The 72,089-nt window shown below is 38.5% G+C and overlaps 2 protein-coding genes across 5 annotated transcripts; both read left to right on the top strand.

Annotated features, from left to right (window-relative positions):
• Positions 1-2,574: 2,574 nt before the first annotated feature.
• On the top strand, positions 2,575-24,872 carry KEL (Kell metallo-endopeptidase (Kell blood group)). 2 transcript variants are annotated; one of them, XM_032680588.1, is made up of 19 exons: positions 2,575-2,793; positions 2,892-3,044; positions 7,930-8,071; positions 9,570-9,773; positions 10,365-10,489; positions 11,423-11,569; positions 11,828-11,890; positions 12,857-13,045; positions 13,444-13,589; positions 14,898-15,021; positions 15,536-15,646; positions 16,350-16,448; positions 16,969-17,046; positions 17,484-17,587; positions 18,412-18,522; positions 20,625-20,692; positions 20,921-21,078; positions 21,903-21,998; positions 23,223-24,872. In XM_032680588.1, the coding sequence occupies exons 2-19, from the start codon at positions 3,027-3,029 to the stop codon at positions 23,397-23,399; spliced, it is 2,160 nt and encodes a 719-aa protein (XP_032536479.1). In that variant the 5' UTR covers positions 2,575-2,793; positions 2,892-3,026; the 3' UTR covers positions 23,400-24,872. The 2 variants fall into 2 exon arrangements, with proteins under 2 accessions (XP_032536479.1, XP_032536480.1); XM_032680589.1 differs by lacking the exons at positions 2,575-2,793; positions 2,892-3,044; positions 7,930-8,071; positions 9,570-9,773 and adding an exon at positions 9,807-9,902.
• A 9,144-nt stretch (positions 24,873-34,016) lies between these two features.
• On the top strand, positions 34,017-70,429 carry LOC116783247 (transient receptor potential cation channel subfamily V member 6-like). Of its 3 annotated transcripts, none has more exons than XM_032680608.1 (15): positions 34,017-34,227; positions 55,368-55,465; positions 55,840-55,962; positions 56,540-56,680; positions 57,215-57,313; positions 57,511-57,686; positions 58,536-58,682; positions 60,660-60,872; positions 61,202-61,288; positions 62,917-62,993; positions 63,176-63,341; positions 63,626-63,692; positions 64,269-64,537; positions 65,276-65,382; positions 66,889-70,429. In XM_032680608.1, exons 3-15 carry the CDS (start codon positions 55,908-55,910, stop codon positions 67,160-67,162), a joined length of 1,878 nt encoding a protein of 625 aa, XP_032536499.1. In that variant the 5' UTR covers positions 34,017-34,227; positions 55,368-55,465; positions 55,840-55,907; the 3' UTR covers positions 67,163-70,429. The 3 variants fall into 3 exon arrangements, with proteins under 3 accessions (XP_032536499.1, XP_032536497.1, XP_032536498.1); XM_032680606.1 differs by lacking the exon at positions 34,017-34,227 and adding an exon at positions 45,181-45,869; XM_032680607.1 differs by lacking the exon at positions 34,017-34,227 and adding an exon at positions 45,253-45,869 and having other exon boundaries at positions 60,660-60,698.
• Positions 70,430-72,089: the final 1,660 nt, after the last annotated feature.

Raw genomic sequence — 72,089 nt, 5'->3', positions numbered from 1 at the left:
GTGCTGATCAGTGTTAGATTTGAAAAAGTTAATGCACTGTACAGAGAAGAGAAAGAGTCTGTCACAGAGAAAACACCAGAGGTTCTCTCACTCGTGAGCAGAGAGCTGTCATATGTGCCTTAAAGATAAGAAGGGAACAAGCTGATAAGGATTACTTGTGACGTCTTCCCCTGCTTTGCCTCCCTCAAACCCCTCTTCCTGCTTCTGTAGTTAGAAACATTTTACAGGGAAACTTTTTGTCTTTTTTTCTGGCAGTTGGTAAAAGTGTCTTCAAATAAACTTACGTGCTAGCAGGAAAAAACAACAGCACGGGTACAGCACCATTTTCATGTATGCATGGATAATTCAGATATTCAGCTCACGAGATTCCCAAACCTCTACAGGCTGTATATGCAATAAACGCATCAGAGTGCAAACAGCTGTCATAGAGTCCTCTCCAACGTAGACCTTTTTCGAGGCCTAAATACATATACAGACATTACACTGTCCTATGATCCCTCACCTGAAAAAGACTTCCATATTGAATTGGTAGTGTGGAAAATATAAGATATGCTTCCCTGCCTTATTTCTGCCAGGTGCGGATGTGCTCTGTCTCTACCCTGATAGATGCAAGAAATTCTACTTGAAAACATATGTAACTATAGTGTCTGAATCACTTTGCAACAGCTAAGACCATAGTCAAGAAAATTTTTCCGAAGTGTGGATCATATAATTTTGAATAAAATATGTCTTACACCTGGATATCTCAGACCCTAATCACAGTGACAGCATGTACGTGAAATAAATCCACATTTTTTTTCAAAGGGATATGTAAATTTTTGAATAAATAAAAATTTAAACCACTTGATTCTCCCCATAAAAACTCAACTTTCCTGCCAAATTATTTCACAAACTCTGTCACAACAGAATGCTACTCAGGAGCATACTTTTCCAATGGAATCCAACAGTAGTGTCTGTTAGATTCAGTATATAATGTTACTATGGTCTGTGATGAATTAGAAGAGGAAACATCACCTCCACACTAGATCTTGCAAGACAGTTTTCTTGGCATTATAGCACCCCTGAAACAAGTACTAATTCAAAGAGCCATGCTCTTCACTGAGAGAGAAAAGTGCATTTAATTTCCTGAAACATCCCATGCACACATAATGAAGTAGTGATCCATCTACTTTTCAAGATATGTCCTGATTAGTTTACAAGGTCTGGAAAAAATCATCCATATATACATATTCAAAGAATTTCTAGGTAGTGTGTATGTGACAGTCCATGCGGTGTGGCAATGTCAATGTAATATTTTGTCCAATTATGTGGTAAAATTACATTTAATCAAGAGGAGATAAGAGTACCTGTTTAAAAGATACTGGTATACGAAACCATGTAACTCCAATCATATCCCCTCAGCATATTGACCAAAGGCTTTTTTGATCTTCTCAATTTAAAAGTGAATACTTCAGTCGAGGTTTTGTTACTTGCTTTAATTTTAATTGCATTGTGTTCAAAATTATCATAAACATTTTACAATCTAAAATGGCAATAAATTCCTTGCCCAGCTAAATTTAAAAGCCTAGATAGTGTTCAGTAGAGAAAATAGAAGCAAAATTTACTTCTTTACATGAAGCTTGGGAGCTAACAAAAGAGTGTCTTGTTACTTCCACTAAGTCAAATCTCAATCATTTATGCAAGTATTTGCAAATCGGATTCTGATGTTAAGCTGAAGGGAAGTGACACACTGCAAGGAAAGGAAGGTCAGCAAAGACCTTTTTTGCACTATGCAAGGACATTTTTTGGCAGTATTTAGAGATGTTTGACAAATGCAGACATATATAACTACCAGTGACCTGAACGGTGAAAAGAACTGGGAGTAAGTAACTGGTTTCAGCCATATAAGAAGTCTGTTGTGATAGTAGAATGCTAATAATTATGCAAGCACTACAGTAATAGGGAAATAATCAGGTTGATGGAAGCTCTGAACTACTGTACAGATACCTAATTATCTTCAGACTAGTGGACCTAGACATCATATTTCCCTGAGAGACTAACATCACTGGGAGGCAAACAGTTCCATCCTGGTATTCTGCTTGTTTCAATCATTTTGGAAGCTGCCACCAAACTGGTCCCCACCATCTGTCTCAGCTCCCAGCCGCCAACTGAGAAGGTCTCATCTCCCAGTATCAACTACTCAGTTTTTAATGTCTGAGAGAAGTGATCCTGGTTCCCAGTCTTCAAAGCAGAGAAACCATCCTCTCAAATCTTCCCAATATGCGTCTTTAAGTAAGCAAAGACGCACAGGCTGGCCATCACCTGAGAAGTAATGAACAACTGTAAATAGAATCAATAATGAATGATTTTTTTTTTTTATGACTCTTAATGAGAAAGAAAAACTCAGATGTGTTGACCCCTTGAATGGACACTAGGGTGCAGATGAGAGAAAGCAAGAAGTAAGTCAGCACCGTGGCCTTTCCTTTGTGGGAGGAGGAGCACTAGGATCTGTAGCCCACACTATCTTGCAATAGGCAGAGGCCTCCGGGCCCCAGAGAAGCAGCAGGTTGAAACAGGCTAATGGCAGTGAGAATATCAGACCAAAACAGGCATGTTGGGTGGGCAGGATAGCGAGGCTGCTGAAGAGAAAAGAAACAGCAAACAGCTGAGTAGAGGCTGAAGGAGATAGAGAATCACATACTCGTGTTCAAAAAGATTTCGGTGGAGCTCCAAGAGACAGAAAGACTGGTGGGTCACAGGGAGACACAGAAGGGAACAAAAAGTACTTTTTATGAGAAGAGAGGTGTTTAGAAGGTGGGTGGAGAGTTGTAGTAACATATCCATTTCCCTCCCTCCCATTTTCTTCAGGGCGTTTTTCTCAGAGCTTTTCCTCTCTCTTCTCCTCCCCACAGCAAACAGCCAAGCTGGGAAGAAGAGATTGTCTCTGAACTTAGCAGTGTGTCTGGGCATGGAAGACTGATAGCAAACAAGTAAACAGAGCTGACAACTGTGGTAACCGCAGAAGCAAAGCCTGCTCAGTGACAAGGATGAGCACTCCTCCTGAGGTAAGGAAATGGGTCTGTCTTGCAGTCTGCTGAGGTACCTTTGTCTCACACCTCTCTTTTCCTGTCCCTATCACACCTACACTGCTTATTACCTTAGGGAACTTGGGGTAGTTGAGTTTTTGACAGTTTGTATCCAGAAAGGGCTTGTCCGGGTCTCGGGATTGACGATGTGGGATATGGTGCAATGATTTAGGGGTTCTTGCCCTTCCTGTTAGTCATCCTAATGGCCACCCTGAGACTGTATTCCAAACTGTTTGAAGCACCGACCAATAAGTAGTAATAATAATAGGAGTAGTAGTAATAATAATAATGGCCTCTTTTATTGTATCTCCATTTTTTCCACACAAAATTATAAGAAAGTACTTACCCAGAAACATACAATTTCCCCCCACCCCCAAATAATTGTGTATAAACATGGCATACTGTTTGGAATATGAGAATGACATGATAAGGCTAATTGCTTCCCATATAGAGTGGAATAACTTTTCTAAATTGATGTCTTAACTTTTCTGATTTGATGTCTTATACAAATGGCTAATAAAATCTTATTTTCGTATTTACAGACAAATTGCACTGAAGTGAACTGTTAGGTCAGCATTGCTAAAATATAGGAAACATTCAAGGACAACAGAGATATGTAAAGTGTTCTATGTGACTAAATAATTCAAACTAAAAAATACCTATGTTTTGTTACAATGAGAGCTGTTCAGTGTGACTCTGGCTATAATTCAAAAGATAACTTTATCTTGTCTGCATTTTTCTAGCTGAAGAATTTGCAGAAATTATTGTTTTGTATATCCATTTCCATATTTCTGTGTGATAAAGATCAGACAACAGTTATCATTTTAGTTATTGGCCGTGGTTATGCTTTAAAATTTTAGTAGTCCAGAATATAATTCAGCAACCTTTCTGTTTCGTATTTCACATTAGCAAATACTCTATTTTGAACACAGACTAAAATATTTCTCAAATGGCATTTAATGGGCTCAATTTATTGTGCTTACATGAATTGCTGACAAAAGATAAATTTAAGAAAATGAAATATTTGGTAAGTATGGAGGCATTAGTCTGAAAATATGCCATCCACATGACTAATGTGATAAATGCAATTTGGGTAACAGCCAAAGTCAGTAATTCTTGAATAATCTGCAGGCTGAAAAATAAAACCTCTAAATTATCTGGTAAATAGTTATGAAAAATAACTCCAATTCTCTCTACTTTTGATCTCTTTTTTTCTATTTACTTTATTTTCGTGAAAGCCAGATGCTTCTTTTTCTGCAAAGCACTGAACTCTGTGAAAATGAAAGGTGAGGAAGAATTATGCAGAGGAACTTCAACCTCCCTTCAAAATTCAGGAATGACTCACAAACAGAAAGAAGGAGATACTGCAAGAAAATCAAATTCTTTGGCTGATATAGGTGTATAAAACAGTTCTTACTTTGGTAACTGTACCTGTTATGATTCTGCTAATCTAAGTCATGCTCACATTTGAATCAGATGGTTGATATAGTATCTTAATTCAAAATAATACATTTTATAATTGATGACAATTAGAAGTCTTCTTTTAGTGATTTTACAGGCATTTCTTCTCACTTAGCTGCAGTGGAACCATTTGAATTTGAACACTTGCACATTCTTAAAAGCATGAAAGAACTGAAACTGTACTGGAAATTGCATTCATCTGCAACTTTATGCAAATACTGATTATTTTTCTCACTCCTAAGTGAGACCTATAAGGAAAACCTCTGTCAGAGTTTGAAGTCCTTTTCCCCAGGCTTGTTCAAACCATTCACTTGCGTCTTTATATGGAACATTCTGGATGAGGCAACCGAGCCTCCAAATAAAGTGCGGCTGCTTCCTGCAAGCTATGTAGTATTCCTGTATCCTGTATCCTGGAAGTTTTTATATCTCAGCTCTGGTTCCACCTAGTTCAATCCACATTCCCTTGGCCAAAAATCATTGACTTAGGAAGGGTTCTGTATTTCAGTACCTGTGAACCACTTAGTCCGTCGAGGCACAAAAGTGAAGTTTGTTCTAGATAAAGAGTCTGAAGGGATTTTACCCAGGTCAGTATCTGTGTAGGAGTATTGAAGGAGTGGGCATTTGTCTGTCTAGATTTTTTTAAGCTGTTGTCATGAAAAAGATAGAAAGGACAACTAAGTATGATTGCCCTCCTCTTTTATCTCTGTTTATGTAGGTCCACATAAAATCTTTCAAATCCAGACCTAGTTACAGAGGCAAGATTAGAAAGACATTCCTTATGGAAGGGAAGTGTTTGAATAAAATTTTTATCCTTATAGTTCGTATAGCGCAGACCATAATCCAGTTTCTAAGTGGAGGTACATAGCCCCTTCTCCTGTCACTTCTTTTTGGTATGCTGTTATTTTGAGGCATATTGTTCTTAGCAAGGTAGTTGTTTCACATTGGAGACTTGAGGGCGACAGTCCTGTTTTTCTTACAGATTTTTAAAATCTACTATTTGATGTATTTTGCATTTCAAAAGAAACATAATGTATAGGCTTGATATAGACCTACTCTTAACCAGAAGGTCATAAGAAATTGCACTGACAGTCTTGAAACACCAATTTCTTCTTAGTGTCTCCACAGCCATGCCACTTATTACTCAAAAGAGAGAGACAGATGTCCTCTGATAACATGAAACCAAAGTATTGCAAAATTATAAATATTTCGTAGTAGGAACAAGCCAGATTTTTAATGTGAAAAACAAGAAGTCTATTGCAACAGAGAAGTCAAAAGAATTGTGAATGTGAATCATTCACTCCCTCCTAAATGGTGAAAGCTGGGGGCTTGCATGTTGAAGAATAGTTTTTCTTCTCAAAATTAGCTAAGCTAATTTTCTTTTACTCACGTCCCTACCATACTGTTAAATTGTGATACCTACTCTCTTACTCTAGGAGTAAAACCTGAAGTGTTTTGCTACAGGGACTTATGAAAGGAATTTGGATGTCCTCCTTTATATTTCGAACAGTGCCAGTATGATCATGTTCTGTATCTAGCACCTTCTAATGCCAGGATTCACTTGTATGTACATGCTTTCCATTTAGTTATTCAGCATCCTGCCTAAAGAAGTCAGGATAATAGGATTTTAAAGGAGAAAAGCAGTTAGGCACTTAACCCTTGTTAGCAATTTCCAGGAGTCAAGTAAGCTTTTGAAAGGCTTCTGAATTAATTGAATAAAATACATGTTTGAAAGATATGAAATAATGAGGTCTCTTTTCCTATTGTTTTTTGTGTTTTTTGTTCTGTTAATGTTTTTGTACAGGAATTGTACATAGTATATTAGTCCGGATGATTAACAGCAGACTCATTCATTTCCTTAATGTTTCCTTCAGTGAAGGGGTATGTACTGCATATAAGGGAGCAGCGAGGTCAGAAAAGGGATGGCAGTCTGGGACTTAAGAATCATGACAAAGAAAGCAGGAAGCAAAGACAGTCAGCAAGGGGAGCTCTCCCCACCCAGGATGGAAATGCAGGGTATATGCAGGTCTGGTGACAGTAGGCAGGGTCAATCAAGAATGTAGATTGACAGGCAGGTCCAAGCTCAAACCTACAGAATCAAGTCTATAGATTAAGATCAGGATCCAGATCAATGGGATGCATGTCCAGATGAAGACATGGCTGCCACTGCAGCATAGCTCAGATGGAGATCACGCATGAGAGCTGCAAAAAGAAACTGCCAAGTGAAAAATTTGACATGTTCACTGAGGCTGCTTCTCACTTTTCCTCAAAGAGTTACAAGGCTTGACAAGGTTTCTCAAATAGCTTTCTTTTATCAGAGAACCAGGCTTCAACAGGGTGCTAAGCTTGAGCCTGTGGGGACAGCATCAACCAGGCCCTGACACTGGCATGCAGGACTCTCCAAGTAACTCTTCAATCAGCTTTCACAGCTATAAGATTTACTCCTTGCTTGCTATATCCAGGGTTTTCCATCATCTTCTGGGGTTTTCCCCCTTCTGCCTCCTCCCTCCCTTTTCTTAATGTATATTCTTATTCAGTCATCCTACCTTTCATTTTATTCAGTTCTTTCCCTTTCCTTATATTATCAGTATGCATTCCGATGTCTGTTCTTTTGTAAACTGCTGTTCTCCATCTTATGTACATTAAAATATGCAGGAGTGAACACACAGAGTAAATGTTATCTAACTATCCAGGTAGATGTTAGATAATCATGTATCTTCCTTTGCAGTCAAGAGAGAAAAAGAAAGGTAACTCTGGAGGATGCTTCAGCTCATCGTAAGACAGATATCCAAAATAGAAGGTGTACTCATAAGGTGCTTAGCCTTCTCTATTGACTAAAAAGACACACCTACATTATGAAAACAACTAAATTTATGTGAGATAAAACATGTTTGCATACAAGATTTTCTCAGTGACTTACAGCTTACTGGAGGTTATAGAATAGAGCAAATCTTTTCTCTCACTTGAACCAGGCTAGAGGGCTTAGGATGCAGTACTTGTTTCTTGAGGAGAGATCTGGAATTAGTGCTCGGGTTGCCAGACTGTAACAGAATAAAGAACCATCAGTTCTAGACATCACATCATTAGCTTTAAATGGACTCAAAAAGGCTTTGATATCTTCAGGAGGTATATGCAAGGGGATTCCACAAACCAGAGTGAACTAAAGAGGGACAAGCCTCCTCTGCAAGCTGCATTTTCAATATATAATTAGTAGCTCAGTGCAACAGTTGTAGCTTGAAAAGACAGGGAAACAAAGAAAGGGAGAAAGCCCCTGGGAGTACAGTCACTTAGATGACTTGGATGACTATTGGTGTTCTGACACTAATCCATGATTAATAGATGGAGTATATTATCAGTGCTAACTTTAATATAAATTTTTCTTTCTTCATTTTTTCTGTCTCTTCAGACCTGTGACGAGGAGCTGAGAACAGGTGCAAAGAAAGAACGATGCCTTCAGGGGAAAAGCCTACTTCTGTGTACACTTATTCTCAGTACTGTCCTTGGCTTTACACTGCTTATCACCTACATCGTGATGACTTGTGCTCTAGGTATAATATGGGATATCCTTTCCTTTTCTTCCTTATCCACCCCATTTGTAAGATCCCTTTCTCTCCAGTCTGCCTCCATCGTGTACTAAGCTTAGCATCAATGTTAAGAACCAGACTTTCAGAATCTCTGGGAACCATAACATCTTTTGTAAAAGTTACATTTTCCTACCTCTTCTTTGGGGAGAGATCCTCCACATCTGTCCTCCTCTGCCTGCTATTCGATATGCCTGAGCCCAGTTTTCAGAGAGAGCATCATTATATTGCTTTGCATCTCATCAACATATTCTGTTCTGTCTGTAGTCACTTCCAGGAAAGTGAACAGAATCTGGTGTTTGGAGCTCCTCCTCCACCTTTTCATCTCTGGCTTAAGTCTAGTCCTGATTTTCTAGCACAGGTCAGTGCAGTCACAGTGTAAAAGGAAAACTCATAGTCTTTTGCTAATGGAGAAGCTCTGAGCATAGAGCAGAAATATTAATTTGCCTTTCAAATTTGCTAAAGAACTATCTAGAGAATGGTTCATGGCAATGTCTGAGCATATAGAATGCTCAATACTGAAGATGCATTTATATTGGTGGATGCAGACACTCCAAAATAAGCATTTTTGACCCTTTACCTAGCTTTTTTCTATTCATCTACCTGACATTTTTCTTTAGCTCTTGTTATGTGTTGGAGGCCATTCACTACATAGACCAAGAAAAAACTGTTAGTTTAGATCTTGTCTATTTCCACTCTGCCAACCTTCTCCCATGTCAACTGTTGAAACCATAGTATGGAAAGTCTCACTTTAATTTACAGGTGGCTTATTTCAGTAAATAATTGATCTGATCTGATGTCGATACAAGACACTGAACCAAAATGAGAACATATACCCAGTGATTTGCAGCAGTTTAGATAAAGGGAGTCACAAATCAAAGTAAGATATTATAGAAAGTTTTTGTCCTCTTTTAAAAAATATTGCTGAGGTATGTTTCCCATACTTGAACAAACCATGTTTTAATCTTATGACCTTACTATTGCTGTGCTATGTCTTTCTTTTGCATCATGTGTTGAAACTATCAGTTGCTTCTTGTTTATTGTTAGGCCAAATGTGGCTGATTCAGAAAAAAGACATTAAGAAGGCAGAATAATACTAACTGTGATTGCCTAGGTAGTACAAAGAGAGAACACCACCTCTGGACTGATTACTTGCCCTTTATTTGAAGAATCTCCCTTATAAAGTGCAAAGACAATCCTCCTGGGAAGTGAAAGACAGAAGACATTTCACTCCATATTCAGCAAAGACTTACAAGGAATTTAACACTTTGCATGGAAAGGAGTTTGCACCAAAAATAAATCTTTTGGAGGAAATGTCCCACAGAGAACTGTTTGTTTGGTTGGTTGGTTGGTTTGGTTTTTTAGGTATTTTGTTTCTGTTTTTAGTTCATTTATTTGTTTGTTTGGAGTTGTTCTCACTCTCCACTGCTACTGCTCAGTTCTCTCCTATTTACTTCTTCTCCAGGATCCTGTGATGTCAAGCCAGGTCTTGCTCTGTTGAAAAGACTCCTGAATTCTAGGAATGACACTGTAGAGCCCTGTGAGGATTTCTACAAATATGCCTGTGGCAACTGGGAAGGCATACACTCAAGCAGAACCGCAGAAGAATCACTAAATGTATTTGATGTGTTGTTGGAAGAAAATCTGTTGATCCTGAAAAGGCTTTTAGGTAGGGACAGATGATTGGTGTGTTACCTTCAGCAACTGCCTCAGTTAGAGCTGAGAGTACTAGTAATTGAGAGCACAATCATTCCTAACAGGGACTGAGTCCTATCTCTTCGTTCTTCTATCATTACAGGTACAGATTTATTTTTGAGCATATCATATTACAATAGCTGCATTTTAAACATTTTAATTACCCTTACCAAGTGTAACAGATGAAAGTCACATTTTAAAATTCTGACAGCAACTCAAACTATTTTCTTGTTGTCTTGTAAAAGTAAGCACTTGTTGCTGTGCTTGTCTGAATGTGCACTCTAGTGATGTGGCCTGTCTCCATGTAGGACAGATATGAACTTAAATATGCACCATCTTCCTGCTGTGCTCCTGTTTCCATGCAAAGAATGTCACATATTTGGCCTCAGGAAGAGCTGTGGCACTAGAAGGCCCCTTGCTTTGAGTTGCTGTGGGAAATGTGGATGTATTTATTGAAATGTTCTGAATCAAAGCGTAGTATTTTCTTACAACTGTTCTCTGCTTTAACACTGTCTCAACTTCTTTTTTAAACCACTTTTTAAATGTTTAATATTTTTTTTTTCAGAGAGTCCACAGTTTGGGATAAGAGGCTCAGCCCAGGAGAAAGCAATGCAATTCTATCGTTCCTGCATGAATATCAAACAGATAGAATCTCAAGGAGCTCAGCCATTGAAGGACCTCCTAAATCAGGTGAATATTAGTGCTATTTCCTCTCCTTTCAGAAGATAATTCCTTCAAGAAGGAAAGTGTGCAGTTAGGGTCATATGGTCCTACAGGATGTAATTTTTCTAGCATCTGGCCCTGAAATAAACTCATGATTCGCAACACGACTTCTAAGCGATAAATCTTCTAGCTTTAAATGCAGTTTCAATATCTGATTTTCTGACATCAGAAAATCATCTGAATCTTTCCTCATAACTGTATACATGACTTAAGGATGGTCAAAAAACCAAGACTACAAAGAGGGATCGTGTTTAATCTCAGAAGCTTAGTTCAATAGTATCTGACTTACAGGCCAGGGAACATCTTGCAAACAGCTAAAATTTTTATATCTAAACTCTGATGGCCATCCAGTAGTCCAGGCTTCCAAGGGAGCTTGTTTAAAGAATAAAATTTTTCTCTTTCCATTCTGGAAGACTCCTCTTAGTGCCATGGAGGGTTATACATCTTCCTGCCAGCAAAAGAGCATTTATGTCTTATCTCCAAGGAGGGTGCAGAACTTTCCAGCAGAAGGAACTACAGGCCCACCTGTGAATCCGATTGCCAGGGAAGTGGGACCTGTGAGCCCTGATTCCTGGTTGTTCTGGTTGTTGGATGCCTTTAGAAAAATGAGACGTCTTTCCTCTCTCCTGCTTATCTAGCTTATTTTTCCTGCACACCTTGCTCTGCTGATAATTATAATTCATTTTCCTTGTGTCATATTCAGTTCATTGCTTTGCTTGAGGGAAAGTGTCAGGTCATTTTAAAGCCATCAGAGCTCTTCACAAGTTCCCCCATTGCTATTTGCTTTGTTGCCTCACAGTTGTCATAATGACTAAGCTCATAGGTGTGAAAAAAATTTTGTAAATATGGATCAAGCAAGTTTTTCTCACCTGCAGCCTTGCTGTCTCCCTCCCTCTCTAGGTTGGTGGATGGAGTATCACAGATGTGGAGGAAACAAAAGATTTTAATGAAACTCTTCAGATTCTTATGGGCAGATACAACACCTTTCCCTTTTTCAGAGTCCACGTGGGACCTATTCCTTCTGACCCCAAAACCAATATCATTCAGGTGAGTTTGCTAAAGAAAGAGCACTACCAGGAAGCACCATGAGTAAAGAGTCAGACCAAGGCTTGCTCAAGTTAAGCCTATATTCTTCTCTGAGGAAAGTTTTCCTAAATTTCAGTAAAACTCTTGATTTTATTACATAAATTATATTAACATTTCAAATTCCATAATACAAAAATTACCAAAGCCTGCGGAGCATATTCTCACATTTCCAGGGTTTCTGGAAATAGTGAGATGTTTTTCCTTTACTCCTTTTTGCAGATTGACCATCCTGAGTTTGAGTTGCCACCTGAGAGTGAATTCAAAGAGAAAAATTATCTTGAGGTAACATATCAGAGGCTGAAGCAAGGTAAAAATGGCTATTTGGTAAAGGGATCTCCTTGAATTGCCTCCTGGTTCAGAGTGGTCTATTTCCATGGGTTACGGTCAGTCACCTCTGAAGATGACTCCGGAAGGAATTCTTTACAGAACTCTACTTTTCTGAAAAGATAGTTCGTAAAATGTAACCCATTTTAGATGCCAGGTTTAAAACTTCTTATATAGAACCAGAATGCTAAAATTGTAGTTTATATTTGCCAAGTAATATGAACATGGCCTTCCCTTTGCGTTTCACCTTGAATGAATGTTTTTAAAAAATCTCTTTGTCCAAAGTAAAGCTTTATAACAAAATCTGTGTATTGGGGGCAGAGGTAGCTAGCATTTTTATAGTTATTTTAAAATGTTCAAACATAAGTTAGGGAAACAAGCTCTTTGACCCTTAGAGTTATTGTAACAAAATTAATTTGACATTTTTCTGAACTTCGTAAACACTGAGTTGTTTTCAGTTTCTCAGTCTGAGTCTTTCAGAAGAGTCCTCAAAGAAAACTAAACCTGTCTACCTGTCACAAGCATTCCTTTGATACCTCATAAAGATTGAAACTAGAAGCTGACATTTTCTCTCAATCAAAAATACTGGCTCATTATATCACTACATTTCTTTCCAGAGGTGGCAGGCCCGCATCTCTAAAATTATTCTAGTATTTAAAGTAATTGTATGCTGTGACAAAAATAATCTTTGGGGAATTCAGTGTTCTTCACTGAGAGAGGAACTATACCTGAGAAACTGTACTTCACTTGTGAATGTTGCAGTGAGAAGACAGTTTTAGGGGTGGGTCTCAAGAAGTTTTGAAAGATTGAGGTTTATATGGTGAAGATGGATGGTTGGATGGATGGATGGATGGATGGACGGATGAATGCGGTTATTAATTTTCAGTCATGTTCCTCCCACTGATCATACAGTCTGTATTGCAGGTTCTCCGTGTGTATCTTTCATATTTGAGGAAACTGGGGGTCCTACTTGGAGAGACACAGGATGGTCCCCCTGATTCCTTTTCCCCTACCTTGGCCTTCATCTCTAACCTCCAGCGAGTTGTCACCCCGTTGAAGAAAAGACAGGAGAGCGGGATGCTGTTCTTTCGCACCACCATTAGAGAGCTACAGGTATCTATGCCTTAGAACTTAAGTAACATGATTACATGTGACATTCAAATTGTGAAGATCCAGATCAAAAGACAAAGGAGATACTGTTTTTAGATGCCATTGTCTTGCAACTTAGACTTGGAGCCTGTTGAGCTTGAAATAACTTATAAACTTAGGATCTTTAACTGACAGCAGTTGGATTTTTTCAGGCCCAAAATTCTCTCCCCTCTCCTGTGCTAATTCCCTTTAAAAAAGTCAATTCTCCTTTTCTACTACAATCAATATACACATCATAAAAACAATTGGACTTGTTGAAAGTATCTCTTAACAGTATTAGAAAGATTATCCTATTTCTCTATTATTTCTTATGAGTCAATTTAGATTCATAGTTCAGTATGTAAGCTTTGTTTTACTTCCAGGAAAATGCACCTGCTATTGACTGGCTGTCATGTCTCCAGGCTGTCTTCCATCCCATGCCAATGAACCTTTCTCAGCCAATTGCAGTGCATGACATGGATTACTTAAGAGGCATGTCACAACTCATCGAAAAATGGCACAAGGGAAGGTAGGAGTAGTCCATATCTGTGGCTGTAGTTGTTCATGCCCCAAGAAATATTTACTTCAGATACCATGAATTAAATAGGTCTGTGTTAGAGGCTGCTGAATCCAGTAGTCTAACAATTGCAAGGCTACTGTGGCTCTATATCCACAGATTTGACCGGTACTTAGGCTTAGCACATATTCCCAATAGGCTTGCATATGCATGCACCATATACGAACACATATATAAAAATATATCATATATATATGTGTGTGTGTGTGTATCTGTGCAAGTGTGATCAGTAGAGATGGAACACAGCACCTTTGCTGTAACACTAATATAAACACGAACAGCTCAGACAGCCCGATCCTATTCCCCAGCTCCAGCTAATCAGGACTGGTCTATACTAGCGAAATACATATTTGCACACACAAAATATGGATCACTCCAGTAGCTGGTCTTAGCTATTCAGTCTGTCCAGAAGCTAACCCTAGATCCCCTGGTGTCCATAGCTGCTGGCACTTGTGTATATTACCTGGATATGAGCCCCTAAGTCTTGCAGCCCTACTTTGGTTACAGTTACTCTGGTCTCTTCCTGTTAAAAACACATATGTATAAGCAGATCTCTCCAGTACCCGGTCCAAACCACTAGTATCTCCAATAGCCAACTCTCAGACTTCTCTTTCCAGCAACTAGCTCGAACAAAAGTCCCTCCCACAGTCAACTCTCAGACTCATTATCTCTCCAGTATTCAGATCCATCCCCAAACACAACAAATAGAATGTTAGTTAAGAATAGTATTTAATAAAATAGGGAATATCCTACTGACAATGTGCAGGGCTCAGTCAGATAGACACCCTGGCAAGCCACAGATTTACACTCAACCATTCTCTCTTACCACCTTTCCTCTCCATTTTCCCATGTATGTTCTCCCAATCCACCACGATCTTTCCCTTTCCCTGCCTTTGGTCCTTCCCATAAACATGCTGTAATGAAGTCTCTCAGAATCCCACAGACCTCTCAAATATTCTTTAATAAGTTTCACCTAGTCCTGAAAATTATCGTTCTCTTACTTCCCATAAAGAATCCTGTGCCCCCGCAGGCAATTACCCCTTGAGTCTCAATGGTGTTCTGGGGTTTCTTTGGTTGACTTCTGTCAAATCATCCTCCTTTGATAACCACAGGTGTAGCCTATTCGGAGTACTTCGTTGACGTTGTTCAGGTTCCTAGGGTTCCTCTGCCTCAAGGTACTCCTTTGACTCTTGCCTTGCCTCTGTGTTTAGAGTGACTAGCCTTCAACCTTCTTCCTTTTTAAATGTCATTTTCCTACAGGGTCCTTCACATTTATATGATTGTTTGTCTGGTTGGGAATCTCTCCCCAGCCCTTGATAGTCGATTCCAAGATGTACGCCTGGACCTATATAAGATTCTTTATGGAAAAATGGGATCTAGAATGGTGAGTTAGTCTTTAATCACCTTCTTCAGCCTCCCTAGCAGCTGAACGCCATAGGTCATGTCTTCTGAATGTTCTCTTGATGCCTTGTCTATATGGAGTTTCTTAGTTTTGGGGGGGGGGAAATCTACTCTCACTAGGCCATTAATTTCTTTCTTTTTCTCAAGGAAATATGTGAGCAGACATGATACACGAAACTTTACAGAAGCTGAGTGCACTGTGTCATGGACTAGTGAACAAAATATAGATGATCACCTTTCTTCTATGTATTTTTCTCAGCTAGCATATGAATCTTCATCTTGAGTGAAAATAAATGGAGTAAATCATAAGGAAGTCAGTGTTTTAATTGATTAAATCTTTCTGAGATAGCTTAAATAGAACTACATTACTTATTCACTGCTGTCATTTTTAGACACCAATGTGTATGCTACTGACTGCACATCTACATATCTTTTTACTGACTTCATATTTATTTGTCCTCACTCTCATGTGTCTATTTCTTTCTCTGTTCTTACAGATCCCAGCTGAGCGCTGGAGGAAGTGCTTGACTGATACCAGCTCTTTCTTTGAGCCAGTTCTAGGGAAGATGATTGTGCAAGAAATTTTCCCTCAGCAGACCAAGAAACTTGTAGGTATTCATCATCTTACCCTCCAAGCAGAGTGCAGCTTCACCTTTCTTTTTTTGACATGCCAACTTATGACCACATCAAGGCAGCAAAATCATGTGTAGGTTTTACACCTTTTTACATATTCCTGTGCTTACGCACTTTCCCTCCTTTTTTGGGAATGAGACATGTCAGAACAAGACATTGCTGTCATTGCTAGAATAGTCAAAGCTAAATACTGGTTATTACCTTTGTCTCAACTGTTAGCAAAGTCATATATGTGTGTCACCAATAGCTATGACAGCTCTAAAAATACATGCAATCTCAGTGTGCTCCGTGGAATAACAGTTAAGTATTAACAGTATTCATCACCAATATAATATATTTCAATAAGATTTTCAGTTACAAAGCCATTAAACAATCATATGACCAGTTGCAAAGAAACAAATCAATGCCAACACATTCTGAGTGTATCTGCAGTAAAAGGAGCAGTTAGCATAGGCATAGTTTTTGTGAGAGGCAAGATGAAAAGGTGTGTGGGAGAAAATAGGATGCCAAATAACTTTAGCCTAAATCACTGTGGAAACTGAAATCTCTTTCATCACAAAAAGAGGAAATTTTCCCCAATTATTCCGTAGTTGAATTGCTGGAGCGGGGGAAGATGGTAGCTAAGCCTGAACAATGTTTTTCTGCAGCTGTGACCATTCTTTCTTTTCTCCATGGCAGGCTGAGCAGATGTTCTCTGAGATCCAAGATGCCCTCTATGACCGACTGGATGAGTTGGAATGGATGGATGAACAGACTCGCCAAAGCGCTAAAATCTCGGTGTGTGCAGAAGGCTGAAGTTACTGAGGCCTTCCTTTCCCTGAAGTCTTTAGAATGGAAGAGGCCTGCACCTTCACATATTCCTACCTGCTTCTACAGGCACACAATCTTAAATAGATGTTTTATACATACTAAACACTGAGAGTGGTTTTATAAGTGCCATCATGCATGTGTACAGACATTGATGTGTGGGCATAGAGAGGCTCAGTTTTTGTTTGTCCATGGATACTTTGAATTAATTGCATCGAGATACAATTCAGTTTTATACACCTAGAGAGGTTAAAAGCTATAAGGCTGAATGGCAGAAAACAATGCTATAAAGAAAAAGAAGAGTAGAACAACATTAGACCTCAGGTTGGAGAGTTAAGAAAGAGAAACAGAGTAGCTGTCGTTTTGAAGGGCTGACTCATAGATCATGCTTACATTGTTTAGAAGTAGCGTTTAAAAGGGCTTGCAGAACGTAAAGCCTCCTATTGATCATGTTTCTTTTTGTTCATTTGTTTGTTTATTATTATTTTAGGTTTCCAAACTACAGGTGGAGATTGGCTATCCAGCTCACACACTCCAGACTGCCAAAGTGAACCTGGAATACCAGAATGTGAGCTATATAATGTAAACATACCTGTCTCATTTTTGGCGGTTTACCTGTACCAACTGCTATCGTGTCTGCTTATGAAAGAAGTTATGACCTCTGGAGCAATGCACATTTCCTACTGTTCATTTTGTGGGGATATATGGGCCAAGAGAACCTTTGTTCTATACTGTTGTCTATGCTGTCTCCTATTTAGAGTGGCTGGCCTGATAGAAACAATTTTTGATCTGTTGGTATGTTCTGCTTGGCCTGCAGATAACATTCCTGTCCTATCTTAAACTGAAGGTCTTTAAAACTTGAAGAGAAAAAAACTACAAGTATCCCATTGGTTTCCCTTTTGATTAACCCTTTTGTGACCTGTGGAACTTTTCTTTTTCTTATACTGTTCAATTAATTCCTTGCTTATGCCCTATGACAGTCACATTGCCTGTCTCTTCCCTCAGTTGGAGATAAATGAAGACACCTTTTTCCTCAATGTGGTGGCCTGCTTGAAGATACTGAGGGAAAATTCCTACCTGAAACCCCTTCAGCATCACCCACAGAATAAGTAAGTCAGAAAGTGATCTGAAAAATGTAACAGAATTACACAGTTGTGAACTGAGGTTGGAAGTGACCTATGGAGATCACCCAGTCCAATTCTCCTGTCAAAGCAGGATAAGATAGAGCAGATCACTCAGGACCGTGACCAATTGTATGTCTGTATCTCTCTTTTACTGTGGAAGGAGAGGGAGAGCAAGTGGGGAGCAGTGGGCAGAATTGGGCATAGTACTTCTAAATGTGGTTTCACCAGCTTGGAATGTTGCTGCAAGTCGGCATTGCTGCACCCTCCTTTAAAAAGCCTTGAATTGGATAGCCTGTCTTGTGTTCAGCTTGAGCACATGCTGCCAAAATACCCCACCATTTTGGAAAGAGTCCCAGACTTTTGAAAACACCCCACTTTTTTCACCCATGCTCTCTTGAGTAAGCGAAGGAAATAGCAGAGCACTGTGATAATGTGAATGCTGGCAGGACACAGGATGCTTCAGAAGGCAGGCAGCATTGTCAAGTGTGCTTAGGGCTTTACACTTCCTGAAGAGTATTCTGTGCAGGACTTCACAGGTAGTGAGGGAGAATCCCTTCATGTGTATGAAAACTAAGCTATTAGCTCTGACCATCTGTAAACAAGTGAAGGTTTATTTTGAACACCTGGAATTAGATCATGTGAATTTCATCATTTGCTGGTACTGTATGAACAGTTGAACTGAGCACACTATTTTTGCCGACTTAGTGGAGGAAAGGAACAAAGTTTGAGATAAGAAGTTAGTACATTCTCTAATTTCTTTCTTTCTTTCTTTTCTTTTTTTTTTTTTTTTTTTTTTTTTCCACTTCTAGGTGGCATGTGTATCCCTGGAGTGTGCATTCATACTACTCAATAAGGCACCACATGGTGGTCTTTCCTGCTGGAATGTTTCGCAGCCCTTTTTTCCACACAGAGTTTCCCAGGTACAGAGGGGCTGCAAAGGTGGAAGCTGAATGTAGTCCCTGGGCTGTACCATTCTTCCAGGAAGTGTCTTAATGAGTCTGTCTTTAACTTCTTTTTATTATTGCATCCCAGAAAGACATAGTAAAAGGGGAAAACCAGCTTTTTCTGAAGCCAGATGAATACTGCCTTATGACTTCTGAAAGAGAGTGATCATTGACTCTGCTGGAGCAAAATCAGAATCTAGGTGATCTAGTACGTTACTAGATGTAGGATATTACTGGAATCTAGTGTATTACTTCAGAGCAAAGAGTTAGAAGTCTCATGTAGGTTAACTGTAAAGTAGACATTTCACCCTTGCCTCTCATTTTCAAGATTCCAAGAATTCCTAAAATCCAAGCCATAGAAACCTAACCCAGAGAAAATAGGAGCCTCACAGAGCAAATTCTTGTCAGAAATCTTTTCCAAATGTATCCAGTTCATCTTTTTTTTTTTTCTAGAAATCTTTTCTAGAAAAGGTCTAGAAGAATTAAGCAAATAGCGTTTTAATTCTGAGCCTTCCCCTGCAACAAGAACACTTCTGTAGACCATACTACTCTGGTTGGGTTCTTTCTTCATATAGAACACATCTCTTAAGCAATATTTTTTCTCATATTAAAAGCACTTAAAGCAGTTGACCGTAAACATATCATCCAATGTACTTTTTTGCTGATAATGGATAGATAGTTCTCCTAATACCGTAGCAGTGAAAGATAAGCTTACGCTGTGGCAAAAGGCTGAAGTTTGAAAGAAACATGTCTCAATTAAAAGTAATTTTTTTCTCCATGGTAATGTTCTAGTTCTTGCAGTATTTAACAAATTCATTATAGTATTAAGAAAAGGGGATCTCAAAAGAATAATATAAAAGAAATACTTTTTCTGGTGCTGTGGGCTGCACTTACCATATTCTTACTCTCAGCTTCTTATTCCTTTTGTATTCAGTGTTAGTAAAATACATTTTTCTCACTGTCACCTTATTAAACATACTGATAAGACAAACTTGATCAGCTTTTGGTGAATTGGCACAATAGCATTTTCTCAGATGATGCTCCGGAGTTTAAACTTTACTTGGCAAGAGCCAATTCACATGACTGTGAGGATAAACTTTAAAACAAGAGGTCAGAAAAGCAGTACAATTGTTATAGTATCGTAGAATGGTTTGGGCTGGAAGGACCTTGAAGGTCAACTAGTTCCAACCCACCTGCCATGGGCAGGGACATCTTCCAGTAAACCAGGCTGCTCACAACCCCATTAAGACAGGCTGTGAACACTTCCAGGGGTGGGACATCCACAGCTTCTCCGGGCAACAGTTATAAGTTATCAGCTTCTGAAAGAGCAGTTCTAAGAGAAGATGAGCTGTTCTTGTCACTTCCTACTGAGTTCCCAGTGATGTAGTGCAATAATTTCATGCATCAGCTGTGCTAATCAGTGCATGAGAAGAAAGAATGAGCCCATAATTTCATATAATGGAAATGCAGTTTGAGTGTACTCTTCCTTGTGTGACTAGTTGTAAATTCATTGCATAGAATCATAGAAATTCCATTTAGAAAAAACTACTGGAGGTCTCTAGTACAGTCTCTTGCTAATAGCAAGATTGCCAATGTGAGACCAGGGAAATTGTAGTCAAACCTTCATGTTTTTAATTTGCCTTACCAATTTATGTATCATTTCTCACTAGACAACTGTTGCAAGATTGCTTCTCCAAGCATCCTGCTTTTATGTGGTTACCATTACAGTTGTTGTTTGTGGTGAAAATTAGGGGTAAATAAGGACATATTTCAACAACAATACATGTCATTACAGTTCATAAAGGCAGAACCTCATTCACAGATTCTTCATTGGTTTGATGGCTCATTAGCTACAAATACTTTAAAATAATCCCATAGTATAACTTTAAGCATTTGTAGGATCGTTTACACTTGTATTTGCATTTTTACATATCTGAGCAACAATAAATAGGAAGTGCTTGTGTGCTCTCAGAGTAGAATACTCCTGTTGAGCCCACAGTTGTGCTCAGTGGCTATAAGGAATGCTCATCTGCCCTCTTTTTCTTTCCAAAAGCACTCTTTTCATCTTTATTTTTCAGTGCTGTGAACTTTGGAGCCATTGGGGTCTTCATGGCACATGAAATTCTCCACTCGTTCTATGGTTATGGTGGGTACTGGCTCTTTATTTACTCTTCTAGGTCCCACTGGTACTTTCCCTTAGGTGATATGAAATCTTAGTCACTATTTTAATGTATACATATATCATTAAGGTAGATGAAGTTAAGGAAACCCCATTCCAGCCCAAGCTGACTACTAAGAAGAACCAGGGATTAATGTGAGGAACGCAGATGAATGCCATAAATAGTGTTACTTTCTAGGATTTTTTTTCCCACAGTGTTGCCTGAGGGCTGTCCTACATGCAACAGGAGTGCACTACAAAAATCTATAGACTGCTTGGTTGAACAGTATGAAAGCTACAGCTTTAATGTCAGTGGCACTTTTACACTGTTGGAGAATACAGCTGACACTGGAGGGCTCACTATCGCTTACCAGGTATTGTCGTTTACTTCCCTAATCTCATAGTCTCACCACACAACTCAGCTGCCATGTCAGAGGATTGCTCTGCTGTACCCTTTTCCTATATGCTGCTTCAGTTACATATTTCTTGCACACTTGTGCCAGTGAACCATGAGCCCTTCATACCCTCTGTTATTCCAGAGGATCCTCACGAAGCTTTGCTTGTAACCTCACTACTTCCCTGTAAGACAACTTCTCCCCTTCACCATCTTTACTTCCCCATTTATGTTATGCATATTATGCTATTATTTATGTGTACGTTATACTTGAGGAATTAAGCTGAGACATGAAACAGAATTCTGTGTTGTGGTAAAATGACTCCATAAAGATATTTTCAGCAATATTTTAATCTAGAGAGAGTTTTTTATTTCCTCATGCAGTGCTTCAGCAGTTTAATTACTGGAGTGCTGTCAGATCCATAGGTCTAAGACAGTACTTTTACATTCTTGCACAAAGAATGATAGGAGGTAAAAAGTCTTTTAATTTACACTCAAATATTTGTGAATTGTTTTGAACATAATTTTCATTCTTTCATTGTCCAGTTACCACATCTTCTCTTATGACAATATGTGTAGGAGTATCTGATATGGGAAGGAAAGGAATTATGTTGTTATTCTCGCACAGTAGAATTATTAGGGGCATGGCCAGCAGCAGAGAGCCTCAGAGTGAGGAGAATGATACAATCTTGCTAATTTATTAAATATGTATTAGATTGATAGATTTCATTGTCGTAAGACATGAGCCTGGGTTACTGTCTGAAGGAGGACAGTATTATTATTACCCATTTTCTCTCTCCACAGGCCTATAAGAACTGGCAGAAAAAGCACAAAGAAGAGAAGGATTTACCTAAGATTGGACTTTCACATGATCAACTTTTCTACCTCAGTTTTGCTCATGTAATGAGTTCTAAACTAGTCATATGTCTTTCTCACTCTCCATTATTAATTTGTCTTTCTTGATATTCAATCTCTGTTCCCTCTCTTCACAGAACTGGGAATGACCGATAAATCTGTGACATTCAGAATATTATTGAGAAACTAAAATTTACAGATATGGGCCCTGTTAGAGATTTCAAAGCTAACAAAAGTCCTGTTTGCAGATAGAACTTTTACAAAGATCTGAAATCTACCAAAATTAACTCATAGCAGACAAACTGTGTCAGGGAAAGCATTGCCAGCTTCTGAGTAGTTTTTTTGCTGTTGAGTGAAATCTTACTGCAAAAGTCCATCCGTTCCTCCATTTGCCTTTCTGTCTTGCTGAATAACTAGATGTCTAATCATTTTGAGTGACTTCTACTGAAAAAAAGAGTTTCAAATGTTATTTAGAGATAAAGAACTAGAAGGACATGCACACATAGTTAGATATTTCTGTGGGAACCTGCTTTAAGGATTTCTGCAAAGTTGTGCAATTGTGCATAGCTGTGCTGTTGAGTTCCTTGTGATAGATCATTGGATTTCTGTGCTTAGAAAAGTCACATCCTTGTAAGTCACTGTAATTGTGCAAAGGGAAAAGTTTTGTGCATGTATTGAGATTAGGTGAGAGCAGTGTGTAGAAAAGGAGATTATTGGGTCTTGGTGGCAAGATTTGCATTTCAGAAGTTGTCTGGCAGCTACTGCATCATTTGTCAATGAACAAAGAGTGAAATCACAAGAAGGAAGACTTGGATTGCCAGTTTAACACCAGTAAAGTCACATAATCCTCCCCTGAGTCTCTCAGGTAGTAATGGGATTTTGTGTAAGTGCTCTTCTTTCTTGAGGAGCACTCACTGATTTCACTTAAGAAGCTGAAACTAAACACTGAGACAATATCTTTACCATTACTTTATTTGGAGTCCAAGGTTGAATGATCCTAACCAAGATGGCTTAAATTCCCTGTGTTCTGGACTATGCAGTACAGAAAAAGAACAGATGGCTTGTCAGATAGAGAAATTGGGACAGAGAAGTATAAGGAAAGGAAAAACAGCCATAAGAAAGATTTGAACATTGTTGGCAACCATGTATGCATGTTGCCTTGTTTACTCTAGCACCCTCAGACATGTGTGCAGAGGTGTGAGGAGCCTTAAGTCTTGATGACATGAGGACTTTCACCCAAACTGACTTTTCTATTTTACTTCCTGAAAGGCAATGTGTGGACACCAGGAGCCAGAAAAGCTACAGTTTTCCCTGAACACAGATCCGCATAGTCCCTTGCCACTTCGTGTCTGTGGGCCTGTCAGCAATAGCGAGGACTTCTCCAAGCTGTTCCGCTGTTCCAGTGGATCCCCAATGAACCCAGACAACAAATGCCGTGTCTGGTAATCTGCGTGGGAAAGGAGGAAGAGAGATATGACCCCAGGGACAGGAAGGCCTGAACATGAAAGTATGACCTTCTTCGCAGGGCCCCTAGAGTGACATGGGTGACCTTCCTTTATCTTCCTTTTCTTGTTATCCTCTCTGTAGAAGTTGATGGTAGGGAAATTTTTAAACTGAGTTTATAAGTGAAGAAGGTCTCCTCCAAGGCTGTCAGAACTCTGTCCCAGATGTAACTCTGGAGTGTAACAAGTCCCAAGGCGACTACCCAGTCTCTAGCAGGCAGCAACTTCTGAGGAGCTATGAACAGAAAGACTGTTAACATCACTAGTCCCTCTATTCAGTGCATTTCCCTGTCTACCCCAGCTGCTTCCCAGTCATGTTTAATGGACAGGTCAATAAGCTGGAGCTCTAAGACTTGTTCATGAATGAATGACTCCTAGGAAAATGCAAGCCACACATGTACTTTATAAGAGAGGGAAGAATCCTCTTCTCTTCTTTTACTAATAAATTGAGACAGATACTAGGAAAGACTCAGTGACTACAGTTTCCCGGCTGAAAGGTGTTGTTTAAGGTTACTGAAGGCCTTCTCTGTTCTGTTTTTGTAATAATGAAGGTTATTGAAGGCCTTCGCTGTTCTGTTTTTGTAATAATGAAGGTTACTGAAGGCCTTCTCTGTTCTGTTTTTGTTTAATCATAAAAACTCATGAGAGAAAAAAGGGGAAAGACTAAAGCATCCCCATTAGTGAAAGAGGGATTGGGAGCTGAGAACAGATTCTCTTTCTTCTTTCTTTTTCAACGAGACTTTCTTTTTTAGTCTCTAGGGTTAAAGATATGGTTGAGGGTGGAGTATGGGACAGTCACGGGGGTTTCTAGAAGTCTCTGAAGATCGATTAATTAGAAATCCAAGAATTTCTCTGGATCCTGAACCTGGTTCTCTCATTCCTGGAAGTTCTCTCATCCCTGCATTTGTAAATATTTACCATCCAAACAGACAAGTAGAGCTGCTGCAGGATTTTACTTTCTACTTAAAATTGGATTTTAGGTGTTAATTTAATTTGGAGGAAAAACAGAGGTAAGAAGCAATGTTTTGGGGTAGCAGGAGAAGTGCTTAAAATATATTCTCAAGATCACCTTAATAATTACATTCATTTCAGGTTCTCATAATTAGAAAATTTATACCAATATTCTAAAATTTACCAAAGTCAATAAGAATACAAAATACTCCTACCTTCTGCATACTCTTCAAACTGTTCTTGCTTTTGGGAGCATCTTTATTTTACCTGTTATATTGGCTGTATGGGGATTGTTTGTGGAATAGGTGATGGCAAGTGGAAACATCCCTCATCAATGTAAGCCTTGTAAAAATAACTGTGTTAATACTTTCTAAGTATTGACCAATGCAGCAAAATATTTTCCAAGAACAGACTGTTCAGAGATTTTGTTTTCATTACTTAACTAAAATATTAATTAAAAAATTACTTTGATTGCAAATTCTTTATGATCAGCCCTGTTTCTTTGTACTGTATTTGCACTGTTCCCAACACAACTGTCATTCTTAGCTGAACTTCCAAGTCATAGATAATAATACCTCAAAATAATTTATTTACTCATCATAAAAAATAACAAAATTGGACCTGTGCTTGTTGTTGCCATTTAAACAGTGTATAGTCCTCCTTCACTCATTCAGTTTTCTCCTAGCAGCATGTCCAGACTGTCTTTTTTTTAGATGTTAATATCAATTAACATTGCACAACACATTGTGTGTAATACAGATGTCATTTCAGTGTTCTGAGACTAGTTGATTTCTTAGTTTATACTGTTTAGAAAAACAAAAGCCATTGACAGTCTGCATTTTGAGGAATCTTAACTTTTCTTATATCTATCTTGTTAAGTGTATATGGGCCACTGTTCCCTGGAATATGCATTTTTTCTCTTGTTCTTACAATATATGATGAATTTATGAATATTCTATTTAAAAGACAGAGTCTCCCCTGAAGTTGATGAGTTGAATCAATTCTTATTAGAAACTATGATGTTTTTACACAAAGAACGTATGGGAAGTGCAAGAAGGGAGATCTGGCTTAGAAAAAGTCACGAGTCTTGGATTGAGAATTTATTGTGTTTCTCAAGGAGAAAGAAAAACACTTTCAATACTCGCACAAGGTCTCTGCCTTTGTCTTCAGTGTTCCGTAGGATATGGCTGATGAAGAGAAGCCGTATTGTCCAGGAGGTGACCATGAAACACAGGTAGATGCTCAAATTGTTATCATCTGTGATCACAGAAATTATTTCATGCTCTACGTCATGCATAAAAAAAAGAGCACAATGCCGCCAATCTTCAGGGAAAGAGCCAGATCCAACAGCAGATCCTTCACCGCTGCATTGCTCAGTGTCTCTGAGTCCTCAGTCTGCACCATATCGATCACCTCCATTCCTTCCCCTGTTGATGAAGCCACAAAAGTTTCCTCCATTTCCTCCCAACCTGTGACTGAGGTGAAAAGGAGACTGTTCGCTTCTTTCATACTTTTCATCTTTTCATAATTCTTTCATCCTTTATACCTCTGCTTCCCTCCCCTACTTTTCTTGCCCTGCTTTCTAAACTTTCAAATCCATCTTACCCTTACTGTATGTCCATTTTCTCCTTCATCCTAAACAGATTTGCATTATACCCCATTCCATCTCTGCTTCTGTTGTCCTTTTCTTGTTTCTGTGATTCTGTTTTTGAAATCTTTTCAGAAATTGCTTTGTCCTTCCTTTGCATCTTCTTCCTTTCCTTTATTCCTGTACTTTTACATTATAAGTCATCTCAGATACATTTACATTCTTTTATCTTTTCAGGGCCATGACTGTGGTAATAGGCTGTAGTGGCTCTTGACAGCCTCAGCTGGAGCCTCTACCTGAATCCCATGGGTTCAGGGGCTTTATTTAAGCTAGGGCCTGGGTCTCAGATGTGTATTTGTGGCCTGTTGCAAGTATACCTATCTCCACTTCCATCTCCATCACAGCTGTGCCTGGCCATGGACCTTGTTATTCTGGATCTTGACCTACGAATTGTCTTCCTGTTTTGACCTTGAATATGACTTAACACTTGCCTGCAGTAATGGACTGTGTCTGACCCTGATTTCTTTCATTTCTTTCCCGCTCCCCAGGAGTGGCCTGGACCTTTCCTTTTGGATCTCTGTGTGGTGTGAGGGGGACCAGCTGAGATGGGAAGCTGCAGTCAGGGCCATGGGTGATCTAAGAGGTCTTAATATCCATGAACCAGCCTGAACTTGTGCCTCTCCCACATCCTCTGCCCTGTAAGTGTAGGGCTGGGCAGTCACTGGACTGTGTCTGACCCTGGTCACCATCACTACATTTGACCCTGACACTGACTGGTATTCCTCCTTGAACTTGGACTTGTCTCAATGCCATGGACTTCCCTGGTGACTTCTTGTCTGCTCCTGACTGCCATAACCAGGCCTGTCCTGCTCAGGCCCCTGCCCTGCTGGCCTTGCTATCTCATTCTGTTGCTAGCTCCCTATTCCTTAGGGACCATCTGACCCCCACTTCTCCTTGACATATATGTTCTTGTTCCCCCTCTGATTTTCTCCTTACAAAACCAAGCTTCTGTGTCCACACCCAATCTCATTTCCTGCCTTAGTTGCTCTCCAAGCCCCTTCTTTCTCATCCTCCCACTTCAACCCTTCCTCTCACCTGCTGATGGACTGTTTCCCTCTTGCTGTCCATTCTTGGCAGCGTGAATCATGATCTGACTTTTCACTGGTGTGAAGGCATTAGAAAAGACTGAGCAGTAAGTAACTGGGAACAAACCCATCAGATAGATGGTAAATCCCAGAAAAACAACCAGGGTTCGATTATCCCCCATTCTGTTTTCCTGTCCAGCACAAGACACTTCTGCTCCTCACTGCTTTTCAGGTAACAGAGTCTGGACTTAACTACCACCACAGTCTTGGTTGGGGCACATTGTGACATCATGGCACTCATCTGACATACAAAGGTGTCATATGCAGTTAGGCAAAAACTTTGCATCATATGTAGCTAACAACACTCTAAAGTAAGAAAATAGTGTGAACATTATTGGGAATAAAAAAAAAGGTATATCTGATCTCAAAGCTTAAAACAGAATGAAGAGATAGGATTATAACAATAGGACACCACCTGATATCAAAAGATAACACTTAATCTTGAACATATCTGTAGCTAACAGCTGTCTGAAACTGAACAAAAAATGTGCCAGTGGAGTGGACAATATAATGAATTTCCCACTTCAGTTTTTAACCAGTTATTACTAATTTGTGCTGCTTGACTCACACAGCCTCAATGAATAGAAATAAAATTTCAAGAAACTACAGTAGAATGACAAGCATGTGTTTTTAAATATCCTCTAGATGGTGATCTAACAACATCAATGAAGAAACAGCTTATTTTACAAAGCACCTATTCTCCATGGATTATTAGCCCTTACCATTCATTCTGCCAGACCAAACTGCCCACTCTGACTCTCTGCCCAGACTACATTTTAGGATTCTGACGGTGACTTTCCACCATGTAGCCTGGAAGATAATTTTCTAGTTATTTTCAAACTCACATTTAACCCTAACTATCATTTGCTGCAGCAAATATCTTCCACATTTCCTGAATTTACGTACAATTTTATGTTACTCTCCTTTGGCTTTCCCTTTTCCTTTGTTTTTTTGGTGAGTTGTTTGGGGGTTTTTTGTTTTGGTTTGGTTTTTGGTTGGTTGGTTGTTGGGTTGTTTTGAATTTTGTTAGGGGGCGGGGGGTTGTCACTTTTTGTTGGGTTTTTTTTCCCTTTTCTACTATTATTACTACTTTTATTCAAAGTTTTCACTTTTCTTTCCCAAGATATCCAGAAAATTGTCTGGAATTTAGATGGGTCAGGAATTTAGCTTGTCAAATCAAGACAATAATTTTCTCAGGCCTATGAAAGTTACTACAGACTTAAGCACATACAAGCTTATATACGTTTCCATTCATAGATACTGAGATTTCTACACCAAGTGGTGGTCTTAGGTCATCTTGAGCTCACTGTCTAAGACATTCAAGGATTTTTTTTCCCAGCTAGTCTTCAAAAGATTTTACACTCAGCCTAGAAAGTGCTCATTAGAACCATACTGAAGGAACTTAGAAGTTCAATTTTTCAGAAATATTCATTAAGTGGAATTGTTGAGCATTACATGGCTGCCTAAATTTCTTATATACTGTCTCCTACTGAATGGTGAGTAATACAGAGCAAGTTCAATATACCATGTATCAGTAACTATACACTCTAGCACAGGAGTAGGACAGATGCTTTAACACATCCGAAGACTGAGTGCATCAGAAAAGAGTAAGAGGGAGTGTGACTGGTACGTGGAATTTTCAGTCCTGCAGAGCAATTAGTGAAGCAACTTCAAGAGGCATGTTCCCTACAGAGATCTCTGGATCTAAAGGAATCTGCACCCAAATCAGTGTAAGATTGTATATCAAAGGTGTTCTGCATTCCTCACAGGGAGTGCGAAATACTTGCAAGTCCTCACCTGCACCTCTGAAATTCTTTATTTCACTGAAGTAGGTGAGTAAATAGATGCTAGATGTGAAAACTCACACTACCACTGAGGTCATGGTGACATATTCATTCTGGCATAAGTCCATACTCCTGCCTCAGCAAGGGTTCCTGACACTGGACACTTGCTCCTACATCTTTTCCTTTGCTGACACTAGTGTTGATGTGGCTCAGTTTATGTGGTATATTAGGTGACAAAACCCTTCTAAATACCGGTTTTATTAGATCACTTTTCTAATATGTGAGTTTTGGATCCAGTTAACTGTGCAGTCACACAAAGGCTAGTCTGTAGCTAGCCAGCAGAAACAAATGATTAGGGTGGGATAGAGGAAGTCTAGATTGCCCTTTACTGAGTGACAAACATTAAAAATTCAATAGAAGCCATGGTCTTAAAAAGAAACAGTGACCACACAATCCTTGCTTGAGTACAGAGAGTTCTGACTCTCCTTTAGCTTTGTTTGTGGCTATACATGTTCACTAGAAAAGTATGTATAGTGAAATTAGGAAAAGGATGTACTAAGATGAAATGTGAAATGAGAAAGATTTAAACTAATAGCGGTGCTCTTTCAGTACAGCTCCATCTCTGAAGAATTCATAAAATCAAACTGCAAAATTCTTTAAAAAAAATAAAAATATGAAGAACTAGACTGTCTGGCAAAGGTTTTTTTACTCAGCGTAGTTGACAATAGTAAAATATTCATCTGGCCATCTCAGACCTTGTATGCATATTTCTCTGGATGTTCCCTATTGCAGTGTTTTGTGTATGTGGATGCAAGTGTGTGTGAAAATTTCAATTTGTATGCATTCAGGATAATAAAGATGGAGAAAAAAGGTTGAATGAATTAAATTAATAATTACTGTTTTTTCCACAACTTTATCTCTATTCCCAGAGTTAAATTATGCTTTATCAGGACTGCCACCCCATGTGGACGCAAAGATTATGCTACATTCTTCAAATTTATCTTCAATAAACTATCTTGTTTTAAAAGTTGTTGGATATTGAACCTAAGTTGGACTTATTTTGATCTGAGTCTTTTTTTGCTTGATCTTTCCTGGCCTGCACATTAGCAGGTTAATATCACTTCTTCCTTTTGAGGAAGACTGGCCTCCATTCAAAAATCTTACTTCACATGATCTGATCTTTTTCTGGAATCCTCATGGTCCTTTCTGCTTATTGTCACACAGGCTGCACTGGACAACAGATTCCTACCTGACACTGTGCTTTTCTAGCCAGACCGAGAGATACAAGTTCATTTCTGCAGCCAATGGAGTGGATTCTTGGTGTAGTCCAAAGGACTGCCCTTGGACTCCTTTAAAGCAGAAGCTCCAAGGTAGAAAAGAACAGTGGATATGGATTCCTCTGTCCTTACAATGGACCCAGAGTGGTGCAAAATGGGTAGCATAAGGGAGAGATGAATACATGGAAACAACTGGATAAACTGGAGTTATACCAATAATTTCTCTTTCTAGGGATTGTCACTCAATATTTCAGATTTTTGTCCCTTAGCAAGTTCTACAACTTGACTCAGTGTGAGGTGCAAAGATGATGAAAATATCCAAGCCAGTAGAGCACATTGCCCACTGCTCTCAGGTTGGGCTGGGGGAGGGGGGTAAGGCAAACTAGTTAATGTATGCTTTCTCCCTCATCAGGTTGAAAGAGCTGGTGCATGAAATCTAGTAAAGCAACTCTCCGGTCCAGTGAAGCACAGGACAATTGGCGGCACCTGAAAGGTTATCACTGTCTGCATCAGATGACTCTCCTATGTGAGGTCAAAACCCCATTGGATTTGTAATGAGGAGGTGGATGAGGCTGTAAAGTCATTCCCAAGTTGGAGCAGTGAGGGCCTTGGGGCAAAAAGGAGCCAATGGAGGGAAGAAAGGAAATGGGCCGAAAGATCATAATCACTGAATTTCTGCATCCTACCTTAAGGCTGTATTCCTCAGAGAACAGGATAGTGCCAGGAAACTAAAGGCACACCCACTGGCTGATTTTGATGCCCCGATCAGAAAACAGATAGAGACTGAGAACTCGGGGATACTGCAGTCTGTAAAGGGGAGCAGATTCCCTTGTAAGTGCCCAGAACCACGAGAGCCAGGCAACAGCCTAGCGGGGAATGGCACAAGCAGAACTTTGTGAAGATCCCAGAAGAGAAATAAGTGGAAAGATGCAGAGCAGGACAGAGAGAACTGGCAGTTTTTGGGACTATAGGGTGGGAACGGCAGGTAGCTGCAAGACAGGAATGATGGATGCTGGGTTTGAGATGAATCAGCTGCTGCAGCTCAGGCCATAGATAATTGTGAACAGAGGTCTGTAGTGAAGTGACTGCAGTCTATTCTATATTATGGCTACTGACCCGATCTTGCGGGAAGTCAAAATGTGCACTGCAAATTCTGAGAAACTAGTTCCCCTCTGCAGACCGTGTTTTTCATTTGTCTGTCATGCATTATTATCAGAATGCTAACTAGTTGCCAGAATCTGTATCTCATGACTATCCTGTGCATTACACAGGAAGGCAGGCACCCCCCCTCTTTGCTTTCTCATGCAGAATTCACAGCTTCTAAGGTCATCAGTAAATAGAAAACTTAGAAGGAAGGGTGAAAGAGAGCAGAAACCTGTCTGAGGTTTCAAAATTTGGCCACTTTTCACCACTAATATTGGATCCTGAAAAATAAAAATATCGTGCTTCTTTTAAGAGAAGGTACCAGCAGCCAGGTTGTATCATCCCAAGATGTGCAAGATCACCTGCAAGATGTGAAGATAACATCCTTTCTCCAAATATTTTGCATATCTCACCAAGACACAGTAACAACAAATGAAAAGCTTCTGAGCTGGGAGTGATGGATCATTATTTAAAAAAGGAATGAAAATTGGATTTCTACTGAGGCAGAGGCTGTGTAGCCACTTTCTCTTCTCATTGTCTTCTTGTGCAATTTTTGTTTTCATTTTCTTTTACTTGGATTACTGTTAATTATTTAAAATAATAACAGCAGAATTATACTAAAGACATATAGTATGAATCAAGCCTGTATTAAATCTGGTCTTTAACAGCAACACAATGAGTCACCTCCATGAGGCAGTCCTTTCCAACTAGCTCAAACAGCTGTACTAGTACAGGATAAACTAGTTTTTATGCTTAGACTTAACTCATTTTTTTAAATATCTAGATTTAATGGAAATAAACAGCCCTGCCTTTCATTTCGAATGAAGTGAATTCAGATAAAAGAGAAAGATCACAACTGGAAGCTTCTAAATCAGACTACTCCACCAACTGCTGGACCTCCTTTTTAAATACATGAAGAACCTGATTCCTTCATCATCAACAGAGGAGTGAGAAAATCTTTAATTGTTGAAACACCCCCCTGTATGGCCTGTAAAGCCTCACATCATTTACCCAAATATCTTTATGGCAATCATCAACCACCTCAATATGCATTCAGTAAGTATTGAAATCTCCTCTACAACAGTCTCACTATGCTTGTTTTGAAGCATTTTTATGTTTTTTTCTCTAATTTACTTCAGGCTGCCCTGATCAAATGTAGACACAACATAGAAAATAAGTTACTTGAAAAGAATTTCAGCTTCTTATACTTATTATTTCAGAAAGTCATTGTTATTAAGCAAGTTCTTAAGAAAATTACTATACTAAATTATGAGAAAAACAATATGGGAAATTTTTTTGGCCTTCTGTTCTAATTATGCTTGCTTAATATTTTCAGGGTTCTTTTTTTAGCAATGAAATCAAGGAAGTAATTTTTAAAAAAGCTCAAAAAATTCAGGGATTCAGTCCAAGATGCACTGTAGTCTTTCTGCAGAAGACATTACAGTGCTTGTACAATGCAAGTTATGTTCACTTCCCATGGAATCTGCATATATCCATAACTCTGCTTTTTATTCAGCTTTTATGATGTAGATATTAATGGTTTTCTTAATTTGTGAAATGATCCAAGGCCTATCTAGAAAAAGATACAATTTAATGACTATTTAATTACATTAATAACTGTAATTAGTTGTTATTATTATTTAACAAATTAATATATATCATTATAGCAATAGAATGAGGCCTCCAAATGGGTGGAGGCTACATATACCCAAGGTTCTTGCAAATGAGAATGTGAGGCAGCTCTCCATTTTCTTATTGAAAATACAGAGAAGAGGGATGGTATAACAACCGTGGGAATGCAAAAGTCATTAGGTGCATTTTCAGGGCCTTGAATCCCTTTCTCCCCGGGCAAAACATCAGTGACATTGTTTTGACATGTTTTCTTTATAAACGGGCAATTATACAAGGTTCTGTCTTAATTTCTCTTGAACCCATTCCAGAGTTGACCACACGATGTAACTACTCATCAGATAAGGTACACAAATCACTGCTGCAATCTCCTTCCAGGCTGTAATTTGGTTTGGGGTAAATGAGGGCAGTACAATGATAAGATGGAGATGCAAGATAATTAGGTAGTTGGTAAGAAAGACTGTGATAGTTCACTGCTGCCAGAGGTGTTACTATGAACTGCCCCTGAAGCTGCACAATCTGTGTCATGCAATATATTTCAGTCACTCTTACTAGCAAGGAAAAATATATAGTATTAAAAATAACTAAATAATTAAATCTGTGTTTAAACAATTTAATATGATTATTAAGAAAATTAGTCTTCTTTCATTTTTATTAATCTAATCATACTTCCTAAATAGCTATGGAACACTATATGTTAACCTTGGTAATTTTCAGTTCTGAATTTCCCATGGGACAGATATCATTCCAGTATCCCTCTACCTCCAACTCAGAAAAGCTTCACTGTTCCAGTTGCACTGTTTCTGCCTTCGGTGCCTGTAAGCCTGGGTCTGCAATATTGACTTCCTGTAACGGAAGATGTAAGAGATTGCACTGTCACTTTAAATGTAACTGTATGGATTTTGAAAAGAAGTCAGTTGCAAAACAGCCATGGCTTCATTGAGGCCAGGATTTTGCTCAAGTAGTACCTGCATGTGTGCTGGCTAAGTGGGAGTATGACAAATAGTCTTCAAGGAGTCTGACGTAGGAAGTTACACAATGCGATACTCTAAAGTGTTAGGGTGTTGGGGGTTTTATTTCTTTCAGTTTGCTGAAACAAAGCCAGTCAACCCAAAATTGAATGTTTCAATGTTATTTCTTGGGAAATTATTTAAATTGTGTAAACAGAGTTGTCTGGAGAGGGAGAGAGAAGTGTTTGTGTCCTACTGTGAAGCATTTGGACTGAGAGGACTGTGTTGCAGGACAGATTGGACAGGTAATGGCTGCAGCTGCAAAGATATCTTAGATGCTTTGCATTATCTACATCTTCTGTAGTGTGCTTGACCTTCTTTTTATCTATTGGATAAAGCTGTTTTAAACCTGGGACCCTCCCTTTTATTGATATTCTTTTCAAAATGGGAATGTATTGGTACTGCCAACAAACAACTTTTGCTGTTTCTAATGCAAGTGAACATGTTTTGAAAGTGTAGTTGTGGCAGAAGTATTCCCTAGTATGATATTATTGTCATGCTTTCTCAGAATTGCAACAGAGGACAGAAGTTGTCAGAATGTGCATTCTTCCCATAATACTCTTGATTATGTGATGCCCAATCTGTAATATGATCTGTATGTTTTGGAATGTGAACCGTGCCCACCACTGCAGCACCTGAGCCCAGGTTCTTACTGAGTTTCTTCGTTTATGTCTTGTAGTCTAGCCCTAGGAAACAAATAGCAGAAGTTGTTTTGAAGATTTTTTTTGTTGCTGTTCCTCTTTATTTCCAAATATAGCAGATTCACAAGTGTTTTCTTGAAGATGAACACCAAAGGTGGGGAAGTTCAAATGCCTTATATTTAGTAACTGATGTGACTGCCTTCTGAGTTTCTTTTCATGTGAAATGACATAGTTAAAAAGTGTATTCTAAGGGTTTTCTCCCCATGACTTCCTACTCATGGCTTGAAATGTTTGCTGTTTCTACATAACATAAGCAATAGCTATTAATATAAAAAATACTTTATATAGTTTCATAGGAAAGGATAATACTACACAGTGGCTAGGCAATATTAAAGAACTGCCAAAAAACATAAAAATGCTAGAAATTACATTTGCTACCCAGTAGTGAGAAGTATTCCCAAAATTGCAAAACAATCTTTTATTAGCCCTATAATAAGTTCCTTCTGTTTTTCAAAGTAATTTGTTCATCTGGGTAAGGTTTCAATACATATCATTCCCCTAGGGTAGATAGCTGTGGAAAAACTGGCCATTTATTATTTAGTGTTAAATCACCTTGTGATTTATTATCTATTTATTATTACAAAATTTATCTCCCACAGGTAATGCAACAAAAGAAGAGTAGCTGAATGACTGCTCCAATTCATGGAGTCATCACCAACATATCTTTAACACTGTCACTGTATGGCTCCATGTGAACTAAAAATGCAGCTAAGACTTTGTGTTCATCATACTGTGGCAAAGAAATAGTATAGGTAGTTTCAGACATAGCATCCATAGCTAAGGGAACTACCAGTTCAGAAAAGAAGTTTAGTTATAGAGTTTAAATTTATGCTGTCAGTATTGTTGCTTCCAATTTATTATTTTTAACTTCTCCTTGACAAAAATGTAACCTTTTCAAAGACACTTTTAACTGAAAATGTTATGGAGATAAAAGTTTCCATGAAATAGGTGCAGAGCTGCAGATCACTGCAAATCAGCAGTGTTTTGTGAACTGTGGAAATTAGTTGTCAAAATAAGTCCTATGGGTTTTATAAGCACTAGAATATTGATGTACATGCTTGCCATACTCCAAGTTCTTAATATATTATTTCTGATACCTGAAAACAGGTATCAGAATTTTGTCACTGGATGGTAGAAATAAAGATAAATCAAAGAGTTAGGAAAAGGAAATTTCCAAATGAGGGAGGACTTAAAACTCTACATAGCCTAAATAAGAAAATAGAAAGAGGTGACATTACACTTTTTGGAACCAAAGCACTTTACTGATGATCTTGTCTGTAACAGACAAAATCAGTTTTCAAATTAAGTTTATATATGGCACCACATGAACATATTTATAGTTGACTTCAGAAAAACTTAAGATACAGAGAAGACTTTAAGAAACAATTTTCCTTGCCAATCCCACACTCAGGAGAAGCCAAATTGAATAAGTGTGTTAGGTTAGCATTTCTTTTTCAATAAACTTGGTGACTCCAAAGGGCAAATTATGGAAAAATGCCGTGGGTGCACAGGGGATGTTCAGGTGGAAAAATACTTTGTGGTCTTTTCCCCAGGGTTTGGATGAAGGTCAACCAGATACAGTGTTCTTATAGCAGTTCTAAAGACGTGACCTCTGATCTTACAGTCTTAAACTCAGAAGATGGGTAAGGACTTGAGCCCTAATGCTGGTTATTCTGCTGTATTAATGGGAGATGGTCTGCTTTAAAAGCTTCAGCTGATCTGATTTGTGTGTTTGTGAAGGCCTCACTCTAAGTGAGAGGCTACACAGGATGCCTCAAGAAGTATTTTCCCAAAAAAAGTGATGCTACCATTTTATTTTTTTGGAGAATGATGGCCTTGAACCTCCAGCAAATTTACTCCGAAATCATGAGGAGCAGATGAGAAGTTGCTTCTTCCTACGTATAAACACAAAATCATAGATGTTTCAAAAGATACCAGATTAAGAAGCAGGTTGGTTCACAGGGGACTGCGGTGTGCAGAGAATGATAAAAGGGTTTTTGTTGAAGGAGGTTTACTCTACAGTTTGTAGTAGTGAGATACCCGAGCTAGCTCTATATTAATGGAATTGGTTGGTGGCAACAATATCAGTATCAGAATTCTGGGCTGCTGTGCCTGATTGTGGTAGATTCTCATCCAAAATCCTTTAGCTAATACAGGGAGATACCATGGTGATTACAGAATGGTTGTACCTTCAGTGTGTACATATTTGAAATAGATCAAGGTTAAAATTATTTGATAGAGGGTACATCTTGGGAAGACAGTTGTTTTCCAGGTGTTATGAAAGGCAAATTCTTATTTTTCATTTCTGTAAACTGAGATCTTGCAAGCTTATTTTAGCTAAATCCTCCAAAACTCATGCATTGCAGTCCAGAAAATAATTTAAAAAATTATTACTATGAAGACAAATAGGTTAAAACTAGGACACTCACTATGGAGACAGTTGTGAATAAGTAAAATAAAATATGCATTTATATTTGCTATTCAGTTTTTGAGTATTAAACCAAGATCTGAGCTTGTGTTTAGTGATAGTGGACGTACACTGACCACAGCTCATATTGGGACATAAGGACTTCATCAAGGAGATGTGATGTCACCACTGAGTCACCTCCTAATGCAATTTTACTATACCAAATCGGGATGCTTTGTCGTGATCTTTGTAACACATTACTTTCAGCAGCACAAGTGATTTTTTGTTGGTCACTCAAGGAAAAGGTGATTTTGGATCATCTAATCAACAAAAGAAAGAAATCCTTGATTAAGATGTAGTTTAAGGAATATTTAAGCATATTTAATTGTTTGGTTCATGGCCACTGATAGTAAGAGACTTTAGGGAGGCTATAAATGAGCCTCTGCCTGGAAAAAGTCATGAATCATACTTGCAAAGGGAATAATAATAATAATAATAATAGTAATAATAGTTTTTTTTCTAAATGTCAGCCCTATTCAAGGTTATGTAAGTTAATGGAAATTCTTTCCACTTAAGAACCTGGTTAGTTGTCAGTGAAAACATACACTTCAAAAGCTTCAGGAGACTGTTCATAATAGAAAAATTTGACTGTGCTTGGTGTACGTAGAGGGGCCAAAGACCTGACTTCTCAGAATAACTTTTGTTCTGTACTCACTTTTTAATTAGTGCAGATCTGTTTCAGGGAACAGCTTTCTGGTATATTCAACATTCTCAGGGGGAAGAAAGTGTAATTTTTAATTTTGATCATTCATCTGTTCTTAATTATGTCGTTATAATGACAAACCTCTTTCTGCTATGGAGTAAAACTGCTATCAATTTGTTGGCGGGGATGAAGGCAATTAATCACCAATGCAAATACTCATGCAATACCAATGTAACTATTTGGTTCTCGTGGTATATCAGGCTCAAAATTCATCAGCTGATAGTCTAATCGGATAACATGAATCTGAAGAAAACCTCAACATATTACAAGAAATGAAAAAGAATGATAATGAAATGAAACTTTCTGATACAGCACACTGTTATGGCAGGCAAAATAAAAGAAGAATCCTGCATTATTAAATAGAGTGAACACAACAGAATCTGAGGAAAAACAAAAATCTAAACAAAAAGATCTCAATCACCAGCTTTTGCAGCAGAAGTAAAGGGGAACGTAACAAATTGCTAATAAATAACTAAATATACAAATAAATTGTTTTAGTTTTAGTAGTCACTTTAATAAATGCTTTAAATAAAAAACAATCAGTTCCATCTTATAGGAGATTTGTCATTTCCTTTCTCAGTGCTGATAAAGTTTTATTTAAAGTTTAGTTCTCTGCCTTCTCCCCGAATCAGTTTCCCTTTGCGTACAGCGCTCGTCACTTTCTACCATAAAATTTTCCATGAGGTGCATAATAGTCCTTTTCCCAGAAGCCCAGGGCAATGAGTGCTAGAGCCCTTGAGTATCTTTCTTAACTATTGTAATACCATACCTGCACACAAAGAACAGCATTACTCACACAGTAACACAGTAACCTGAACCTTCCCTGGCTTAGCTAACCAAAGCTGATTAATAGACAAATACTTCCTCTATCTAAGAGCAAGTACTTTGAAGAATATCCTTCAGGATAACCACCTTGAGAGGAACATATCTAGCTTCTCTACTTTGTTTCAGAGGAGACCGTTTAAAACTCTGTTGGCTTGGGACCAAGCTCTGATAAACTCAACTAATCAAAGGCTTTCCAATAGTTACTGTAAGAAACCACTATCTGCTTTCTCACTTCTCTATTGAGAAAATTCTATAAGCAGTTCTTCAGATATCATAACTGGATACCATAACCACCAAGGTTTGGATGGGATTTCAACTCCTTCAGATCTACACCCAATCTGAGATTTTTTTTCCCAGTCAAAATTCAGACCCACCTTGAGCAACTTCATATTAGGAGAGCTTAAGTATGGTTTTCAAGAGAATCTGTGTAATTCTGGAGACTAGATCCCATCCTATCTTCTGTGCTTTTTATCCTGGCAATACAGATGATCTTCATATATAAGTAAACACAGTCAATACTCCTTCCACCACTAGTCAGTAAAGAAACAGCGGTTTCTTGCATTAAGCAGATCTTGCATTAAGCAGATTTACTTGTCTCTGCTTTAGGAACAGTGGATTGTTGAAGCTGATTTTCCAGAACAACCAGTCAGATCTGGAATTTGCCTATGATCTTCTGCCTTCTACTGCCAAAACTTTCAGAACAGGTCTTCCACCAAAATTTATGTTCAGGAGTTCCCCTAATGATGCTTTGGACAGCAACATAACTCAGACATGTGTTCCAAGTACTAAATAGTGTCACCTATTGCAACAAAAATAAACTAGTCACAATCCAAGTTTAATTTCCTGTCTGCCATCCTGACATAGTAGCACATTTGCTACAGGCTAAGACTCAAAAAACTCAGAATCAAATCAAGATATATTCATACTTCAGAGGTCTCAGAGAATCCTTTAAGCCTGATGCCAGCTATGAAATTGGCAGTCATTTTACTCACACCCAGCCTCAAATCAACAATATAAGGCATGAAAACCAAGCAGCTGTCACATCAACTTCTTCTTTTTTTCCAAACTGCAAAAATTTTTCTAGCCACGGATTTGCAGTTTAGCATTGCTATGGATGCATCCTGAGCTATACTTTCACACTTTTGTGTACCTTTAGGAGCAAGAAGAATTTCCACTGAAAAAGCAGGACCTACATACTCATACACATAACTCATACACATACAGTTACGGAATGAAAGACTTAGCTATTCTTGTGGCACTCCTAACCACAAATGAGAAGGCTCTCCTAGTTTGATTTCTGTATCTTATTATTCTACTGTCACAATCTTTGTGCTAGTCTACACCACTGGTGAGGTTCCAAACCCTTTTTTACTTTTTCTATATTACCTATTTTAATGTTAGGACCCACTACCAGTTCCCTAGATGAGGGACTAGATTATTGGTTTTACATTTACTCGGTCCGTCTTTTCCAAAGCTTCTGCTTCTATTCAGTACTTGAGTCCCCAAGACACTCTCCCCAGGCAGGAGGTTGGGGGATTGGTCTCCTACGTAAACCACCAGTAAGTAAGCTTCCCAACTCAGCAAGAGAAAGTTGCCTGACTTAGCTAATAGCTCAAATCACAACAGTAGAAAAACACCCAGGACACTTCCCTGGGCTTTCCCAGTGAGGCAGAATCCTACTGACTCACTTATTCAAGGTTGTTTATAAATTAGAATTTTCTTGGTGAACCTATTTCACTAAGAGATCTCCTTTACATTGCTGATATGACTGCATGCATCAGACATCTTCAATTCCCTTTTGGCTATTCCTGGAAATGCTACAAAGTCTGCTGCAAATGTTGGTGGGGTACGTTTTATGAAGTCTAGTGCTGCTGCATCAGGATTTTCTGTAACAGTCGATGGAACTATTGCTGATCCCTCAACCAACTGACCAGGACCTCAGGAATGCATCTTTCAGGGGAGTTTGTGCCTCTGCTGACATTCCTTAACCATAAGTAGCTGGCCTTGCTTCTGCTACTCCAAGTCAAAAAGTAGAGACCATTCCACTTTAAGTCTCTTAACCAGGCTTACTACACACGCACACTTGCATACAACAAGCCCATACTATTAATTAAGATAATACAGCACAAAGTTTTATTTAAACCATCTTCCCTCTAGCCTTTTGCACTTGTTCAGGCCAGGAGACAGATTCACAGAAATACACATTAGAATTAATTGCGTAATATAGAGTAGATCCTTACAGGACACTTATGCCCTGATATAGTTTATAATGCATTGTTAAGTTACGTCTGTTTCTGAGTTACCTGTGATTTACTGGTGGTTAAGTAATTCATATTTACCCAGTAGATGAGATCTTGTGAAGATAAGAGTTTCTCAAGACTGGTGGAGATAACACCACTAGTATGCTGCTTCTGGAATATCTAGTTATTTTCCTCCATTAATTTGTTTTGGGGTTTGATATGTATCACACTCAGCTGTGTGATATCACATTGTACATAATACTGTGCATTTCCATACAATCATCCACAACTTTGTTTTCTTATGCTACACAAGTAAGATACTATAACTTGAACAACTGGAAATATCACAGTCCAACAGGATTCCCTAACATATCTGCAATACTTAAAGCAGTTGTTGCCTAGTTATTATTATAATCTTCTTAGATGGAAGATTATCCATTATACATATTGAGAAATTACATCACTCTTTACTGCTGACTTGGTAAGTTCTTGACTTTCTGTTCTGTGTTCTGTCTGCACTTAGAAACTGTTATTTGTCATTGCTTTTTCCCTGCATTTCTGCTTCTCTTGTTCTTCTCTCTCACAACTCACATCTTTAGAGCTTATATTAGATGCTGCGATTCCAGATAAAGAATTGCAGTACAATGAGAAATGTACGGGGACTATGTTGAAAGAGTGATCTGCTTGTATACTGCACTTCCACTCTTGCTCTTAAGATGGTAGTCTAAACTTGAGAATGCAATCCATGCACTTTATTTTTGCTCTTGCTGAAACGACAGGATTTCTCTTGTAACTTCTGAAGTGGTAATTTTTAAGAGCACATATTTATAGTGATTTTATTTATGAATTTGATAAAAAAATTGAAAATGTGATTTCGTTTGTAAGGTTTGAGCATATATGTGATTCAGAGAGAATACATGAAACAAGACAGGGTAAATAAGTGGAAGAAAGAGAGATTCTGAACCAACTTGACAGCCTGGTGGCTCTGGCAAAACAGGTAAATCTTTGTGTAGAAATTTGTCCAGGCAGAAGGGTTGGGGCAATACTTATCTCTGACATAGACAACTTGGATTGTCTGTATGCCAGCCAAGATGACTTGGCTGTTCAATGGCTGTACAATGCTCTGGATGTGTTAAGCATCTAATTATGCTACTCAATTTATCTACCAGTTGCTTAAAATCTGGGGCCAAATTTGGAAGGCAAATGTAGAAGAGAATTTCAAGTCATCATAATAAATGAGTTGACTTCCCTTTCTTTCCTTTCTCTACAAAAGCCACTTTGTATAAGTTTTCCTGATACTACTTGTTACATAATCTTCTGTGCTTAATGGAAGCATTTAAAATCTTTTCAGAAAATCAAAATGGGGGACATCTACCATGTCTAGCTAATTTTGTTGCTCCTTTGTTTTCAAAAGGTTCCCTTACTTTTACAATGCCTTTTATCTTTTCTGTTTCCTGCTACTCAGAGTTCACATTCCTATGGATTCTGTGAAACACTAGGATTGCACTTACATCAGTATCACCCAGCTCTTGCAATTTTTCCTCCTCTAAAGACACTGTAAGAGAAAAACAGAAAGATTAAAAAAATAAAAAAGGATTCCCACCCTGATTTGTCACTAGATAAGCACATTGGATTTAATTCTACATACCTTCAGCACTCAAAATTTCCAGGAAGGTTAACAGGAGTTTTGTAAGAACATGGAATGTAAGGGTCAGGAACATTCAGAAGGAAAGGAATCTAGGTACTGTGCAAATTACGTCTGTCTCTACATTAGCACTGAAATTGCTTTTATAATAGGCCAGTTTTGATTTATTTTTGAAAAGAAAGAAGGAACTGAAAAGATGGCTGAGATGAAAAGAAAACTGGAGACTATATGAAAAATTTACCTATAGTCTTCTTCCATAATTTTCCTGTAACAATTTTTCCTTTTCAAGTATGTTGCTGGAAAATGTTAGCTTAAGTTTCAGGTTCACCAGAAGTCAGTTCATTCATTAGACACTGCAGTGTGAGGAACACATTTGACCAGGTTGTATTTTGCAATTTCTTCATGCTTACAGTAATACTGATGGACTATAGATATAGGAGGGAATTTGTGGGTAAGGAGATTTTGACATCATCTGCCAGGTTTGTTAGGTAGTGCCAAGCTGGAATCAGGTCAGTCAGAATCAGTACAAGCCAGAAACAAGAAGTCAAGACAGTCCAAGCCAGAAACAAGAAGTCAAGACAAACACTTGCAAAGAGCATCAATGACAGCCAAGATAAAGACACTATTTGAGGTAGGAGCTTGGAATAAGAAACAAGTAGAACTAGAATAAGGTCAGGAGCTGAAGGGCTAGAAGCCAGTCACAGCATGACTCAGGAGCTGTGGAAAAGGATTCAAAGAGCTAAAAGCAGCTATCAGGTGTGTGGAAAACCACATACACCAAAACGATATAAACTTACAATCCACCCCTCAACTACGAGGCCTTATCAAGTCCTTAGTTTTTGAAAAAACCTATTTATAGCCTCCTACTAGACTAAAAGCCCAGCTGTGCTTAACAGGTATGATCTGCTAAAGAAGCTGTGGTCCATACCATATGCTTACATATTTCATCCATCTTTCATCTCCATATTCTATTACCATGGAAAATGGTAATATGATGAATTACAAGAAAACGTCTTAGATTTATGTTCATACAAGTGGATAAAAGAAAACTATTGAGTCAGCTTTACTGCACTCTGAAGCTGTAATGAGGGCTCTAATGAGACGCCCACGACAATGTGGTGAGTCCACCCGAGACGCTGGTTTGCAGTTGTTTGAATTGTCTGGCTGCTGCAGCAGTTGCCTCCATGGCTAGCTGAGAACACCCCCTCAACCTGCTGTCTGACTGTTACTCATTTCTTTACCTCAGAGCTGCTGTTGGTGTGGCAGTGCTGCGCAGGGAAGGGAGGAGTGGGTTGCTGCTTGCTTGGCTTGCTGATACCAGTCTTCTAGGGTTTGTACTGCTTGGTACAAGCAGTAGAAAGTATTCTGCGCTTGGGATTAAAGGAGATTGTGTTTGTCAATCACAGGTACTTAACACTTCAATGCCTAAATATCTTCCTCAACTTTGAGGAGAGTTGCTTCTCCCACGCCCCCCCTCACAGTGCTAGGATATAACAACATCAGTTATTAAAATTGTTAAAGAAAACCCTCACATATTGTTAAAAACACAATACATGCTCAAAACACCTGGCTGGTATAAACTCTAACTTCTCAATGTAGCAAGTAATACATTGTTTCCCATTATGACAAATTAACTTGACACTTTCTCCTTGAACTGGTCAATTCATTGAATCTTGCATTTTTGAATATGATTCCTCGAGTTTGCCTTAAAACACTTTTTTTTCTGTGTGGCAATTTATGTATACATCATGAGTTCAGAGAATTTTGGATATTGATCCTGGTTTGGTAGGTCTAAGTAACCTCTTAACAAATCAGGAATTTCAAAGACATGACTCAGCCCTATTGCTTTATACACTTTTCTCCCTTACCTACTGGTTCTGCCAGGTCCAGGCATCCTGAACAGAAGTCTTTTCTGCTACAACGGAATAAGAAGCAAGAGATATTTCTGTTGATTCAAGATGCAAAATTACTAGGACAGATCTTTAGGGAAAAGATTAGAAACTAGGAGCTCTTTTCTTCTTTTCTTTTCTTTTCTTTTCTTTTCTTTTCTTTTCTTTTCTTTTCTTTTCTTTTCTTTTCTTTTCTTTCCTTTCCTTTCCTTTCCTTTCCTTTCCTTTCCTTTCCTTTCCTTTCCTTTCCTTTCCTTTCCTTTCCTTTCCTTTTCTTTTCTTTTCTTTTCTTTTCTTTTCTTTTCTTTTCTTTTCTTTTCTTTTCTTTTCTTTTCTTTTCTTTTCTTTTTTTTCTTTTCTTTTTTTCTTTTCTTTTCTTTTTTTTCTCCTACATAGCTTCCAGCTTCTTCACAAGAAAAAGGATGTCTCCTCTCTTCATTTTGATAGTGGCTTTACTGCTTTGCACCCTCCCCCCAGTTATGTTTTTCTGTTCCAAAAACTAGTTTTTGTTACATAAAATTTTTCATCCCTTTCCTAAATAAGATTTTTCTGGAAGAAATGTGAGGACATAATGAGATATTTTAGAACATTGAAGGAAAATGAAATATGCAAAATTTATGTATTAATCAACATAAACTGTTCCAATTTGTGGAGTAAAGTGATTTTGTTTTACGTGGAGAAGGTGGAGTCTGTAATGATAATTTCTTTAATGGGATTTGCAGACAGCTGAGGTGGGAGGTGTGTCCTCCTCTATACTACCTTCCCAGAGTGCCCTGTCTTTTAGGGCACGTTCCCACATGTTCACTCACCTTAAGGGTGTTTTGCCTGAGTTGTTCAGCTGTCTGTTTCAAAATTGCTTACATGTCGCTTTCCAGAGGAATTCAGAGATACAAAAAGAGGATGATTGCTTCTAAATTCTAGACTTCAAAATCAAAATACTAGAAGCCTAGGACTTTGATGCTACATGAATTCTTCAGTGCTGTACAGGGTCTTTTTGAGCGGTAGGCTGCTGGTGAGCTACTAAATCAGACACACCTTTGGGTTGGGCTATTTTGGAAACTAAGTAATTGATGAGGTTCAAGGTATGGTCTGCTAGGAACAAGTGATTTTATTTTGTGTTTTTACATGTACTTTGATCAGCTGATGCAGTTGACAGACAGTCTCCTCTGTAAGTAAGCGACCAGGGTTGGAGGAGTGGTGACCTGTAGTGAGCCTTTCTTGACTTTTTTCCAAGTGGGCATTGCTGGCTTTCAGGCAGCTAGGCAACAGAGGAAAAGGGACCTGATATGGGGGTACCTTTATTTGGGGAGAACAATCCCTTCTACTCCCGGATCTGGAATGGACTAAGTCAGAAGTTGCAAGGCAAAAAATCCTGGGATAAACATCTGGATGAAATCTACTTACTCCAGCAGAAAAGGTACAGTGTATTTTAGCCTTCTTGTCTTCCCTTTCTGCTGCTGCTCTCTCCCTGTAGCTGATACTCACTATTTCCCTTTAGGCTTTTCTGCCAGCAGATAAACTTTAAACAACCCTGGAGCACTTTTCTCTATCAGATTTCTCCTTTCAAGGTGGAATGCTTCTGGAGTGCCAATCTTATCTGCTTTCACAGGTAGATTTACTAGGTAGAAATTAAATTACTCTGAGTGCAGGACTTCAGTCACAAATTAATACTGTATACTCTTGTTTTTCCTGCTTCATTGGTAAAGCTCACCAGAAAATTCATGAAGGTTTGTTTTTAACTATTACTATTATCATTATTATTATGATTACCATTATTATTAAGACTGTGTGTGATGTATATGCTACAGTCAGTTGAAATAGCAGAGAGGTTTTTTTGTGAGGATTCTGCTTTCTGTCTCTTTAAATGTTACCCTTACTGTGGGATAGAGCAGACCTAATATTGTCCAACATTCTGGTGGTCAGTCACCTCCTTAGTTGCACTGCTGTTTCTCACCCCTGTGACATCGGTGTCAACATGTACAGTGACTCCTCTTAGAGCTTATGTTATCCAGAAGATTGCTTATGTCTTCCCATGTGAGTACTGAACCAAGGGTATTTTTCACTGCTGTGCAGAGTTGCTCCCTCCACCCACAGAAATGGAGGACTCTTCATGGAAATACAGCTGTATCTGGTTTTCATTGTTCCCTGTCATTTCTGCATGCACAAATGCTGCATTACTCAAATAACAAATTGCTTCCAGTTGCTTAGAAAATCTTTTTTTCCTTCTGCACAAAACTCTGAACATCTATGGGGGCAAAAAGATATTTATCTATGCATATGTATATGTATACACACATATATGAATAGAAATAAGCAGGATAGCAGCTTAAGAGGGACAAAGGTATGTGTTCGTCTGTAGGGAAAGAACTTAGACATATCATCATCTAACTTCTGACCAAGTAAAAAAGCATGTTCAAGTTTACTTCAGAGCAATAGGACTTAAACACACTTAAAATGGGAGGGGCAATGGGAACAATAGCATTTCCATGGAATGCTGAAGTGTTTACACTCATGAAAACCATCACAAGTAACCGAAAAATAAGTTCTCAGTAGATTCTGTAATATCCAAATGAGTACAAAACAGAAGTCTAAGTATATTTAAAGCATTAAATCAATTATATTGTTATATTAATTCCATATTAACACTTAATATCAATTAATAATAAATATTGTTAATATAAAAATATTTTGTAGTTATGACATTATCTTCACATTTTTAAGTCAAAGAGATGTGGAAGGAAGATGTGCTGATCTCTATCTAACCTCCCACTTGAAGCTGAACTACTGCTAGCAACAGATCACATTGCTTAAGTCATGTTTAGCTCAGTCTTGAAAGCCTCCTAGGCCAGAGATTCTACTGTAGATCCAGGTACCTGTTATGGTGTTGTAGTATCCTCCTAGAGAAAAAGGATTTTTTCCCAAATATTCAACTTGAACCTCCAAAATCATAACTTGATGCTCTAGTCCCTTTTTTATCATTGGCAATTACCAAGAAGGTTTTGGCCCCTTCCATTTTGGTGCTCCCTTTCACATAGGCTACTGTTAGATTGCCATTTGACCCTCTCTTTGCTCATTATTCCTCACTAGTCATATGCTGCACAGTCCCATGAACATATTGTGTGTTGCTACTGATAGAGGAAAACAGAAAAACCTGTAAGGAATATAAACTCATCTTCATAAACTTGTCTTAAATCACTATAGTGCAATCCCAGTGGTCCCCGCAGTTCCCTTTTCTGTGGTTTTTTTTTTTATAAAGGTCTGTGTAAGAACACATGTAATGCATACAATATCACTGTCTGTGAAATCAGGGTTGTATGGGGACACAGTTGTTCTTTTTCCATTCTAGGTCTATATGTTTCCTACAGCTTACAACTAACACAAATAAGTTTTCTCCTATTTGGTCAGAAATTACGTGGTGCCAATGGAAACTCTTTTCCTAAACAGGGACAGGATGAATTCTTCCTCTTATTATCCTACTCTTCCCTTCTTGTCCCCAGAGATGCTCAGAGTGTGAGGAAATGAACATCTTGCAGAGGACTTAATTCAGTTTTATTGCTTTTGCATTTTTGGTTATGTACAGATTGAAAAATACAACACCTTGTATGGTGATTTGTGAATGAGAACTACTCTTTCAAGACCTCTGCTTTTGTGGAAAAACTGTTGAACACCAAGAGGGCTTTTGCTACATCCTGTCATTTTGTGGTGCAGAACTGCAGTGTTGTGGCTTCAGTTTGAGTTCTTAGTCTTAATAGTGCTGGAATACATAGAGCAATTAGCAGAGATTAAATTCTACTATTGTTTTATTGAAAGCCAGTGGTAAATGTGTTACTATTTAACTGATATTCTCTCTGTTTGCACACAGAAAGTCTGCAAGAGAAGAACAGTGTTTATTTCTGTCCTACAACTGGTGATAATAATACCTCAAGGCTAACCGTTTTGGTAGTTGTCACCCTCACTGGAATTGCTGTTCATTCTCTTTCTTCATGTGAAACAATTCTTTGAATCTTATTAGGAGTAGATCTGAGCATTTTCCTCAGAGAGGGATTAATACTGCAACGTATAACATTTCCCAAAGGAAAAACCAGGGTCAGGAAATGTGATGCAATCTCCTAATATTAAAGAAGAGTTTGAGTTTATTTGGCCTTCATGTTTTGGTTTCTTTCTGTTGAAGACTCTCCTTTTTTAACAGCCTGTAGCTCAGTGTGGAATCCCAGGGACAGTGGTCACATCTCCTATGTCCTTTCTAGAATTATCTTTGGAAGCCAACTCTGGAATCTATATAACCTAGAGCATATAAGCATATAACCTAGAGGTGAAGAATCACATGCCTGTCACAGTGTAATAGATCTTCTGGAAATTATGAGAACCATTGTTTTATTTTTTTTTTTTTTAGTCCAGGGCAAGAGGTTCTAAGGAAATGTGAACAAATTCCTTCTACCATGTAATTTTAGAAATTCCATCATATGAGAATTGCACTATTCATAAAAAATAACTAATAAATAAAATTATGTTATATTTTTCTTTCTACTATTTCTTCTGTCTATAACTCTGATAAATAATCACTCCTCTCTGTGTTTCTTCTCTCTCACAGCTGCTGCTTAGGGGTTAATGGCCTTCATGGCTACTACTCTGAGGCTTAGTTTTTCTAATGACAATAAAATGGTTAACTTGTGTGGTACGTTTGAAAAAAAAACCAAACTCAAAACACTCAAAATATTTTTACATATTAATTAAGTATAGAAATTTGTGCTATGAGAAATAATACACTAGAGGTTCTTGGAATAATTTGCATAACTTGCAGAGATGGTCATTCCAAAGATGCCACAATACAAACTTTAAATCCCCTTTACTTTCCAAATTTTTTAGCCTCACAGACATATTAGCAAGGTGCTTTGCTTACCCTGAAAACAAACATGGCACAGATAAAAAAGTAGCTTAGTCTAATGCTAGTAAACTCAGTTGCTTAAGAGTTGTACAGGGACCCAGAGATCCTTCAGCTTCTAGACAAATCTTTCTCAACCTGGTAGTGAATGAGATGTCACCATAGATTTGCTGTTCAGTTGTACAAACAACATTACTGAGTTTTCAGCCCAGTTTTCAGTCCTGTCTTAAAATCCGCTATGCCTGTCAGTATTAATCAGATCCTTTGCTGCCAAAGGTGACAGTGAAATAAAATTGGCAGCTTCCAGTTCCACCACTTCATTTATAATATGTTTCAATAACAATGCTTCTGAGTAGTCAAGATGCAAAGAACAATCTATTGGAAACTCCCTCACTGGATGTAAAATAAAGTCAAAAGCAACAGTGACAGCATTTCTGGTCTTTTCTTTGGCTGTTACAGCTTCATCCTAACGGAAGCTTTGAGCCTAATAATGGAAAACAAGCCTCCTTAATTTCACAGATGTAAAGGTCTGCCAGAACTCATGTTTCCCCAGCAATGCACAGACATACACACATCCCACCTCAGTGCCTAAGACATGGTTCAGGCTCATAGGTTTAGGAAGTTATTTGACTTCTTAAACTTGGCTATAGGTTTCTTGTGAATAAGTAAACGTGAAATCTGTGCCCAGAGGAAAAAAAAATCCATCCCAAACTACAAAGCTGTTAGAGAAAATGATTAGACATAGGAACATAACCTATAATAAAACTGCAAGAAAATCTGTATTGAAGTGGGCTAGAAGTTTTGATGCAGAATGCATCAAAAGATGCTTCAGAGATCACAAATGCTTCAGAGAACATTTTTTAAAATGACTTAGTGATAATAAATAACAACTAAAACATTCTGAACTGTTAATCCAGTTCTAGCATAAGAATGGTCTCAGATGCAGAATTAGAAAAAAAAAAAGAAAAGAAGTTAACACAAGGAGAATGCCCTGCTGGAAACGATTGACCAAGGTTTCTATTGCTTAGTGTGGTAGATAGCTAAATATCTGAAGGGATAAGAATTCCTATCAGTTTCTCGTCTAGTATCATTGGCAATTATTAACCTGTTTAATTTATTTCCAGAGAATCTCTGTTTACTCTCAGCTGAAAGGTCTTTGACAGACACTGGCAGTTAATTTGCTGAGTCTTGCTGTTAGTGCTGAAGAAATGTGCTGACCCTGTTGATTGTCCAAGCCCCTGTTATCTGTCTTCTTTTCACTTCATGCAATTGCTTCCTAACTCATTCTTCGCCATCTTGCGAGATGATTGCTTGGATCCCTCTCACCTGGTTTGCTTCCTCTGGGCTCTCCTCTGCTCTCCTGAAGTCTTCCACATATTTACATGCACATGCTAGTTGAAGGAAGGGAGAAGATGAATCTCCTCTGGCAATTTCATGATGCATTGTTGAGCACTGATATTTTGAGCACCACAACAGGGAAAGAAGAGAAAGCTAAAATAATATCCTGCTGATGAATTTATAACTTAAATAGAAATAATTGCTTTAGAACCTCAGTAACTGACTATCTATGGGGATAAAGCATGAAGATAGAAGCAAACTTGAACTAGAGCAAGCAATAGGAAAATTCTATACAGTGAGTGACTGAAGGTTTAGAATCTGAGAAGGGAAGAATAGACAGAGATGCTTCATTGCCCCTCTGATGAGTTCAGTCTTGAAAGAGAAGCTTACAATTGGTTGTTGTCCCAACAGTTCACATTTTTAATATATTTCCTTGTTTTAAAAGAATAACCATATAAATCCCAATTCTTTTTATAACAGAGTTAAGACTTTTGGACTAGTCCTTGCATTTTCTATCTCTCCATAAGTCTAATGAGCAGGATGCACTCCAAAAGAAGTGCTTAAGAAGCTGTAAACCCAAAAGGGTACATATTACCAGCAGAAAGTGCTCATGAAATCTTTAACCTTGTTTAAAACTGTATTACAGTACTCCCTCAGTCAGAATCTGACCTACATTTTATCTTCTCTTTGTTTCACAATGGATTTGCAGGTGTTCCTTATTTTGTTCTCACCTATATTGGAAAAACACTTCCTGAGCACATAATTGAATAATCCATGAAGAAAACTGAACGATAGTAACACATGATCAAGGCTTACTAAGTACCTCAACATAGACACATTCCTTAGCTCAGTAAGAAGAACCCAGGAACACATCCAGGTGGATACTGCTGTGGTTTTCGTTGCCCATCAGAACTACTGGTTTGCCTCGTAACTGTGCTTATCCTAAACTGATCCTGTAAGACAACATCCATACTGCCTAATGTTACAAACCTAACTTATCTGGCTAAATTAGGAGCTCAATATCTATTGATTCCATACCTGCTGAAGGGAACGAACAGGATTAGAACAGGAGTTTAACTGAGATGCGCTGAATTATCTTCTCAAGGTGTCTAGATATGTCTCTGCTGAATAATTCTCTGAAAGCCACCCTCTCCATCCAGTTGTTTCTTTACGGAAACTAAGCATCTACTGTAGGCAGCTCTGTTAAGAGACTAAGTTACAGATTTTGCCGTCTGCTGCTTTGACACACAGGAAGTCGAGTTGTAAAATGTAAAATTCATGCTGCATTTGGTCAGTCAGGAAGAAAGTTGGTTAAATATACAGAAATTAAATAACTGAAAATGTTTTGAAGGTTCTAAATTCAGGTGACTTTGTGTAATTTTTTACATTAGTGAATTTGCTTCACCTAGTTTTTGACATTTATATGCTCAGTACATTGCTTCAATATATTAAAAATTAGTTGATAATTAGAATGGTATGTTTTAAATGGGAGTAAAATGTTTCCTCAATTATGGGACAGAAAATTAAATGAGAGTAAAAGCATATGCTATAAATATGTAACTCATGAACCTTTGAGATATTACAGGCAGTGTGCCATGACATTTACTAACATTTCTGCGCTCTTCTTCTGGCTTGATCTTTGGCCTGAGAACTCTGGCTTTTTAAACCCAGCTGGAGGTTCCTACAATAAGAAGAAATGTTTGACAATTTTGCTCTCAGTTTCCAAAAGAGTATAGTATTTATTAAGTGTCTTCTTCGTAGCAGTATTTTAATTTAATTAGTTGTTTACAATGACTTTGATAATTTTTGTGAGAAAGGTATTGTGTTTGTGTCCTCCTACATTGTCTCTTGCCCAATCCTTCCTCCTCTGTGAGGTCATCTGAGGGATAAAGGCCTACCCAGTAAAGCATCAACATATTAATTGTAGCTTTGTTTACACTATTGAAACCCCACCTCTTTTCCACTTCCTGCCTCTGAAAGTTACATTTTCCAGGAACACAGAGTCTTTTTCAGCCAAAATAGTGGCAGAAGTGGCAAGTTGACTTCACTAATACTTGATCTTACGACTTCTGCTCAGATTGCCTCTTTATTTAATTCCTATTTGTCTGATCCTAGATGCAATCTTCTCATCAAATCATCTTGTCATTAGCTACTAATGCACTGACGCATGAGTAAGCTATAGAAGGAATACTTCCTTAAGCAGCAAGGCTAAGAGTTTGAAGGACACAAAAATACCTCAGAATGGCTGCCTAATTTGTTGAGGATGGTTCTTTACGTTTTATTCTCCTCTACTCTTCAGAGTTTTTCTAGTCTACTTTCTAGAGTATTTGGTGACAGGAAATGCTCCTTTTGTGGAATGATAAATATAAAAAACCAATGATATATTGGTTATGCTTTTATTACTTGTAACCTGTGCCCATTAATATACACTACTTTAAATTATTCCTATTTATATGTGTAATTCTGGTATTTCTCTTTGTTTTGCTTTATCTCCCAAGTTTTCTCCACTGTGTACAGTGTCTTTCCGCTATAAAGGAGTGCAGAACTCTCACATTTCAAGTGGATTAAATCCAGAGATAATGGCATATAAAAAAAAAATTGCTTCAGGATTTCATCATTCGTAACAGAATAATTTAAACAAGAAATATATATTCTTGTAAGCCACAGAATTCACGTTGCCTATTTTGCCATCATTTTATTGTTAAATTTTCCTATACTTAAGATGCACAAATTGTAAGAAAACATTTTTTGCAATGGGCTATTTATATTCTCTCTGTCTCTGATGTGAATTTTCTTGTAGTTTATACTAGAGTTATATTTGTTGGTAATGTATTCTCACATCGGTGTTATCACATAATGCAAAACACCTATTGCTTTATAGGGTTTATTTACCCTATAAACCCTATCCCCAAAATCTTGTAACTAAATAATACCAGCATATACAGATCATCGCAAGGAGAAAGCATTGACTGTGTCTTTAGATTTGACCAACATATTTGTCCCATGTGCTTTTTTGGGGGTGTGTGTGTTTAACACTCAGACTATTGGCAGTTGCTACACTATAGTAAAAACACAGACTGAGTCTGGTAGAAAAATGAGGGCTGGTGTTCTTCATATCAGCTTGAATTTTTTTATTGTTCTACTGTAATCCTTAGACATCCCTGCATCACACATTACAGCTTGACCTAAGCCATGCTAGAAAATCAAGAACAAAAACACCTGTACTACAATAAAGCAGAAGTGAGAGAAAAAGCTCAAAATTTGCATTTGAACAGAGATCTGGAACTGAACTTTTCCTGTTTGGAAAGAGGAATCTCTTTCTATTTCATATTGAAAATTCATGAGCCGTAAACAGTTTGTTTGGATTTGGAGGTCTTTCCTCCCCTTAAATCTTTAGCTCCTGAACTTGAGATACTTAAAATTCTTTTTTTGTATAAAACCAAAAGAGCAAAAAACCCTACCCCAAAACATTTTCTTTATGAATTAAAAGATAAACCTGAAGATATTCAAGGATAACGGAAATATTTACCCCTAATTAGGAGATTCTGTTCTAATTTTCTGTGATTTTTTGGTAGCCAACTCGTAGTTTTGAAAATTGGCAAAGATTATTTGGATGCTGAGCAAGCATACATTTTAGGTGACTCTTTTCAGATGCTTATACAAATTGATAAGAACATCACCCAAACCTTCTCTTCTCCAGGCTAAACAGTTACAGTTCTCTTAGTCTTTCCTTATATGAGTGATGCTCTAGTCCCATAATCATCTTTGCGGCCTTTTGTTGAATTCTCTCCAGTAGCTCCATCCACTTTTTGTGCTGAAGATCCTAGGACTTGGACACAGGACTCTAAGGATGGCCTTGCTAGAGCTGAGTAGAGGGGGAGGATCACCTCCCTTGACCTGTTTGTTTCCAAAGATCTTGCTGTAGTGAAGTTTGGTGACTGTACTTGTAAATTCATCAGCCCCAAAGGATATACTCAGATAACCCAGATCCTCATGGAAGTTTCAAGGACATGCTTCAACTATAAGTGAACCACTCATGACATGCATAATTGCAGTTCTCAACATTTTCCTCAATTCTTTCAGCATCAGAGAAAAAAGTAGCTAATAGCTAAGCTGTCAAATTTTTCTTCATGACTTTGTATAACGAGGAACTACATTTCAGAGCTCATTCTTTTAATTATATCATACGAAGCATTGCTACAACACAAATGACATTCGTGTTTGTACCTTTCTATCCCTTATGGGAGCAATTCAGATGACTTTTTTTTAATTTATTGTGCTGTGTGAAATAACAACTGGCCTTTTCTGGCTCCTGGGATAACTAGTCTACCGGCAGGAGGTGCATAAATGACTCACCATTCACTATCTTCTATGCCTCAAAATGTGGGCTATGCAAACCAGAAACATATTGGTTATTCGTTTCTCCTGTCTTTCCCTCTGCTGCCACCATACGGTTCAATCTCAGTAAGCCAAGAGATGAAGATCTCACCAGGTTTTTAGAATTGCACTGCTCTGCTTTTACCTGTTCTTTCTTTGTGCATTGAAAGAATATCTCAGACAGTAGATGTACATTACCCATTTTTCAGTAAAAATGTTCAAGATACATGCTGTCTTGAGCAAAGGCCGTGCTAGCTCTGGAAAGAGGCACCATGTGTTTGATTTTGTTTCTTATGAGCCTCTTTTTCTTGACTGCAGGATCTGGGAATCCCCCCTCCTCCAGGCTGCCAAAGAGAATGACCTTGCCGCCATTAGGAAACTTCTCACTGATGGAACATGCGATATCTATCAGAGAGGTAATTCAGATTATTTGCGAAAAATGGTTTTCTGTGGAAGGCAAGAGCTCCCTACAATGAGTAGTTTGTTATTTTACTAAAACCTTTGCATTAGCAACCTGTGTCTGAAGCTTTGCAACAAAATGAGTTTTCTAACTTGGTGTTAGACTTCAGGCCTGAGATCTGCCTGAATCAGGTACAAATACCTGATGTTTCTGCTCAGCTGTTGGATTTTGGTGAAGGACAGAGACTGTGCAATTATGTGGCTGTACCAAGCAGTACTCAAGGGAGGACCTAGCACTCCCATAATTCTCCACCTCAATGAATTTATTTCTACATTTGTCCCATACAGTTGAATGTCTAGATGACTCACATGCTTCTCCTACTGTTTCTAGGTGCAGTGGGGGAGACTGCCCTTCATGTAGCTGCCTTGTATGATAACTTGGAGGTGGCAGTGGCTCTGATGGAAGCAGCTCCTGAGCTTGTCAATGAGAGGATGACATCAGAGCTCTATGAAGGTAACATTGCTGGGAATGAGGATGGACAGGATTCTCTGCAGGGGAAGAGAGGAAGTACTGCCTGTACATTTAGGAAATTGGCTTATACTGTTCCGGGTTCAATGTATTGCTAAACTGTATTGTTATTACATAGCAAAGCCAACATACAAATGGAAGGTGGAGTTATATTAAATGCAAGTACACACGTGCAAACGTGCAAAGGCCTTAAACACAGGTGGACCTGTTGGCTATTGTGAGATTGCAAGATTATGTATAGTTTGCTTCCCAGAAGAGTGTGGCATGTCTTGTTTTTCCACGGAAAAAAATCTAGAAGGTGCATCCTGTTGAGGTTTTTTGGCAGGTTGTAAAGTCAATTTTCATGATTTCATAAAAAGATTTAAGTAGAATGGGACCTCTGGAAAATCTGTCATACAACCCTCTGCACCCAACAGAGATAACTTCAAAGCTAATTCCTATAGTTGCTGTGGATGCAGTCCCAAAATCTTCCATTTACCATGACTGACATGTGAACTGTAGGCTACTGATCAGCCTGAAGTTACTTTCTTGGAAGACAAGGTTTTATTTCTGTGTCTTACAGGGCAGACAGCTCTCCATATTGCAGCAGCGAACCAGAACATCACTTTGGTGAAGGCTTTGCTTAAGAGAGGAGCCGATGCCAGCACAGCACAGGCCACTGGGCACTTCTTCAGGCGCAGCTCCCAGACCCTTTTCTATTTTGGTACAACCTTAACTTCTCCCCTTGTTGCTATAGGAGGGAACCAGCAGAGTGGTGAGGGGGTGTGAGGGAGGCTTACTTTAGTCCCCATCTAAACTGGGTAAGCAGAAGGTCCTATCTTGAAGTGTCATCAGACACACACTTTTTATCAGACAGTAAGACTTCATCTGAGTATGTAAATGTTACATAAATATCAATAATACACATTTTATATGTTTGCATGTATAAAAAAATATATATTGTATAAAAATTTAATTTAATATCCTCCTAGCAGCATGTATTGCAAATTATTTGTCAACCTTCTTATGGAGGTAAATTCATGAAAAGAATACTTCATTCTTTTAATGTTTTGTGGGGCAGGTCTTTTGCTTTCTGAGTAGGATGAGGAGTGGTGCAGGAAATTTACAGGTTACCTAAAGTAATTCTTCCTTTCATATCCTCTGGCTTCATAGCATGGATAACTTTCCCTCAGCATGCTTCAACCTTTCCTACCTCCTGGGTTCTTAATGTTGTTTCTCCCCATTCCTTTCATTGCAGGAGAGCATGTTTTATCATTTGCTGCCTGTGTGGGAAATGAGGAAATTGTACAGTTGCTCATTGAAAATGGAGCTGACATCAGAGCTCAAGATTCTCTGGGTATGTGCTCTGGGGCATACAGAGAATCTGAACATTTTAATTCAGACTCTGTCATTTGTGTACTCAAATATTTTTCTCTCACTACAAGCAAATGTGGAATGAGGGATGTGAGGAAAATAAAAGTCACCCGTCAATTCTCAGTCTTTGCACAGGGCTGGGCTATTCCACATAATTTATCTGGTCTGCTTTCTTCATAGGTAACACTGTTCTTCACATCCTGGTTCTCCAGCCTAATAAGACGTTTGCCTGCCACATGTACAGCCTGATTCTTTCCTATGACAGGAACAAAGAGGGATCAGGATCACTCGAACTGATCCCTAACAATGAGGGTCTTACTCCATTCAAACTGGCTGGAGTTGAAGGCAACACTGTGGTGAGTTTGTGTGACACTGGTACCTCCACACAAAAGAGCAATTGAGAACTTGAAATAACATCGTTCAGACCAAGGGAGTTTGTGCATGTTCTTAGTGGGTAGAAGATCGTAACAAGTACTTTTTTTTTTGCTAAAAGTGCCATGTATGACCAGAAGACCCTTTATAAAAAATTTCTTTATCTTAAAATAGATATTTTTTACCCAATTTTTGAAGCATTTGAATTAAACAGGTATTAACAGAAAGATTCACCCCAAGTAATGTTTTGGAAGTCTCACTGAAATTGTTGTCTTTGTTGTCTAGAGTTCATAACCCTAAATGTGACATGTGGGAAATTTCTCCAGGTATACACAGGCATTTATTCACAGAAAAAACCTTACCATTTTAGGCAAAATCTCATCCTTCTCCTCAACAAAAAGACAAATGTGGTTAGTATTTCTTCTGTAGATCCAGTAAGGACAGGATCATTTCCCTTGTCATACCTCTTTTCTGAAAAACTTGTAGAAGAGTATAAAAGAATTGTGTTTCTAATCAATATCTGAAATCTATTGTTAGGATGTATGACTGTGTCAAATAACTCTAGCAGTTTGATTAGAATTTAGAGTAAAAACCACTCATCCTTTACCTCAAGCATGAGCTAATAACCAAACAGGAATCAGAAAAGTTCTTCCACTTCTTAACCTGCTGTGATTGAGAGAGATGAGAACCACAGCAAGTACCAAGTTCAAGAAAAAATATGTCATAATTAAGAGTTTTTAACAACTTTATTTGTTCTCACTGCCAATACACTCATTGCAAATGCATATACTGGAAAGATTCTGATATCCTTGGCCCTCTTCTTGTCTCCTCAGATGTTTCAATACCTTATGCAGAAGAGGAAGCAGAATCTCTGGTCTTTTGGCCCCTTGACCACTGTGCTCTATGATATCACAGAGATTGACTCCTGGGCTGAAGATCAGTCCTTCCTTGAGCTCATTGTATCAACCAAGAAGAGAGAGGTACTGTGGGCACTGTGTGCTTTCTATGTGCAGACCATGGTGATTACAAAAGGAGAAACATGACGAGTTTGAAGGTTCAAGCTCTTTTATATGATCTGTAGAGCAAGAACTTCATACCATGTGCTGCAGGGAATACAATAAATATAGCAGTTTATTAATGGTCTGGCTACATGTACATCTGATGCTTTATATACAGTTTCTTCTGAGGTGTGAAACTTGTAGATTATGGAAAGAATTTAGTAGGAGCAAGCTACAGAAAAGGGTTTTCTCTCATCGAACTCAAAGACGTACTAAGTACCTGTAGAGTAGCTGTAGTGTCTTCCTACAACTGTGATTCTGGTTAACTCTCACAATGCTCCTGTGAGACAGGACCATGCTCAGAAGTCCTAAACTGGAGTGCATTTTAAAACCACTCATTGTTATTATTCCTTTCATTTAATGACTGGTTATGACTCAAAACAAAGGGGACAAATTATTTCTGCTCTAGGCTCAAAAACTTGTAAAGGGATTACTAAGACAAAAATAGCGGAGTGTAATGGCACGCTTAGACAGATTTCCATAAGACTTACAAGGCATACCACCCTGTCAGTTGTAGTCACCTTAAATAATCCTAATAGGACAGGAAATGAATCAGAAGACACTTCAATTAGCCCAATTCTACGCATCCTGTATTACTTCCATCTATCAAAATTTTAGTCAAACTTTTCTAACAGAAGTTTCAGCTATTGGAGAGCTTTGTACAGTGTGGAGGAAGTCTATGAAGCTCTAATTTGCTTTTATGCAAAATAGTCTGTGTTTCTATGGCTGGTGATACATAGAGAAATTCAGGGAAGAGCAACCTTAGAGGTTGTTCACTTTAGAAGACTAAACCATAATCCTAGAAGAAAGCAGAATATTGTGCCTCTTCTTATCCCAAAACATGCATATAACGCAAAGGACAAGATGCCCCCTAACATCAAGAGATATAATGATTTCTTTCTTTTTCCAGAATGCTCTTAAAAATGTGCAATTGTAATTTTTTGATGTAGAACTAGTTATTCTTTTTTGCATTTGATATAAGTTTGGCCCAAAATGTTTACCGTCTCCTCTAGAGGAATGCTATGTGTTACCCCATGTTATCATACCCTCCCAGGGCATCTTTAACCCCTAGTCGGAAGCAGTTTCTCTCGTATTAAGGGGAATGCCTACACACAGACGTACTAATATATATTTTCTGATCCTTAAGTGAATGAAAAGTAAAACAATAGAAGGGAGCTAATCTACAGGAAGATTATAGTAAACTTCAAACTTATATCATCCCTTTGAAAATGAAATTTACTTTCCTATGCAAAGAATTCTAGAATACTGATTTCTACAGAAAACTGAACACCTACAGGTACATTATCTCTCTCGTAGCGTGTGGGTCAAATTCATAAGTAAAGTGTAAAGTACCCTGTTTCTCCTACTTATACTCTAAGTGTCAGTCTTCTAACAGAAGCTGAAGGCTTGACATAGATGATTCAATTAATTATCACTCAGACAATATAATGCAGAAACCTAAAATGTAGTTCTTTTACGTAAGCCATAGAGTGTTGGACAAACACGTCTATCTTCTGGGAAAATGTTGTGGTTTTCTTGTCCTAAACATCTGATAAAAACCTTTGTGTTCTACTACCAGCAGAAATATTCTGTCATCCTCAGTTCCATGTTCCTACACAGATGACAAACTTATTCCAGTATCTAAAATGTTTTTCTTGTACTTCCCACTGGTACTCAAAAGCTGTTCTCTGCAGGATATATTTTTTACTTTTTTCCCAAAGCTCTATATTGTCAAACTGTGTAAATCCAAACCCACATTTTCAAAATAAATTCCACTTTGTAATGCTGAATAGCACAGGTGAGAATAGTTTGTTAATACTCTCCCAGGAAAGAGTGTGAATGATGCTTATAAAAAAAATGTATTTATGGCAATTAACTACTTCTTTCTATCTCTCTCAGGCACGCCAGATCTTGGACCTAACACCTGTGAAGGAGCTGGTCAGCCTGAAGTGGAATATGTATGGTCGCCCCTATTTCTGTTTCCTGGCTTTATTCTATATACTCTACATGGTCTGCTTCACTATGTGCTGCGTCTACCGACCTCTGAAACCCCGAACGGGCAACAAAACAAGCAGCAGAGACAATACAGTCTATGTCCAGAAAATGCTGCAGGTACTGTGAATGTAGGAGTCAGGGCCCCATAGGAAGCATTGGGCAATTCCCACGTAACCTACTTAACCGGAAAGTTCAAGCCATTCCCAGTCCTCACATATTACAGCTGTCCTTGTACTCTCTTTTGGCCAGCTGACCGTTGTCAGGGAGGAATAAGAGGTGTACTCTGTTCTCCATTGTGGAGCTGGGCTGGTTCCTGTGGCATTGCCAGATCTAGTCATGTTTATTGTAGTAACAGTAGGCTGCCTTCATCCCCATCCTCTTTTTAAATTTACTTTCACTTCCTTTAAAATTTAATTTTAATTTCCATTTACTTTTTTTTTTCCCAGGAATCTTATGTGGCATATGAGGATGAGCTGAGGCTGGTGGGGGAGCTGATCACAGTCATTGGAGCTGTAGTAATTTTGGTCCTTGAGGTAAGAGAAATGGTGAGCTGCATAGTTTCAAGTTTTGTCAAGACAAATCCTTCTTATTATAAAAACATGGATTTGTGCTCACTAATTGATAAGGGTATTTGCTTACTCTTAGGGATATGGCAATAGACATTGTCAACAGTATCTATTAGATGAGACAGAGACTGTGGCAACGTCCTAGTAAGACTCCATGTGCCGAAGAAGCAATTAGAAGGACTGGTCATACTCTCAAATACTATATGCAGGGAAGTGCCACAGTTCCTGTTAGCACCATCCGTGGGTCCAGCTGACTCCCAGATGTTGCTTCATCCACCTCCCCTAAATACTCATGTATTTAGGGGTACTGGATGAAGTGAATTCTGTGTGTACACAGAAAAGTTTCTATTTAATTGGAGATCATTTACTCTATGGACCTGTAACAGCAGCCTTTCTCAACCAGAGTTCTGAGGTGAACGTATTTAGTTGTTCTCCTTACTAAGAACTCTCCAAAAAACAACAAAAAAAGTGGAAGTTATTTAAATTAGAACAAACCTATTCCCCACGTGATTTTATTATAATATGAAATAGAAGACTGAAACTTGTATGAGAAAACTCAGAGGATGATGCCAAGAAGAACTGAAAATAAAACAGGTGTTGTAAGCAGCTTTCTGCCTATGGGGTACATTAGGCAAGGCATCACCAGCCAGTCAAAAAAGGTGGTTGTTCCACTTTACTCTGCACTGGTGCAGCTCCACCTCATGTATTATGTGCAGTTTTGGCTACCTCAATATAAAATAGACATTAAACTATTAGAGAGTGTCCAAAGGAGGGCTGTGGGGATGGTGAAAAGTCTGAAAGGGAAGCCGTATGAGGAGAGGCTGAGGTCACTTGGTCTGTTCAGTCTGGAGAAGAGGAGATTGAGGGGAGACCTCACTGGGGTCTTCAACATCCTCCTGAGAGGAAGCAGAGGGGTAGGTACCGATCTCTTCACTCTCGGGGTGAATGACAGGACTCGAGGAAACAGCATGAAGCTGAGTCGGGGGAGGTTTAGATTAGACATTAGGAAAAAGTTTTTCACCCAGAGGGTGGTTGGGCACTGGGACAGGCTCCCGAGGGAAATGGTCACAGTACCAAGCCTTTCTGAGATCAAGAAGTGTTTAGACAACACTCTCGAGCACATGCTGTGACTCTTGGGGATGTCCTGTAAAGGGCTAAGAGCTGGAGTTGATGACCCTTGTGGGTCCCTTCCAACCCAGGATATTTTACGACTCTATGTTCCAGAAGGACAAGTCCATCTTCCTATGTTTGGTCAGGACCCTGGGGCTAGGCTGCAGGTTACACGGTGTGAATAATAACAAACTCCTTTGATTCCCCTAGAAGGTCTTTTTTATCTCCATTATTGGGGCACAGCACCTCTCTGTGACATGTCTCTCAATGTGCCCAAGCATTTTTCCAGCAACCTCTGTCTTATCCCAAGAAGGGCCTACCAGCCTCAACCATTTTGATTTTAAAGTAACAAAGAAAGCAATCTGTTAACCATCAAACCAAGCAGATGCAACTGTCCCCGGGAACCTCTGAATGTATGTGGTTACCATGACATTTAGTAACATGATGGAATCTGAGTCCTAAAATTAATAGGATGTCTCTCTTAGATCCCAGATATCCTGAGAGTTGGAGCAGCGAAATACTTTGGACAAACAATCCTAGGAGGTCCTTTCCACATAATTGTGTAAGTACAGCACTTTTTAAGTCCAGTAAATATATTTTCTCCCATTTCCCCCACTGCTGTCTTTTGCCAGATGAGTCACTTTCTCCATTCTTTTAGAGTATTTTTTTTCTTGATTTATTTCTCTTACTGGCTCAACTGAATCTTTCTCCACTGAACTTTTTTTCACTGTCTCTTCTTTGCAGTATCACATATGCTTGCATGATTCTAGTAACCATGGTGATGCGTCTCACCAGCACTACTGGAGAGGTGGTGCCCATGTCCTTTGCCCTGGTGCTAGGATGGTGCAATGTCATGTACTTCGCACGAGGCTTCCAGATGCTCGGACCTTTTACCATCATGATCCAGAAGGTATAAGACACAAACAAATACAGACTTTTTATACACGTCCTGACACCTCTTTTAGGATAGGAAGAACTGTAAGAATACTTTTTCTCTCTCAGGACTAGAATTAATGGCAAACGGGCAAGTTCTTGTCTGCGCAGAGGGTTTAGGACTTTCACATTCTCTCTTTGGTTCAGAAGTTTCCTTTAGTCCACTCATGGTCTTAGAATCTGGGAAAATGTTTACATAGGGTTGCACTGTGACTTGGTGGGACAGTTGGACCTTATGGTGGCTCTGTCTTTTCTCTACAGATGATATTTGGAGATCTTATGCGCTTTTGCTGGCTCATGGCTGTGGTGATATTAGGCTTTGCATCAGGTGAGTCTACAAAAGAAAAACAGCAATATATTACCCCTGACAACTGCTTTGGTATGAATTAAGAGTGTGGATTTTGATTTAATCTCTGGTTGACGTCTGAAAACCTGGCAAAGGTAGTGATCATATTTCTCTAAGTGTGGTCACTTTCCCAGTACTGATTTCTGTTCTCATGAGTTTGGTTTTCAATTCTTGCTCCTTCCAGGGTAATAGAAATAGGATAATTCAGATAATTCCACATATGAGTAAGTCCAGGTTGAAAAACATACTGCATTTCTGATACTTGTCTGTGGAAAATGAGATTAACACACATAGCTTTATTATATCCTTGAGGAAGTTAAGTTCACTAGTTTGAGAATAAACAATCAATCAAAGTAATTTTGGGTCATTTTATAGTAGAAACCAGTGATTCTATAGAGGGATTTGTCCTTGCTGGGTTCTGCACTAGCATAGAAACACATGCAGCTCCTTCCCAGGCCACTTTTTGTTGTCACAATCTCCTACAGGACCCTGTTGTTTCTCTCGGAATGTGATTGCTGTTGTTAAACTCTCTCTTTTTCTCTCATTGCTCTCCTCTAGCTTTTTACATCATCTTCCAGACAGAGAATCCTGAAAACCTTGGGCAATTCTACAACTATCCCATGTCCTTGTTCACCACTTTTGAGCTGTTCCTCACTATCATTGATGGCCCTGCAAACTATGATGTGGACCTGCCTTTTATGTACAGCGTGGTATACTTTGCTTTTGCCATCATTGCTGCCCTCCTTATGCTCAACTTGTTAATTGCCATGATGGGTGATACCCACTGGAGAGTGGCCCATGAGCAGGATGAGCTCTGGAGAGCCCAGGTAATCTAGTTAAGGTTGGCATTCCTACCTTATTTCAAATAACAGCTAGAAACCCATCAGCCTCTCTTGTGCATTTTGTGTCTCCCTAGCTATTTGTTCCCTGCATGCAGAATCTCTTATTAAATAGAATTAAAGTGATGTCTTTTTTTGCAAATAACACTTCTGTGTAACTGAGTTAAATTATAATTATAGGCATTGACCGAGTGGGGATAGAATGCAAGGTAATGATTGCATGAGGGTCAGTGATGTCTTAAGATCTATTAAGAGAAGTTGGCCTGACTCTCTTGCTCAGAAGGCAAAAAAATTCAACCAGTTCTATACGTAATCGACAGGAAATCCATTTCCTAGTACTCTTCCGTGAGAAAGCAATCTGTCAAATGGTTAAATGTAGTCATGTGGCCACATTGGTAAGTTGTGATGAGTTAATGTGGGTATAGATACTGCCCTCTTCTCTAGCTTGCAAATTGATTATCCTACTCATTGTCATCAATCATAAAAGAAAAGAAATTTAACACTGTTTTAAGACCACCATTGCTTCCACAAAACATGGCGCAGTTAGACCTAAAATAGTGACTGCCCTATAATAAATGGAGTATTGACTCTACTATTTTTTTCATTACATAGGGAGCTGGTAATGAAGTATGGTTTGGGTCAGTGCTCACAAAACTGATAATTTTGAAAGAGAGTCTGATTTTTTTCTAATTCGTTTAAGTTCTTTCTTTTTTTTTCATTCCAAAGGTTGTCGCTACTACTGTCATGCTGGAGCGGAAACTACCAAGGTGTCTCTGGCCTCGCTCGGGAATCTGTGGACGGGAATATGGGTTAGGGGACCGATGGTATCTCAGGTGAGTTCTCTTCTAGTGTGTGCATGTGAGGATCTAAGAAGAAGAATCCAATGTATGGGTGTTAATAAAGAGCCTTTTCAATGGCCTGGGGAGGAGTGTTTGGAGAGCTTTCCTTATAGAATACAGCTCCCAATCTGTTTTCTGTCTGTGACTGGTAGGCAAGCACTGTTCCCCTCAGAAAGCTCTGCTGTGCATTTCTTTCTGAAATTTGATGATGCTTTCTTATCCAGTAGTTACATGGACAGACCCCAGAAACTGCATGAGTTGCAAGGCCTGAATTTTTCTTTCAAACTTACTATAATGAGTATCACAAAACTTCACTGCTGTGCTTAGTTGGCTGACCCTATCCATTAGATACATGAAATGGCAGAGTTAGAGTAAATCTATTAGGCATTCAACAGCAATGAACTGCTCTACAAATGATTCAAAATCAGAACTGGAATAATTAGAGTTAAGATTTTCTCATGTGACCCTAGTAACTATATCATATTTTGCAACAACTACATCAGGTGGCAAAGTCTCATGTCCAGGATTTTGGATTAGGCACTAAACTAACAAGATAGCTATAGTCTAGATAAAACTAAATTCCTCATTATTTTTGATTTTAATCAATATTTATGCCAGGTAAGAAATGATTTACCTTATGGGCATGTGTCTTTTCTACCTGCACCATCTTTTGCTGTAAAGCCAGAAGGGGGAGTGGCGGCTGTATAAATCATAGAATAATAGGATATTCTGAGTTGGATGGGACCCACAAGGATCATCACAGTCCAACTCCTGGCCCTGTACAGAATCTTCTGCAATTTTTGACAGAGAATTGAGCCTTGTAGATTTTCAGGTTTACTAGAAAGAACAAGCAAGACCTAAAATGGTACCAGTATGCAACACCTTCAGACCAAGATGCAGAATAAAACAATGTATTGCAAGAGCAATTATGCACTGGATGATATGAGAAAAGAGTGTTGCTGTGAACTAGTTCTGTCAAATTACATGTATGTTCATTGTATGTAGCCTGAGACAGTATTTCAGAAGACAGCTTATAATTAACGCAGAGAAGGGTTGATGGGAGTGGAGCAGTTAAATAAAAGTGCAGCAAAGAATAAGGGGCATCCTTATGTCTGACAGCCATGGAGTATTAGAGGAGAAAAGTCAAGAACAGAGGAAATAGATGAATATATGCCTATACACAAAGAATCTGGAACTAGACTCAGGTGGGTTAAGTCTTCAAATTGCTTACAGCTGGCATAACGGAAAGGGCAAATTGTGATTGGAAAATAAGTTAAAGGACAAGAAACCATGGGCAGACAAAGGTACTGAAGTCAATGATGTGGATAAATGTCTAGGAGATAACTGTGCTAGCAGCCCCTAGCACCCTGCCTATAATCAGTTTTCTGTTTCTGTGCAGATTTTCTGGAAGATCAGCATGTCTGGTTTTGTGGAGGGGTTTTGTGGATAAACTGGTACTTTTCCACATTGTTCAGTTTACGTTTTTTAATCCTCTTACAGAGTTGAAGACAGGATTGATCCCAACAAACACAAGATGATGCGGTACACAGAAGCATTTAAGGCTCAGGATAGGGATAACTATGACAAAGGTTCAGAAAAGCTGGAAATCAATAGAGACATCTCGTATAAGAAGGAGTTTTCTGCTCTGTCATTGTCACGAAGCACATCCAGAACTAGTTCTCACCGTGGCTGGGAGATCCTGAGGCGCAACACTTTCCGCCAACTTTGTGGAGAGGTTGGTCATGCCACGGAAGAGGAGGTCTATGATGTCTAAGAAGCCTCCATTTTTACTCCACAAGATGAATCCCTTTTGCCACAGTTGTCTTCTATAGCTGTTCATACACTCCCCAGCATGCTACACACATTCATCAGCCTTGAAGAACTCCACTGGTGAAGATTTCGTGAGCAGTTCATGGCATCTATGCTATGATATGTGAATGCAGTCTTTTCTCTCCTACTTATAAGTGCCTCTGCAGTTGCACTGATATTTGCACCAAGCTGGTGGGCTTGTTGAGCTATATAATGCAAATGAGCAAGAGAAGCCAGCAATGAGATTACATCCATTTATGAAGAAGTGATCATTAAGCCCTCTTCCAGATTGTTACATGCAGTATAATCTATCTCCCCAGTTTCATAAAATCACAATGCTCTCATAGCAAAGAACGCTGACTGAAGTTCTGGTTTATGATTTGGTACAGAGTTGGAAAAAGACCAACAACCAAACCCTGTAACTGAGCTCAGGAATAAAGGTAGTTGTTGATACTGTGATGATTAAAAAGGACTGTAAATACTCAGCTGGAATTCAGGGCCTGACAGATTTTGGCCTCTGAAGAAAGGCAGTCTCTATTAACTGCATTTTCAACATTGCTATCTTAGCAGGACTGTTATCATTTTGGTTTGTGTTACTTGTTTGGGTTCTTTATTGGTGATGGGGTTTTTTGTTTGTTTCTTTGTTTTTTTTTGTCACATGAATGCACTTTAAGCTTTTGAAAAGAAGTGATTGCTATTCCTAAGAGGATTCTGAAGTGGGAACTTCTTTTCCTATTAAGAGCATGTATGACCTGGTTAGGTGACTTTCAGCAGTGTGAAATTTCAACAGAGATATTTATCTCCCAAGTGAGCTAAAGCTGGTCTTTTGTTTTCTGTGGAAGAGTAGGTTTCTGCATCATAACTCCCTGACTTATAACTGAGACATCGGGGCTGGGTAATGAGCTCTCTATAACACAGAAAGAAATGGTGAGGAAATGTTGGATAGGTGAATAATAGCTATTGCAGAGGCAGTTCAGAAGCTGGTGTGCACTCGCTCTGTCTCTCTGAAAGTCTAAAACTATCCAATGAACAACTGAGTCACCCACACCGTTCCCTTCCAGGCATGACACTGTGCCAGTCTGTCAATTTATCTTCTGCCTAAGGACACTTTAAGAAAAATGAAGAAATGTAAGAAATGATCCGAGAAATGGACAGTCATTTCAGGTTCTTTTGTATTCTCAGGAGTGCGGAGTTTCAATCCAGTAGCAGAAGTAAAGAAGAAAGCAATCCACGGTCTTTACATTTCCTTCCAACAGGGCTAGTAACAGCAACTTTGTTTTTTAAGAAATCAAGGACTATTACCTAACACTAGACTTTGAGCCAAATCATTGTGCGATAATCAAAGAAGATAATGAAAAAGCTGAATCCAGTGGATTTCTAATTGTATTGAAATATCAAACATCTCCTCTCTTGCAGGTGCTGTGACGAGTATAATGATCTTTACAATTATGTATATTTATTTAAATATCCTCTTTCTCTTACTTGAATGTGTACTTTTTTTTGTGCTGCAATGGAAGACTGACAGAAGACTGTCCCTCTGGAATTCAACTGTATACTTTTGAGTTGACTCTTTTTATCGAATTGAAGCTATTGCCTAGTCTTGGTCACTTAAGTCCTTTGGTATTTATACTGCTGGTCTGTGGAGATGGAATTGATGTAGCCAATTAACCAGAACTGTGAAGTGTTGCTCTGATTTTAGATTAATTTCTTTTTCATAGTGAATTAGAAACAACAAGAAGGAGAGGACTGATGATTTCTCCATCCTACCCCTGCCCCCAAGTATAGTAGACTTTTTACTAGTTTGAAAACCACAGAAATACAATAGAGATGGAGCCACATATTGTCATTTCTACAAAAGAACTCATCTTTGTGACATAATAATAATAATGATAATAATAAGGGTAGTTTGAAGTACAAGATGTGTAAGCCCTGGTTCTGATTTTGTGTTCTTCTTCATTGCTATAAACAATGAGAAATTTGATCTTAGAAATTAAAACAACATTTTGACATTGCAGGAGACAGAACAAAATTCATTTACCAGTGCTAGGCCTTTCATGATTTCTGTATCTGCTCTCCATAAAAAGAAAGGAAAAAATCCAGTAGCAGATTTTTTTAAGGAAGTACCTTCTCTTGTAAAATTACATTCTGTGGCAGTTAGCTTTCAAGCTCCTTGCAGAGAACCCATGCATATAACAGCATCAGAACTGTGTGATTTATTTTCTGTCTTTGGAGTTGCCTAATGCAAATAAGATAGAGAATCATAGAATCATAAAATAGTTTGGGTTGGAAGGGACCTTTAAAGGTCACGTAGTCCAGAAACTGAGGAGGGACATCTTCAACTGAGTCAGGTTGCTCAGAACCCTGTCCAACCCGACCTTGAATGTTTCCAGAGGTGGGGCATCCATCACCTCTCTGGGAAACCTGTTTCAGTATTTCACCATCCACACTGTAAAAAATTTCTTACTGGCTCCTATTGGAATTTGGCTTCCAGTTTCCTGACATGACTTGCATATTAAAAAAAAAATCCTAGAAAAAACCTTATACAAAAGGGGGCAGAATATTTTACCAATAGGAAATTGATTCCTCGGTCTTTTGTTGATGATCAGTGGTGCAGACCATTTTTAGCATAGTTTATTTATCTGGAGGATAAAGAGCTACAGAAGAAAATTTGAAGTGGGAAAATTCAGCAGATGTAATGGGCACACCAGAAGATGAAAATATTAAATTTAATATGTAAATGTGGAATACCTACCCTCCTTTATTAGGACACATATATATGAAGTGTGCCCATGTGAACCTCGTGTGATGAGGTAATGGGAGGCAGCAGACTAACCTTTGAGCAGTTTCAAAGCAATCTGACTCTGACACAGAAATAGCAGTGACTATAGTCACACAAAGACAAAGCACTTTCGCTTTAAGATTCTGCATGAATGTGATGCTTACAGATTTGCTTCAAATTTGTGTTTTGTGATGTAGTTATACCTATAATTCTGAAACAGTATTGCTGCTCCTTGCTGTTGCAAGGTGTCTTTTCTCTCCCTCCTAACAATATTGGAACAATTTCAAAGCAGGCATTCCTCCCATCCTTGAAACTGCTAATTTCAAACTGTCTTCTACATCACTGAAGTAACTTCTGAGTTTATGATAATGTGATAAGAATGAATGTTTTGATCCAGTTGCTTGTAGTAAGATGAGATTTATTTTGCTGACAATAAAAATATGGAGTATCTGACTGCTTCTTTGTGTCTAAAATAAATATCATGAGTCAGGTTTTGTGTTTACTTCTCTAGTAGCAATCATAGACATTAGCTAACAAATTGTTAGGATTATCACATAAAGGTCCATGTTAAATTTTTTTAATGAAAGTTTTTGTTCCACAGCAATCCACTTCAGATATTTTTTTATACAAAATTTGTAAAGAGTTCCAAATACCGATTTTCAGTTCAAACTATGAACTATCAAGGCCCTGTTCTTAAAAGTCGTTGAGTGTTTAGTGAAAACTGCAATACAAGCTCTTTGGAGAAGAAACTGTATTTTCATGTAGTTGAAAAGGTGTATGTTGGACAGTGAGGCAACTGTCCTTGCTATGGCTGCTTGCAGTAAAATGCCCATATGTACAGAGTTTTCTTAGTAATACAAATGTAGAACAGATACAGATAGCCAAGCTTTATAATGGACCAGCGTATAATCATGTCTCACTGAATTTGATGTTTACACAATTTCTTTAAATTATTGCTACGATTTAAGTTGATTTTTGAAAGCTTCCTAAATGGGAATAAACCAATTCAACAAATACTTGGTTCATAGAAGATTAAGGTAATACTTACAACCTATAACCATTGATTTTAAGAAGAAGGTTATTTTTATTTCTGAAATCACAACATTTTAATCAAGCTCTCTCAACTGCCCACAGAGAACTCTTTGGCAAGAGTTCTGTCCTGCCTTAGCCTACAATCTAAGACAAGAAGCTAGTGAAGGTGCAAGCAAGCGTCTGTGAGATGGGCCATATGATAACTCTCTAGTCTTGGTACTGTTTTATGCTTGGTCGATAACTGCAAAGTATGTAAGATCTGCTGCTATTTTTTCCTCTCTGCTGCTCCAACAGAAGCATGCTTTACAATCATCCCTCTGCAAACATGAAAACCTTGTCCTTAGAACACCTTCCTACTCATGAATCAAATACATTTGTTGGCTAAAGTTCTCTTTTTGTTGCTATTAATTAACTGAGACTGTATGTCGGAAAGAAGCAGGACTGGGAAAGGAAATACTACAGTGTTCCATAAGCTCAACCAGCCTATAGTATCAGAATGAATGATTTTTTAAAAACTCTGAGAAGTTCTAAGTTAATCTAGGAATTTTAATGCAAAATATAAATACATTAAAGCTTTTAGGGGAACAATATATGCAACACATTCTAATAAACTATATTAGTGGTATAGTCAACCCGGAGGGACAACCACTTGGCAAAACCATGCTGTGCATTGATGACCCGCTTCTGTCTGGGACATGGAGGGAAAGCTGAAAAGAATGTCGTCACTTCCTAGAATTTCTAGGGACATAGCTGGGCAAACAATTACTTTTCTTGCACTTGAATTGAAAGATAACAAAATGACAAGAATAGGTTTTAAGGAGGTACAAGGTAGATGCGACTCCATCTATGCTCCTTCTGCACATAGATGTACTGCTTCCACCTACTGTCTTTTATGACAGACATCAAACAGAATCTAATGGATTCAGACAAGAGTTAGTTCTTTTTTTAAGGTCATGGTACTATTAGTTTTCTTCGTCTCTTGGGGAAAGTGCCCTGGACTGTTGAAGCAATAGAGACTGGCTCCCTCTAATTTGATACTCTGGGGATACAGATGAGATGCTCGAGAACACCGGTATGCTTT

Source organism: Chiroxiphia lanceolata, chromosome 2, assembly GCF_009829145.1.
Source record: "Chiroxiphia lanceolata isolate bChiLan1 chromosome 2, bChiLan1.pri, whole genome shotgun sequence".
Classification (NCBI taxonomy): Eukaryota; Metazoa; Chordata; class Aves; order Passeriformes; family Pipridae; genus Chiroxiphia; species Chiroxiphia lanceolata.
Note: the sequence above shows the minus strand (reverse complement) of the source record. Positions and strands in the feature narration are given on the sequence as shown.

Excerpts from the sequence above, each read along its gene's own strand:
- KEL (XM_032680588.1), top strand. Across the intron at positions 15,022-15,535 it reads GAAAAATGGGATCTAGAATG|ATCCCAGCTGAGCGCTGGAG; the intron begins GTGAGTTAGTCT and ends CTGTTCTTACAG. Across the intron at positions 18,523-20,624 it reads TTCCACACAGAGTTTCCCAG|TGCTGTGAACTTTGGAGCCA; the intron begins GTACAGAGGGGC and ends TTTATTTTTCAG.
- LOC116783247 (XM_032680606.1), top strand. The coding sequence starts at position 45,739 with ATGGGGGTACCTTTATTTGGGGAGAACAATCCCTTCTACTCCCGGATC. Across the intron at positions 58,683-60,659 it reads TATCAACCAAGAAGAGAGAG|GCACGCCAGATCTTGGACCT; the intron begins GTACTGTGGGCA and ends TATCTCTCTCAG. Across the intron at positions 61,289-62,916 it reads TAGTAATTTTGGTCCTTGAG|ATCCCAGATATCCTGAGAGT; the intron begins GTAAGAGAAATG and ends TGTCTCTCTTAG.